General features: G+C 37.5%; 1 protein-coding gene across 1 annotated transcript; it reads left to right on the forward strand.

The window, feature by feature from the left end:
- Positions 1-833: 833 nt before the first annotated feature.
- KPNB1 (karyopherin subunit beta 1) lies at positions 834-43,512 on the forward strand. Its single transcript, XM_070727828.1, has 22 exons — positions 834-1,466; positions 2,876-2,934; positions 10,230-10,412; positions 10,664-10,864; positions 11,662-11,814; positions 16,174-16,233; positions 16,956-17,045; positions 17,405-17,515; positions 19,649-19,750; positions 21,050-21,274; positions 25,201-25,392; positions 26,014-26,144; positions 32,923-33,070; positions 33,415-33,486; positions 34,117-34,261; positions 36,233-36,315; positions 37,905-38,012; positions 38,577-38,720; positions 39,197-39,302; positions 40,045-40,159; positions 41,863-42,024; positions 42,364-43,512. Coding segments are annotated over exons 1-22 (2,631 nt in total). The 5' UTR covers positions 834-1,426; the 3' UTR covers positions 42,365-43,512.
- The last annotated feature ends 11,563 nt before the right edge of the window (positions 43,513-55,075 follow it).

The following is a 55,075-nucleotide window of genomic DNA, read 5'->3' on the forward strand; positions in this document are numbered from 1 at the left end:
TTACCACCGACCTGGCATTGAGCAGCAGCAACTTGAGCCCAGGGCCAGAATTACACTCGTCACCAGTATCTTGGGTTGAGCTCAAGGAGCCGGAAGAAGGGATTGCTACTAAGCAGCGATCTCTCCTTTCCCTGGAACGGCTAGCTCCAAGGCTCCCACCATATCTGCCTCTCCCCAGCAAGACCGGAATATTTTGACCCTCCGCCACCCCAGAGATAGGTGCCCCCTCCCCTCCTGCCTCTCCAGGGTCAGGTGTGCCAAGGGTATCATTTAAATCATGTTGATAACTGGCAGTGCTTTGCTTTAAAAAATATTAAAACTGGGAAGAAGAAAACAGGAACTAGAGCACTGTTGTACATTGGGACTTTGATACTCTCTGGCCTTTGTTTGCTGCTTTAATATCAGACTCCCTAACGGTTTCGTAGCTATCATATGAGGGGAGTGGAGAGGAGTAATCAAGCTCAGAGCGCGGTTTACGTTACATTTTGAAGAAATTAAACAAGTCCTTTGTTTCTGGAAGGCAATACCGTCAAACTCATACTTACAGAGTACTGTAGTACAAACACCAGGTAATGTAAAGTAATAATAGTATTACACATTTGCAAAACGGGTAAAGGTTTTTCATTCAACGTGAATCAGGAAAAAGCTGGAAATATTTCACTTTGGGTACTCAAACATAAATTCCTATCAATTAGATTGAACTCTTCCCTAGTTTAAGGGCATAGGCTTCCTGGTTTGGTTAACCCTGAAATTTACCTAAATACAAACTTTTTGAAATCGTGCGTTCTTTTCGACCTGTCAGCCTCGTGACGTGTGAGCCACAATGGCCAATCAGCATGGGAAGGAGGGAAGGCGGGCGTTGGCCGGTTAAACAGGAGCAGCGGAGGTGTTCATGCGCCTTGGCAGGAATTGGATTGCGTGAGCACGCTGCATACGCACGAACGTTACGTGCCTGAAGGCAGACTTAAAGCTTGGCAGGCCTGTCCAGTTAATCGGCTAGAAAGCGGGGCAACGAATTAGCGTCTCTAACGGGGAGGCTGCGGGGAGGCACGTTATTTCGTGTTTTAATTTCCTCCTTCCCGCTCCACCCTTGTCTGAGTCGGAATCGTTGGGCCGCTTTCATTTTTGGCCGTTTATCGCGCGCGCGGGCTTTCTCCTCCCATCTTCCTTTTTTCTCTCCTTCCGCCGCCAGAAGGAGTTGTGTGTAAGTAGGGGGAGGGGAAGTTGTAGGAGAGACTCCAATCGCTTCCGCCGGGGGTGGGGCCGCCCCGCAGCTGAGGGAGAAGTAAAGAGCGCGCGAAGGGAGACCGAGCGGCCGACTGAGCGGAGGGCGAGGCGGCGGCTATCGGCGACTCCGATCCTCTTTCCTTTTCCCTTTCCCTATCCCTTTCCTCCCTAGTTTTACCTCACTGCCGCCGCCGCCACTATGGAGCTCATAACGATTTTGGAGAAGACGGTTTCCCCAGGTAAAGGAGAAAGAACCCCTACAGCCTCCCCCCCTTTTTTTCACTCTTTCTTTCCAGAAGGGCTGCAGAGGGAGGAACGAGTAGGGCAGAAAGCATCCAAGATAGGGAGGAGATTGGGGGCAGGGAAGGGCATCTAGGTATAGCGTGTATGTGGGTCTGGGGAAGGCGTTAGCCGTTGTTCGAAAGGAGGAAATGATTTAAGGGAGAAGGTGTGGGGAAAAAGAAGGTAAAAGGGGCAGCAGCAATCCTCCCATTGACAATTCGGGACCGTTGGAAGAGTCGGGCTCAGTCTCTGGCCTTGGGGATAAAGGAACCACTGAAGGGCTTGGTTTGGGCCCCGTGATTAGAGGGAAAAGGGGGGGGGGGGTGCAAGCATAAATTTTATCATTTGTGGGATGGGGGAAATTGCGAATCCCCTAGTTAGCCTTAGGCGTAAAACGCCCTTTTTACACATAAATAAACAATATATACATAATACATATAGATATATAATACAAAAAGATATAGATGTAGGCAGGGTTAGAGGATGAGAGTAATGGTGCACGTGTATGCAAGAAGGCAGCTTTAGGCCCAAGTTAATGGATTCCTTGAACGATATGGGAAGAAATGGTATTCTTGAGGGTGGGAATGGAAGTGCTTTGCGTGGCATATGGCCTTAAGGGTGGGGTGGAGATTCCTTAGCATATAACTGGGATAAAACATCTCGTCCGAAAAATGCTTAAATGTGCTGGGCAGCATGGGGAGACGGAAGCTGACGGGAGAATAAGCGATGGCCTCGGGGTCGGGTCAACTGTATAACCAATGCCTCCGTGAGGTTAAACGTAGAGTGGCAATGAAAGCAGCGTCCCGGATAAAGTTGGGGCCCGATATTTATCTATTCAGGCCGGTATAGGCCAAAACTAGTGGGCTGAGATTCGCTATGATAATTGGGAGAGTTATGACAACGGGGCTAGAGACGGACTGATATTTTAACAAATGTCTAATACACCTCTCCCTGAAATCGATACACAACACTAATAAAACACACTATGCATACAAACAAAAATACTAGTTATGGATAAGTGCGATTACGGTTATACTAGTAACGTTCCCCAAGAGGCGTTTCTCTTTTTGAACCTACCTATTATCGTGTACATGTTTGACTAAACCCCACTGCGGTACTGGTTAATGGAAAAGGAAGTTTAAGTAGAAAGAAGCATGATGTGCTGGGGACTTCTGTCTTTGGTGGGGGCTTTGGGAGACATTGAAAACCTTCGTATTCAGCATGGAGTGAGTTTAAGAAGAGCGATTACAGGAAAAAGGCAAGAGGATTTGGTGTGCTAACTGTTGGGCTGAAATTGAGCTTTAGGGTCGCAACTGACACTCCTAGGTGCATTTTTGTCTCTTCCACCCCCACCCATCTTATGCAGACTGCACCGAGCTTGAAGCGGCTCAGAAGTTCCTGGAGCAGGCAGCCATCGAAAACCTGGTAAGGGAAAATGCAGGAGTTGAGCTGAGTTTGGGTGGGGTTTGCGAAACTGGAATATTTTCCCTGTGTAAAAAGACCAGATCAGAGCAGGCCGAGCCGCCATAGAGGGGCGCAGCCTAACCGTAGTCTTTCTCTTCTCCCTCTCTGTCTCTGTCTCTCTCCGGGGGGGGGGGGGGGAAGCATGAAGCAGCCAATTGCAAAGCTTTCGGGAGTCGCGCCATCCAATCATGAGGGCGAGCCTGACCCGCGGGAGGGAAAAGGAAGGGGAGGGCAGCCTGGACCTACCGCGCTGCATGCATGGAGGGAAAGTGGGGGTGGGGGTTAGTTTGGGCCTTCGGGGCGGCCATGTGGGTTAGCCGGCGTGTATAGTCAGCTAAAGGGAGTGGGCAGGAGGTTGAGCTCATAATCAGGCCTACTCGGTTTCGTTTTTCTGCCTTCCCTAGTCTAAACATTCTCTTGTTTTGCCTGCCGATCGTCTCCCATTTTCTATACTTTTCCTGCTCTTCCATTTTTGGCCAATTCCTTTTGTTTTTGTAGTTTTTTTCATAGATTTCAATATTTTTTAATAAGGCGTTGCCTATGTATATATTTTGCTTAAATTCTCACATAATTATTTGTTCTTTCATTTGGAAACAGACTTGATCTGGTTCAGTCTCTAAAATATAGAATATTTGTGAAATACCTCATCCCTATTTTGGAAAGGATTGATTCAGAGCAATATTAGTAGCCAAATGAAACTACTAAGCAGTTGTTGACATAAATTACATAAGAATAATATAAATCTAATGCTGAACAGTGAATTAAGTCTAATCTACAATTTATAAGGAACTATTATATTTACTGAATCACAAGTTATATTCATTGTAAGGCCTTGAAGGAGAATGGGAATAAAAATTGTATATAGTTGTTTATGATAGTGAGCCTTTGCTGTTGATGTTTTTTTAAAAGAAACAGTAATAGAAGATAACAATGTATCATATCAAAACAATTATTGGGGAGGAATTTTTTGTATGGCATTCATCCAAAAAGAATTGTTCAGTGATTGATTTTTAACTGATCACATATTGTAGTGATAAATTTTATACTGAACATTTTAGATTTTATACTGAACATTTTATTTTTCTTAATACTTAAATTGTAGGTTAGCTGTATTTTTAAAGAATATGATACACTTTTCCAACACTGCAATAAATATATAAATAAAAAAATTACCATGGTGCATTTATTGTTGAATAGTTTATGACTTGCATTGCTAATGCATAATTAACATTAGCGCTTTTAGACAGTATAATTCTTCTTTCCCTAAAAAAGACACACAAAACTTATGGAATATTTTCATAGGATATTTATTTATTTATTTGCATCCCGCCTTCATTACTTTTACAAATAACTTCAAAGCAGCAAGCATATACAATACACAAAAATTCTATGAAGTAAATTGGGCTGAGAGTGTGACTGGCTCAAGCTCACACATCAGGTTTCATGTCTAAGTTGGTGCTAAAACTCACAATCTCTCACTTTCTATCCTGGTGGCCTAACTACTCCAAACCAAGCTTTCTCAGTATTATTCAAAGTTCTTTTTACAGTTGGATCACTAAATTTAAATCACTAAATTGTATTGGTGATAATATGAAAAATGAAATTAATTTTTACTATATGGACTATATCCCTCTTCAAGATCTCAGATTTTAAATGGTAGAACAATGTGAAATTACCGAAGACCCATTTCTCAGACTCTCCCAATTGTTGAGATAGATGCAAAGCATCTATAGACTCCTAAGGGATTAGTACCAAATTTTGAAAAAGAGACCACATTTATATGCGATCCATCTTTAAAAACAAAATGCATTTCAGTATTTCATTTTATATTTATAAAATAGATTGGGAGCAATTGATGGGCCTGGGCCAGGTTGGGAGTTTGTGGCTAAATTGAGATCTGAAATTTAATTTCCATATTTCAGCTCCAGGAGCAACAGTGCTTCCCCCCCCCCCAAACTTATGCCCTCTACAAATCTTAGACAACAGTACCTATTTCTAGCCAGCAGATTCAATAAACTTTCTGTGAGGCCTAAAATAATAAACATATTTGAGTATGTTTTCAAATAACTTAATGAAGAATCAATCTTGATCAGAAAATAGAAAAACGATATTGATTGATATTATAACATGTCTTGAATTAGATATTAATATATATGATCTTAAGAAAGATTTCTGCAGAATAGTGTTTTGTAAAATAAACACTGAAATATTGATTATTTTATTTAGGATGTTCCAATATTATTCTGATCTTATTTTTTCATTATATCTTCAGATGAGTAACTATGTTTGAGGTTTGTGGAAAACAATAGGGAACAGATAAACATTTATTTCACCCCTTTCTTTGGCAGATATTAATTTCAGAATGTGCTTTGACATGTTAAAGTGTAATTCTCACTTTTGTTCCTTGGTAGCAGAACGGTTTTGAAATAAAACTGAAAAAGTGCTATAACACTTATTTACTCTCTGCATAACAGACTGCTAAATTAAGGTTTGGGATATTGACAAGTTGCTTACCCTTCATGGCTTGTCATTTATATTTGTAAAAAAGAGATAAACTTCACAGTTGCACTCCATGCCTCTTAATCCTGAGCTATAGGCATGTTAAAAAGTAATCAAATTTACAAAATACATTATGATTGGACAGAAAGAAGATGCAGAAATTAGAAAATGAAATCTGGTCCCTCTATGCTGTAACAGTTTAAAGTGCATCCTGACCTAATTATCACATAAACATTTTTCTATACAATTTCTCTTTTTTCCACGCTTTTTATTTCAATTCATTGTTCAGGTTGGGAAGAAGAAATAATAATAATAATAATTTATTTATTTATTTATTAGATTTGTATGCCGCCCCTCTGAAGACTCGGGGCGGCTCACAACAACAATAAACAATGCAGTACAAATCCAATAATTAAAAACTAAGTTAAAAACCCACTATCATTTAAAAACAGTCAATACTACCCAATCATGCCACACATAAATCTTACTAGTCAACAAGGGAATACATCAATTACCCCATGCCTGGTGACATAGGTAGATCTTCAGAATCTTGTGGAAGGCGAGGAGGGTGGGGGCAATTCGAATTTCCAGAGGGAGTGTATTCCAGAGGGCCGGGACCGCCACAGAGAAGGCTCTTCCCCTGGGTCCCGCCAGATGACATTGTTTAGTTGAAGGGACCTGGAGAAGGCCGACTGTGGGACCTAATCGGCTGCTGGGATTCGTGCGGCAGAAGGCGGTGCCATAGGTATTCTGGTCTGGTGCCATGCAGGATAGAAGAGATAATGACCCTGCAACTAGCATGATCTAAATAGTATCTTACTTATTTGTCCAAGGTTTATTTTTAAGCCACGCTCTATAGGAGGATAAAAGGACAAGATGTAAGAAGAAGAATCTGGATTTTATTAGATAGTATGAAGAAATTGATCTGATTGAAATGAAGTTGATAACAGTCATAACATGTTTTGGAAAGAATAAATGAATGAATGGTTATGTCTAATTATTTGTGAAAAAATATTAAATCAGGATACATCCAAATATTGTTTATGATACAGTAATGAAAATCCTGCTTTACAACTTCTATTTAAAGCTTGAAAAATCCTGGCAAACTTCTGTTTCTTAAATATATCAATGTTTAAGAGAATAGTGCTTCAAATTTAATGAAGCTTTTATAACTTGCTGTACTCTATTTCAGTGATTTTTAACCTTTTTTGAGCCGCAGGACATTTTTTACATTTACAAAATCCTGGGGCACACCACCAACCAAAACCATTTTCTCAATTCTCTTTTTTTCTCCCCTTTTTGCTCTCATTTCTCTCTCTGTGTCTCTCCCTTCCTCTCCTTTTCTTTCTCTCTTTTCTCTCTCTTGCTTTCCTTTTCTCTTTCTCTCTCTCTCTCTTGCTTTCTTTCTCTTTCTTTCTCTTTCTCTCGCTTTCTTTCTCCTCTCGTTTTCTTTCTCACTCTTTCTCTCTCTTACTTTCTTTCTCTCTCTCTTTTCTTTCTTTCTTTCTTTCTTTCTCTCACTCACTCTCTTGCTTGCTTTTTCTCTCCCTCTCTATTTCTCTCTGTCTCTTTTTTTCTCTCCCTCTTTCTCTCTCTCTGTGTCTCTTTCTCTCTCATACACCACGCCGGCAACAGCAGCATTGGGCAGTAGCCACAGGGTGGCGGCAGGGCGGTCAGCTGCGAACAGGAGCTCCAGGGCGGAGGCACCGACAGCGGTGCCTGGACGTGTTGCTGGATGCCATACATGCTGGCGCTGCGCTGGGCATGGGGGCAGGCTGGCTCCTCCGTCCTGGCCCAGCCAGCGGGCCGGTGCCAGCCCCATGCCCAGCGCAGCATGTACGGTGTCCAGCGCAGCATGTACGGTGTCCAGCAACATGTCCAGCCGCATGCCGTCGTGCCTCTGCCCTGGAGCTTCCGCTCACAGCTGCCGCCCCATGGCTACTGCCCAGTGCCGCTGCTGCCGGTACCCTCCCCCCGGGCCCCAAAGCTCACCTACCGCTGCCGCCAGGGAAGCTCCAGCCAGGTGGGACACTGCAGCTGCCAGAAAAACTTGGAAGGCGCGAAGAAGGAAGCTCAGCTTCCGGTTTCACAACTTTTTGCTCTTTGTTCCCTCAGCAAAAAGTTGCGAGACCGGAAGCTGAGCTTCCTTCTTCACGGCACACCTGACCATGCCTCGTGGCACACTGACTGAAAAACACTGCTCTATTTCCATCAAATGTTAATGGATATACAGTGCTCAAAAAAATAAAGGGAACACTTAAACAATACAATATAACTCCAAATAAATCAAACTTCTGTGAAATCAAACTGTCCACTTAGGAAGCAACACTGATTGACAATCAATTTCACATGCTGTTGTGCACTTTCAACTTTGTACAGAACAAAGTATTCAATGAGAATATTTCATTCATTCAGATCTAGGATGTGTTATTTGAGTGCTCTCTTTATTTTTTGAGCAGTATAGTTTAGGTATTATTTAATCTTATTCTTTTTCATGCTTTATGCTTCCTTTTAATAAGATAATAAAACTTATTCCAAATCCAATTTTAGTAATACTATGTTTTACCTCATCAAGCTTTCTACAAGTATTGATAGTAACATTTACTTGATGACCATCATATCTTAGAAAAGAGGGGTTTTAAATGTATTTTGTGCCTTTAATATTGTAGCAAATTGCTTTTGGGCAGTTTAATGTTTCCAAATGTAAAATAATGCACTTGGGGAAAAGGAATCCTCAATCTGAGTATTGCATTGGCAGTTCTGTGTTAGCAAAAACTTCAGAAGAGAAGGATTTAGGGGTAGTGATTTCTGACAGTCTCAAAATGGGTGAGCGGTGTGGTCGGGCGGTAGGAAAGGCAAGTAGGATGCTTGGCTGCATAGCTAGAGGTATAACAAGCAGGAAGAGGGAGATTGTGATCCCCTTATATAGAGCACTGGTGAGACCACATTTGGAGTACTGTGTTCAGTTCTGGAGACCTCACCTACAAAAAGATATTGACAAAATTGAACGGGTCCAAAGACGGGCTACAAGAATGGTGGAAGGTCTTAAGTATAAAACGTATCAGGAAAGACTTAATGAACTCAATCTGTATAGTCTGGAAGACAGAAGGGAAAGGGGGGACATGATCGAAACATTTAAATATGTTTAAGGGTTAAATAGGGTTCAGGAGGGAAGTGTTTTTAATAGGAAAGTGAACACAAAAACAAGGGGACACAATCTGAAGTTAGTTGGGGGAAAGATCAAAGGCAACATAAGAAAATATTATTTTACTGAAAGAGTAGTAGATCCTTGGAACAAACTTCCGGCAGACGTTGGTAAATCCATAGTAACCGAATTTAAACATGCCTGGGATAAACATCTATCCATTGTAAGATAAAATACGGGAAATAGTATAAGGGCAGACTAGATGGACCATGAGGTCTTTTTCTGCCGTCAGTCTTCTATGTTTCTATGTTTCTATATTTGGTTAGATATTTTGAAGAGCGATCCTGTAATTTATTTCAGTTCTGAAATATCATTTAATGAACTTACTGATTTTTTTTATTGAGAAGTCATTTTTGCACACACACACACACACACACACACACTTCTCTCACATAATTTGCTGTAAAAAAAAGTATTAGTAATTTCTAGCCCTGTGATTTTCAATCTTATATAGCAGAGCAAAATTTTAAGTGCCTGTATATACTCGAGTATAAATCGACCCAATTATAAGCCGAGGCACCTACTTTTGCCACAAAAACTGGGAAAATTTATTGACGAGTATAAGTCGAAGGTGGAAAATGCAGTGGCTACTGGTAACTTATAAAAATGGAAACCAATAAAATTACATCAGTTGAGGCATCAGAAGATTAAATGTTTTAGAATATTTATTTCAAAGAAAATCAGTAAACTAGCTCTGTAAGTTTAAAAGAGGGTAAACAGGTATATATCCCCCCAAGGCAGGTATAGATAAAAAAAATGCAAGTACAGTGATACCTCATCTTACAAACTTAATTTGTTCCGTAACCAGTTTGTAAGACAAAGCAATTTTCCCCATAGGAATCGATGTAAAAGCAAATAATGCGTGCAAACCCATCTCAAAAGTCACCCCTTTTGCATTGCACCGCTGGGAATCCCCGCCTCCAGACTTCCGTTTTCAGCCAAAGCCCGGGGATTCCCCTGAGGCTCCCCTTGCTGGGAAGCCACACCTCTGGACCTCCGTTGTCAGCCGAAGCTTGTTGATTCCCCTGAGGCTCCCCTTGTTGGGATTCAAAGCAGCGCCAGCAAAAATGAAGGGATTGTGGTGGGGTTTCTCAGTGAGGGGAGACTCAGGGAAATCCCAGCGCTTCGGCTGACAACGGAAGTCCAAAGGCGGGGCATCCCAGTGGCGGCGGCGACTCGGATTCATAAGGTGAAAATAGTAGCAATGGCCCCAATCTTTTGGGTGCTAGGGACGACCAATTGCATGGAGGGCATTTTTTTCTGTGAAATGGATGGTTTCATGTGCTGCCTGGATCCCACATGTGTGGATGGGGTTTTGCTCACTTGTGTGGCTCCGGGGTTGGGGACCTCTGATGTAGAAAACAGTGAGTATTGTAATAAAGACCTGTAAATTGCATATAAACATAAGAAATTTAGTGTTGCCTGGTATGGCTGAGATGTACTGCTTGGATGAGAACTGAAAAATGTTTGATCTAGATTGTCATAGTTATTTCTATATTGATAAAAAAGAAATATAACAAGTTTTGGTTATTAAATTTTTTTTTGTTATCAGCCTACATTCCTTGTGGAACTGTCCAGAGTGCTGGCAAATCCAGGAAACAGCCAAGTTGCAAGAGTTGCAGCTGGTTTACAGATCAAGAACTCTCTGACATCTAAAGATCCTGATGTAAAGACTCAACATCAACAGAGATGGCTTGCAATTGATGCTAATGCTCGCAGAGAAGTCAAAAATTATGTATGTTAAACCTTACTGGTTTTTTTTTATCAGTATGATTGTTTTTCAGTAATAAAAGTACCTATAGTATATCTTTAGTTAAATACTGTTTCTTCAATTTACTATTCTCTCATTTGTTCTTACAATTTCTAATAAAAGAACTTTATTATTGCTCACCTTTAAAAATGGTGTAGAAAAACAGCCCATTTCTTAGTGCTAACAGTAGTTCAGCTTTGTGAACTTGCATACTGATGATGATCTTATATTCACAGGTTTTGCAAACCTTGGGTACAGAAACCTATAGGCCAAGCTCAGCATCACAGTGCGTTGCTGGCATCGCCTGTGCAGAGATCCCTATGAATCAGTGGCCTGAACTTGTTCCTCAACTAGTAGCCAATGTTACAAATCAACATAGCACAGAACACATGAAAGAATCAACATTGGAAGCCATTGGCTATATTTGTCAGGATATTGTAAGTGTTGCCTTCAACATTCAAATTTTGGTATCTTTTCCCATCTTGTGCTTATTATTAATCTCCTACTCTGTGACTTAATTTTAATCAAAAGCTCATCCCATGTTTTGTAATCTCAGTAAAGGAGTAGTGCATAATCTGTCTGAATATGTTCTAAATTTTTCTTGCATGATATATGTGATTCTAAATTGTGCATTGGAAGCTTGCTCTTTCAAGTCAACTGAAAATCCTAATATTTATTCTCCCAGGGTGTAATTGTGTAATTACTACCTACTGTTTGTGGGAGCAAAGCAGATTATTAAGTCTTGCAACTTAATGGACAAGACAGTTTTGTTGTCCAATTTTTCTATAATTTGTTCGTATTCTGCCTGATACAAATTAATTTTACTAATTGTGCAGCTACCTATGGGACAAATTTAAATATTCTCTCTATAGAACTTTGGTAGGGTTCATTTAACTGCCTCTTTGCTGGAGGCTAGATCAGATGACTCAATTCAAGTTAGACCTAAAATTCATCTTTCTGTATCTAAATAAGATGCAAATCTCCAGAAAATAAAGTATTCATATGAGGTATTTATTTATTTATTTATTTATTTATTTATTTATTTATTTATTTATTTATTTATTTATTTATTTATTTATTTATTTATTTATTGGATTTGTATGCCGCCCCTCTCCGTGATAAACAGCATCCATTCTAAGTTGGAAATACCCGGGCTTCTCAGTTTAAACATTTTAGCTGGTTGTGTATTTCATAGTAACACAGGCCTAGTTTACAATATTCTTTCTTTTTTCAGGATCCAGAACAGCTTCAGGATAGCTCCAATCAAATTTTGACTGCCATTATCCAGGGCATGAGGAAAGAAGAGCCAAGTAATAATGTGAAATTAGCAGCTACAAATGCACTCTTGAACTCTTTGGAATTCACCAAAGCAAATTTTGACAAAGAGGTAAGTGATCACACTGGAGTATGATGAAAAAAGGTGAAAAGGATGCCAATGAAATCCATGGTCTATGATGAGCATCCATGCACCACACTGAGTTCTGATGCATTCCTAATTTGACTGAGACTTGGATTTGTACATGTTTAGAACTTGCTTTGAAAACTTTCTTTTACATTTATTCAAGCAACAACAATAAATCAATCTTAAGGTTTATAGAGTCAGGACTTCCTGGGCAATATTTCTTACATCAAGTATGTCTCTTCTTTTGAAACTTGGAATTTGATATTAACAATATATCAATTTCTGCCATGTAATATGCATAACCTGTTCAATTGGCTTTATAGTATTTTTCTAATTTACATCCAATTATATTGTCCTTATAAATAAAATAAATATTTGCCCAATTGTCCAGTAAAGGGTTCATTATAGTGAATCTGTATGTGGCAGATGCCATAAAATCAGTATATACATTGTGAGAATAATTTTAAGTCAATTCAACTTCATTGTTTTCTCTGAAATTCTTCTAACACACTAGCCCTTTTTCTCTAATTGAAAACCATGTTGATAGGTTAATTTCTACTTATTTACAAAAGTATGAAAGTATTCAAATGTAAAATGAATACAGCCATTTCTTTAATGATCATTTGGTAGTTGTAAACTTTTAAAATTTGGTTTTAAAGAAAGAATCAAACATTTTTCATGCAAAACTACAATTTCCCTGACAAATTTTATAAAATTAAAACAGTAATGTTGCATCACAATGGATAATTTATAAAACTTCTGTGATGTAAATACTGCAGTCAGATTCTAATTTACAAATGACAAGATACTAATAAGCTACTATAAGTCTCACATTGATTGTACTGAAGTCTGACGAAACATTGGTGATACTTATAAAGTTTGCTTTTATGGCAACAAATGTGTAACATTTTAAAGTTACCCATACTAAATGCCATTTAATGTTCCATAAAAGCTTTTAGTAAATGTATCAATCGATAATAACATTTTGCATTATTCTATGATTTTGTAAAGTAATCAAGTTTGTAAAAAACTTCCAGGTCTAAACTGTAAGGATTACTTTATTTTGGTTAAACTTTGTGCATATTTCTATTCAATGAAATGCTCCATTTCCTGCCATAAGGAACATAACCTTTTATCTGTTAAGTTTTTTTTTGCTGTTTTACTATTAAAAGTAGGATAAAAATTAAGCACACTTTTTTGTACACAAAAGTTGATGTGCTTTTATAAACAAAACTGAAATAATGGCTTTATTTTAAGTCTGCCATAAATAACATAATTACAAAAATACTTCGATTATTGGTTAGAGGACTTTTCTGAATACATATAATTGCACAGTGAATAATTTGACATTTAACAATTAAGTTAACATTGCAGTGTGAATTTAAATAGCATTGCAACATATTTTTAGTATGTTAAGTTTAAGAAACAATAACAAAGTTTTATTTTAATTAGATTGCCTATCCATGAGACCAACTCAGTAAGATAAATGCTTGCTTAATGCCCATGCATCGTGCATATTTTTGCATAAGCATTCTGAAAAAGAAAATATAACATTATAGACCAAATTATATTATAAATTATGAACTTTAACTACTCTATAAAAACTTATTTAAAGATTGAAGAAAGCTTATCTTATTAAATTAAGGCCATCCAAGATATCCTAAGTAAATCAAAATACCCAACAGCCCAAAAGAAAAAGCAGGAGTCATTAACTATAAATGATAAGGACTATAACAGCCCGTATATAGGACAAGCAGGCAAAAAACAACAAAACACCACCACCTAGCAGAGCACTTGAATATCAACCAGCAATCAGGACATGATGAAAAGTTCTTAATGTCAGAACACATGGATAGACGTGACCGCATTTTCAACAAGGAAACTGAGCATATTGGATCAAGCCAGATACAAAAGTGCTAGAGAATTTCTGGATACCTGGAACTAAGACAAACTGATCATCCAACTGCCAACAATATCACAATCAAGGAATCAGCAACTCAGATAAGCAAGCTAATAGTAAAGGACAATCCAATAAAGGAACTACTAAGACCAAGATATTAGAGCGAGGGCAAGATACTAGCATATAAATCACTGATTATTTTATCTGGTGTGGTAATGAAACATCTGCAAGAAAACAATCAAGCTCAGATTGCACTAAGGATTCCACATTTAGATACCATTTCCTTATTTGGGAGATGCAGCTTCAATATCATCAGTTCTTTACATCCTTTGACCTGCTGATGACTTAAGTAGCATTAGAAATAAAGATAACAACCCAAACATCTCCTCATTGTTTCTTTCTTCTGTTTTCCCCTGATCTTTTTATTCCATCAAAGTAATAAAGATACAGTTATTCTAAATATATTGGGCTCAGTAAAAGAAAATCATTGAATCTGTTTAATGTGGAGAGAGTTATAATTTCTGAAACTTGGAGGATTTATTCTTCAGTAAGCCTTCATCTCGAAATTAAGAATATTTGGGACAATAGTGAATCTTCCCCACAATATCCATTTAATCAGAATTGCCATGAGCAGCAAGTCACAAAAAAGTTCAAAACAAAATTTTGGGATCTTCAGATTACTTAGTTTGAATAAAAGCAGGTTTTTGTTCTACAAATATAGAACAAAAGTAGAATTTGTAGAAATCTAGTAAGATGGAAGCTAAAAAATATGAATTCCACAGATGAATATCAGACTATCCACCATTGCCAAAGCGTACAAGTTATCTTTCCTGCTGCAGCCTTCAGGAATCACGACTCACTCAACGCATATCACAGCTATCTTTGCAACTTGGGCAACTCAAGTCATCTTTGGAGGAACTCTGCTGTGCTGCCACATGGGCTTCACACTCCCTGAGTCCCTCGGGATTGGGTGGCATAGAAGTCAAATAAATAATAATAATAATGATAATGATAATAAAAAATATGGCATTACAAAATTGACAAGTATGGATTGGTGGACGCTGCCTTTGAACGCAGGGTGCTGCAGGGCATGATCGAGGAGACCTAGTCATTCGCACTGTTCCCTCCTGCTCAAAATTCATTCATTCATTCATTCATTCATTTATTTGACTTACATGTCACCCTTCTCTGAGGACTCAGTGCGGCTTACAACATATAAAAAATACAAAATACAATAACAGATTCAAAAAGTTCAATGTTAAATAATCTAAAAGCTCATTAACAATCTACAAAACCAATTTAAACCATACACTCATATTCACACTCATTTATACCACAGTCAGATTCAAATTAACGGCTGGAACAAAATGTTAAGCTCAACAGCCCCAGGCCTGCCAGCACAGATGGGTTTTTAAGGCCTCCCGGAAGGCCAGGAGAGTGGGGGCAGTACAAATCTCAGGGCAGTTCATTCCATAGGTTCGGAGCCGTCACAGAGAAGGCTCTTCCACTAGGCTCCGCCAGACAATATTGCTTGGTCAATGGGTCCTGGGGAAGGCCAACCTTTTGAGAATTGACCAGTTGCTGGGATACATGAGGCAGAAGGCAGTCCCATATGTAATCTGGTCCTAAGCCCTGTAGGGCTGTCTAGGTGATAACCAACACTTTTTATTCGCTTTCGTAACCCAATGCAGCTCGCAGAATGATGTTGAGATGTGGGCAGATCTTGGAAGACCCACAATAGCTCGCACTATTTTGCACTATTTGTAGTCTCTGAATGCTCTTCAAGGGTAAACTCATGTAGAGCATTGCAGTAGTCAAACCTCAAGGTGATAAGGGTGTGAGTGACTGTGAGAAGTGACTCCCTGTCCAAATAGGGCCGCAACTGGTACACTATGCGCGCCTGTGTGAACATTGCCCTTGCCACAGCTGAGAGATGGTCTTCTAAGCTCAGCTGTGGATCGAGGAGGATGCCCAAATTGTAGGCCTGTCTGAGGGGAGCAAAAGCTCCATTCCTTCAGAGTAATGGACGGACAGGTGGGATTGTCCTTAGGAGGCAAATCCTCAAACCACTCCATCTTGTTGGAGTTGAGTCTGAGCCTATTAACACCCATCCAAACCCTCACATGATATGCACATCTTGCTGCCTTGAGCGCCATCTGATAAGTCTCAATATATGATCTTACAAGTGTTTGGTTAGACACATTTATTTTTCCTCCAACACTTCTCTAGACATCTCTTCTGGCGTTTCATCCCAATGATTTGAATCATTACATTTTTTTATTAGGAATGAAAACAACTTGATAACACATAATCCAAATCAAATAATTGAGTTTCAGACGATTCTACCATATACTGCTGTATAATTTGTTTACTTTTATATTAATTTGTATTTTTTGCAACCGCAAACCTAATTCTGTATTTTTCTTTCTGTTCAAAAATTGCAGTCTGAAAGGCACTTTATCATGCAAGTAGTCTGTGAAGCAACACAGTGTCCTGATACAAGGGTAAGCCTGAAACTTTTCCAGAGGTTTCAATATATGAAAAGTAGAATGCTGTTTTTTTTAAAGGATGACAAAGGCTTTAAACTGATATTTAAACCAAAATTTGTATACAATTTTATCAATATATTCAGTGGTTCCTGCAGTTATATAAAAACAAAACCAATAATAGATATTACCCAAAAAGATTAAACTTAGACAAAAGTGGTTGCGAGTGGCGCAGGGAGTGACACAGTATGAAAGTATAGAAATTTGTTTTGCATCTTTAGTTTGGTTATAATCAGAGTAATAAATGAGTAATTATGTGCATTACAACATTACAAAGATGGCTAGGATTTTGAGGTTGTCTTTAGTCAAGTAAGAGGGATGGCAAGATAAGGGATGAGTAAAGCTAGTTTACTAAAAGGGGAAAAAAATACTGTAAGGTGTGTCTTATACTCCAGTGCGTCTTATACTTCAAAAATACTGTACCTTAAGAAAGAAACTTGCTTTTTATAGGTAATAGTAAAGAGGTCTTTTGTTTCTATAATATCAGAAATAGTATAGGAAGATTATTTTTCTGAGTTCAGTGCTTTGTAGTTCTTTCCCCATTTTTCATTATCTATTTAATTTAAAAATTAGGAATAAACTTTGAATATTTGGTTAAATTAATTTGAATATTAGTTTTATGTGGTAGATGTGTTATTGGTATTTTCTTTTTACTGTTATTCTTTTGTTTTTATATTTAGGTGCGGGTAGCTGCCTTACAGAACTTGGTGAAGATTATGTCCCTTTATTATCAATACATGGAAACATATATGGGTCCTGCACTTTTTGCTGTGAGTATTTACAAGTGGGATTTGAGATTAAATATTTATATTCGAGACCAAGTATCACATGATGGAGTGAACTTCTACTATTTACCACAGTTCCTGTCAACCTAGCAGATGAAAAGAATGTAAATGCAAAGAGATAAAATAGGTCTCACTTCAGTGGGAAGATAACAGTGTTCTGTGCATCTTTGGCTTATAGTCATGCCAGCCACATGACCATGGAAGCGATGTCGCTGGTTGTGAGTTGGAGATGAGCACTGCCCTCTAGAGTCAGATAGGACTGGCAGAGGAAAGCTTTACTTTTTATTCATGTGCTTTATAAATTACTGTAAATTCCTTGGTGGACTGCTTTTGTTTTTCTAAAGATCACAATTGAAGCCATGAAAAGTGATATTGATGAAGTGGCTCTGCAAGGTATAGAATTCTGGTCAAATGTCTGTGATGAAGAAATGGACCTGGCTATAGAAGCTTCAGAAGTAAGTTAAATAATTGCAAATATTAAAATTTCTGACTCTAGTAATTATGACAATTTTGTTTTACAAAACTCTTTGGTCTATGATGAAACATCATGCACCACGCTGATTAAAGTGATGCATACATCTGTAATGTTGAGACCCCAGATTGCTAACACTGAGAATTTGTTTTTCATTGCAATGTATATTTGGAAGATTATAGACAGATTTTCACATATGTAAGCATTATAATAGCACCTTATTTCTGCTGCATTTAACTTTTATTATTCATGATTGGTTCATATCTGAGAGGGGAGTGTACCAGTTGCTTCATTCATGTTTTTTTGACAAACATTTCTTACAACACAGCACAAACTACCTGGAACTTTGTATAAGCATTTGCAAATCTTAACCATTTTTAATTTCATGTTTTCAGTAAATATTCTATTAATTCAAAATCATTTTAATTTTTGGCTGCCCGATTTTTAAAAGAAATCAAAGAGTCATGATATTTCATAGATTACTTTTCAAACCTGTACTTACATAGGGTTTAGTAAAAAATAATTTAGGTTTCAAACAAGTAGAATAGCATTGGCTGCTCACAAACATAAATGCTCATATTCTTATCTCCAACCACATAATACTTTTAACATTGGTGCCAGTATTTCTTTTATGTGAATGTGTTGAATAACTTAAGAAGATAACCTACATTATTGTCTTATCATTCAGGTTGAACCATTGCTAAGCATTTCATTTGTCCTTAAGTATGCTTTATTGCATCATGTACTTAGCTGGTTGCATTTAAAAGCTGACCTTCAACTTCATTGTCATGCAAAATATTCACAATTCAAGTCTATTGACCAAATATATTCTGTTCTTTAACATACTGCTGTGACTCCTAAATAAATCTGTCATATCAATCCCAAATGTAAAATTGAGTCTGTAGGGGCTTGACCCCAATGGGTTCTAATTCAATCCAGGCAAGATGGAGTGGCTTTGGGTATTTAGTCTGCCTGGCAATGGGTTTCTTCCATCTTTATTCCCAATAGATAGGGAAGCTTTGCTCTAGAGATTCAGTGCATAATTTGGGGTTCCCTTGAACTTGAGTTTGAAGAGCAGATTGCAGCTATGTCTGGGAGGGCCTTTGCATATTGCAGAGATGTGCATCAGTTGTGTCCATTCTTGTACAGGGATTTGCTAATATTAATGTCCTCTTTACCTCTCATTTGGTTACTGTAATGCACTCTATACGGGACTACTCATTAAGAGCATTCAGAAGTTTCTTTTAAAAGTCCAGTCCATCATGCATTGATTCTGCTGTCTCCAAGTTTAGACTTCATGCACCTTTAAGCTTGAACAAGTTTAGGTTGTTAATCTAACAAATTACATTCCAATTATCTGGTTGAAAAACTGGTTTATCTGGAGTATCATTTTTTGTTATTTTATCAAACTTTAAATTAAATTTAAAAAAATTAAAGTTAAAAAAATCATTTTTCCAAAGCTTCTACTGGTAAATTTACATTAAATTGATCCATCATTTGCATTTTTATTTCAATATATTAGGAATAGTTTCCTGTCAAGGACAAAGGAAGTAGATGTGCCATAACAGAAAAAATATATAATATATCTCATAATGAAAAGTGAATAGAAAACAAATTCAATCAGAAGTTAAAAGAAATAAGAGGAACTTTTAAAAAGTAATAAAATATTAAATACTTTTAGTGAAAAGTAAATGAAAATCAAATCTGATCACTTTCTCTAGCTATGCAGTCACTGTTCCAAGCAATCTTGAACTGAAAATAAAAAGATGCAAAAAAATCACATTAAAATCCAGCAAAGAATTAGAACAAACCTGCATTCAATAATAAATTAACAGTTATAGATAAAAGGAAAAAGGAAACTTCAAAACACACTTAAAATAACAAAAGGAAAGGATGGACACTTGACCCTTAGGATACTCCTGCTGAAAATTGCAACTGTTGAGATTCTTCTTTCCAGCAGGTGAATGGTCGTTTCCATTAATATATGTTAGCAAACAACTTTGCAGTTATTCTCAAGAGTTTTTCAAAGGGAAATGTACATATCTCAGTTCAGATAGGAAGGAGCACAGATATGTGTTTAGTTGAAATTAAGACATTTGTATTATTTCTTTTGCAGGCAGCGGAACAAGGACGGCCTCCAGAGCATACTAGTAAATTCTATGCCAAGGGTGCTCTCCAGTATCTAGTCCCAATTCTGACACAAACATTGACAAAACAGGTAAGTAATATATGTTGGCAACTTTCTCCAATGTTCAGGTCCTCCTTGGGATCAATTATGTTACTTAGTGAGTATATATTACACACACACACACACACACACACACACACACACACACACATCATGTACAGATGTACAGCCTTACTTCTGCCATGGTTGTTAAGACATCATATAATTGCTTCTTCATTGACTGCCTATTGGAAGCTTCATTGACTCTGCCTGCATATCGTAACCACATGATTGTGAGATGCTGCAAGGTTGTAAACACTTGCCAGATATGAAGCACTTGAATTTCAATCACATGATTTCAGGAAAACCGCAACAGTCATAGGATATTAACTTGGTTGTAAAGTTACTTTTTCAATGTTGTTTTAACTTTGATCATTAACCATAGTACTATCTGCAGTTTCAGGGCCGATAGTTTTCATTAGCTTTGTATCCTGCAAGCTATATTGAAATTCATCTCCTAGTATATTTTATTATTTGGTCAGGTTTTATAGAAAGGTGTTAAAATATTGGCAGACATCAGGTTGGGGAAGACTGGCATAATCATTATTGTGGGAGGAAAAAGAACAAACCTAAAATGTCCTGGTCTGTAGAAAGAAACCTGTGTTTTAATTTTGGATAGTTTTTGGATTAATTGATTTAATATGCAAAGGTGATGAAATATTTGTGGTCATCCTGTAGAGATTATACTCATTCATAAATTGGTGGTGCATCATACGAATTATGCACTTCTGATTTATGAGTGAATGCTATTTCATACTGATATAGTATTCCAAAATTATTACATACTGTCTGTTGTTCAGTTGGAGATAGATGCTTAGTGAACAGAGCTAAAAGATACTTTGTATTTCCTTTTCTGCTTGACTTTTTACATTTTTAAAAAATCAGTCTCTATAATTTAAAAGCATTATTTTGACAACCTATATACCAATTTGATACTATTATTACCATCATGGCTACATTGAAGCCTCAGCTGTTGATATTAAAAATACAATTCTGTTAATATTTTGCCAAATTATATCTCTTTGCTTTTAAAGAATCATTCAGTTATCTACCTGTCATTAAATTGTCTATGAGATCACTATCTTATTATTGAGTTTTTGGCAAATGTTGGGATGGTGTTCAAAATCAGACAATTTTTTTTCCTAATTTGGGATCCCAAAATATTGAATTGTTGAGATTGTCAAATACTTTGAGAAATCCTATCTGAAATCTAATCAGATTCATTATAAAATGACTACATATTTAAAATATAATCTTGAATAATATTTCTTCCTATTTTTCTTCGCTTAGGATGAGAATGATGATGATGATGACTGGAACCCCTGTAAAGCAGCTGGGGTCTGCTTGATGCTTCTGGCAACCTGTTGCGAGGACGACATTGTACCCCATGTTTTACCTTTCATTAAAGAACACATTAAAAATATTGACTGGCGATATCGAGATGCTGCTGTCATGGCATTTGGATGCATTTTAGAAGGCCCAGAACCAAACCAGCTAAAACCTCTTGTCATTCAGGTGAGAGTAGCTTATGTTAAAAATATGAGTCCATTTCTTTTGAAATAAAGGCTTGCAAACTAGATAACTGGTTTGTAAATATTGATTATGTGTCTCTTTTTGACCAAAAAATATTTCGTAATATTCTGAGAATTCATGAGGAAAAGAGCAAGGACCAGGTATGTTCTTGACTTTCGTGATATATACTGCAGTATGAAGTACATACTACAGTATATATCACAAAACAGCCTATGAAATTACTTTTTCCCTAGCCTAGATCCTATAATTTAAAGTGAAAGAGATTGGCAAATCACACTTACTTCAGTTGATTTTATACCTAAATCAAGAGATTAGTGATTGCCTTTAAAATACTATATTGGCTTGCATTGAATGAAAGATATGAAAAGAGCCATTTCCATTTGTGATCCAGTTTGAATTTTGAGATTTGTGAAAAGGATTTCTTTTAAAATTTTCTTTAAATTAAGTGGGAAAAAATGATACAAAGACTTGGTATCTATAAGTGGACAAAGAAAATGCAAAAGTTCAGTACATTGGTGCTGAAAAATTAAAAAAGAAAACTTCCAGTTTCTACCATAAAAAAGAAAATAGTTTTTAACATAAAGCAAAAAGGGTTTTAGAGAGCTTTTTGAAGAGTGCCAGAGATTCCACTCTTGTTTTTAAAGTTTTTACTTTAAAAAAAGAACTACTAAAACAGTGATGGTGAATCTTTTTTCCCTTGGATGCCAAAAGTGCGTGCACCTGCACTATTGTGCATGCGCGAGTGCCAACACACATAATTCAGTGCCTGGGGAGGACGAAAACAACTTCCCCCGGAGGCCCTCTGGATGCTGGAGGGCCTCCAGAGGGCCACCCGTGTCATAGGTTCACCATTATTGTACTAAAACATTACAGATAGATATTTACTTTATAACTTATTGTACTCTGATATACATTTGTATTTCTGATTTTAGCCGCCCTCTTCCCCTTTAAAAAACATACTGTGAAAACTTTAAAAATACACTCTAAATCCTTAAATTTGTCTAGTTGCAATGCCTCATTTAAATCCATTCACAATAATGAAAAAGCAACTTACAACTAATGCTTGAATTTACTATAAAGCAAAGGAAACCGAAGACTTTCAGTTTCTTCATAGTGGGTGGAGCCAACATGCAAATATGAGATGGCAGTGTCCATTCAGCCAATGAGGACTAAGTTTGTCAAATTGTAGTTCTCTGCCCTTGCCTCCATTTCCCCCTCTTCGATTCAGTCTTTGGCCTGACAGAACATGTGTTCCTTTTGGTCCCAACTTGGATTTTTTATTCCATCAGTTCCAGTCAAAGAACTTCAATTGTGAGTTTCTCCCTCAGCAGCCTTCCACTGAAAACACAGCTACAACAGTGTTGTACTTGGATGTTGGCTCCATTCAAAAATGAAGAAGGGGTGTTGGTCCTCATCTGATACGCCTCTTCTCATAGGTTGCAGCCAACATCCAGTCCCATCCAAAGTCCATCTTGTCATATTTCAGGACTGCAAATTGTAATCTGTTATTTTGTACTGTGTTATTTTCTATTGAGTGGACATTGGGAGTATCTTTTGTCTTTGCCAAAAAGGGGGAAATGGAGGCAAGGATGGAGATCTACAATTTGATAGATTCAGTCCTCATTGGCTGAATGATTGGTGTCATCCCATACTTGGATGGTAGTTCTACCTTACGAGAAGAGGTGTTTCAAGTGAGGACCAACACCCCTTCTCTTAATAACTGCTTCACTTAACAACAAAGTTCCCAGTCCTAACTGCAGTTGCTAAATGAAAAATGCTATATATGTAATATATATGAAAGCCATTCTTGTTTAAGTTGTTAAATTTCTGTTTTGAATATATGTTGTTAATTTTGCAGTTACTGTACATTCTACACATTTAAGTCCAAAATTAGTAATATTATCAGATAATATATCAGAAAATAAACATTTTCTGGTACTATGTAAAGTTTGCCATTACAGCCATTAATGGCTGTATTACAACTTAGTAATTTTATATATGTATACATACACTGCACAATTATTTGACAAGTGGTGTTTTAGAGGATTAATTTATTTATTGAACAACTGCAATACTTTCAGTGAGTCCAAATCTTAATAAACCTCAAAATTGAATTTTAAATGAAAAGTAAAAAAATGAGATTTTGGCTTTTTCAGGAGAATATGTGTACACAATTATTGGGCAACTATTAATGTGCAGAAATTTTATTCAACTAAATGAAAATGAAAATTTTCCCATCTCATTCATTTCCCAACAACTCACATTCAAATAATAATAACAATCAGTGACCGATATGGCACCCTTCTTTTCTATAATAGTCCCAAGCCTTCCTTTCGTAGAATCTGTCAGTTCCTTGATCTGTTGACAATCATTTTTTTGTGCAGCAGCAATGTTCAGAGAGGTATGCTGTTTTCCTTCACAGTAAATCTCTCATTTAAGAAGGGTTCGCATGATTTCAATAGGGTCTAAGTCAGGTGAGGAAGAGGATCATGTCATTATTCTTTAACCTTTAGCACCTTTACTGGTCAGCCACCCAGTGGAGTACTTCGATCCATGTGATGGAGCATTGTAAATAAAAATCATGGTCTTGAACGATGCAGACTTTTTGCTGTATCACTGCTTGATGAAAGTGTCTTCTAAAAACTGGCAGAAAGTTTGGGAGTTGATCTTGAATCCATCTTCAAGCTGAAAAAAGGTCCAACTAGCTCATTTTTAATACCAGTCCATACCAGTACTCCACCTCCACTTCGCTGGCATCTGAGTTGAAGTAATGCTCTGTGCCTGTTATTGATCCAGCCATGGGCCCACCCATCTGGTCCATCAAGAGTCATTCTCATCAGTCCATAAACACTTTGAAAAATCTGCCTTCAGATATTTCCTGGGTCAATCTTATTATTTCAGCTTATGTGTGTTGTTTAGTGGTGGTGGTTTCAGCCTTACCTTGGCTATGTCTCTGAGTACTGAACACCTTGTACTTCTGAGCACTCCAGTGAGATTGCAGTTGTGGAATATGACAGCACTGAGGGATAATGGGTTTCTGGTAGTTCACGTTAGATTCCTCTGAAATGTTTGGCAGTTAATATATATCTTTTTTTCTCAACACGTGTTTTGTGACCCCGTTGACAGTTTGCAACAAAACGTTTGATGGTTCTGTTATCATGCCCCAATATCTTAGCAATTTCAAGAGTGCTGCAGCATCCCTCTGAAAGACTTTACAATTTTTGAATTGGTTACAATCAAATCTCTTTTTTGGCTCTTTTTTTGCCTGAGGAAAAAAGCTTCCCAATAATTATGGACACCTTGGTATAGGATGTTGATCTCTTTAGATATTACCTGAAATGTTTATATCCACTAAGCATTCAGGTTTATACAACTTGGAGGTAGAAAATATGCATTAAAAATATTGTCAAAATGCTCACTTGCTTAAAAATTGTGCACACACTGTATTTGTACCATGTTTCCCTGAAAATAAGACCTATATTTTTTTGAACCCTGAAATAAATGCTTGGCCTTATTGCCATGCACTCAAAAGCCCAATTGGAGATGTCTTGTTTTGGGGAAAACAGGTATGTATATAAACAGGAGATGTCTTGTTTTGGGGAAAACAGGTATGTATATAAATAATAGCTTTATTTCAGTATTTTAATACTAAATATTTTATGTCAAACCATTGAACCTGAAATCTCTGTGATATACTTCAACTACAATGTTACATTATTCAGAATTTTGGAGTAACTCCTATTAGAGTAGCCTATGTTTCCATATGGGTCTGATTGGTAAGAATATACCTTACAACTTGGCTGGCCTGAGATCTAATTGAAGAACTGAAGGAGACAATTGGAAAAACAAGAATTTTGAAAACTATTTTAAACAAGAAAAGTCTAACACTATTATTATTTTTCTCCTAGGCTATGCCTACTCTTATAGAGTTAATGAAGGACCCCAGCGTTGTAGTCAGAGATACAACTGCATGGACTGTGGGTCGGATCTGTGAGTTGTTACCTGAGGCAGCCATAAATGATATCTATCTGGCTCCGTTGCTGCAGTGTCTAATTGAAGGGTTGAATGCAGAGCCAAGAGTGGCCACCAATGTATGCTGGGTAAGTAAGAATTCTTATTCTGAATAAAACAAACATTTGAATTCTGGATCAATTAGAAAAGGAAGGCTTATTGTTCTAAATCTGCATTTGCTCTATACAGGTAGTAATCCTTGACTTTTCGATCACTAAGCAATGCAATTAAGCATTTATGATCATTTTTTTTTGCCATGGTTGTTAAGCAAATCATTGTAGTCACTAAGCAAATTTGCCTTTCCCATTTATATTGCTTGTCAGAAGCCCTCTGGGAAGGTTGTATATGATGCTCGTGTGAATAGGGGAACTATCTTCAGAATAGGGCAACTATCATAAATACATTCTGGTTGCCAAGCATGCAAATTTTGATCATGTGATCATGAAGCATACTACAATAGTCATGTTACTTTTTTCAGCATAGTCATAATTTCGAATGGTTGTTATTTGAATGGTCATAATTTTAAATTTTGTATAAAATTACAAATAAAATAATGGTACTAAGTGTGATTGGGCCTATTTAATTTCTTAATGTAATGTTGGAGTAAACATTAAGAAATTAATTTCTTGTGCTAAAAACAATAACTTACCAAAATAGGAAACTTCCTGAAATAGTCAGTTGCTAAATTACTGACACCTAATATCTTTCAGGCTTTCTCTAGTTTGGCAGAAGCTGCTTTTGAAGCTGCTGATGTGGCTGATGATCAAGAAGAGCCTGCAACATACTGCTTATCTTCATCCTTTGAATTAATTGTTCAAAAACTTTTAGAGACCACAGACAGGTAACTTAATATTTCTTTATCCATTTGACCATGTCTGCTGACCAATGAATTTAGGAAATACTCAAAAAGAATTTCATTTTATAAAATCTCCATAACTTCTGAAGGGTAAGAGGTAATATTACTAGATTGATTTTGTAATTATTGGGAATCCTTTACACATACTATAATATCCACAAAATTGCAGAAAAGCTACAGATGTGCAGCAAGCCATATTGTTGCAAAGTTGGAATTCAAATGTGTATGAGCAATGTCCACTAAAACAATACAGTAGAGATAAATAATTCTGGAATGTACTTACAAGTTCTTAACAAGAGAAGCTTCTCTTAACAAGAGAAGCAGCACAAATTATATATAAAAGAAAATATAAAAAATAATGCAAGTTTATTTAACACATAATTTACTTAGGTTGCAGGGTTATGATCCTGTTTCAATAGAATATAGAACTTGGACATTTTTTTTCAGGATCTAGCATATGGAATAATAAAATATAAGCACTTTGAAATATATGCATTTTATCTCTGATTTTAAACACTTGACTAAATTTATCACAAAATGGAGCATTGAGCTAAGTAGTATTAAAACAATTCAGCATGTTTTAAGCAAGCTTTGCACCTTTTATCTTTTTTATTTCAGTTTAAAATATTGTCTACATCTAAAAATGATTTATAAAATAATTTGTTCTCTTTTTGATTATTAATTCCAATGACTACCGCAGGTTAAAACTGGAAGAGCAGTTTAAAATAAAATAAGTAGCAGGGTTTTTATTTTGCCTAGATTTCATGATTTTCTTTCAAAAATCAAAATTAACAGCTAGGTCTTCATTTGTCTCCCCCCACCTCCCCGCCCATCCCACCTATCAGTAATCCTGTCAACCAAACAATGTCAATTGGCAAGGCTATGTGAGAGGGCCTTCTAGGTGGTGGCTCTGGCTCTCTGGAACCAGCTACCTCTGAAGATTCGTACTATCCCCACATTCCTGGCCCTTCAGAAAGCCGTGAAGAACTGGCTCTGCCGGCAGGGCCACTGGGGCCACTGAGTAAACACCATCCAACCCACCCCAGAAAGAATGAAAGTTTTTATCTTTAGGGTTTTAACATTTTTATATTGTTTTTATTGGTTGTATGCTGGCCAGAGTCCGCAAGGAGTTGGGTGGCTTACAAATTGAATGAATTATAAATATATAATTTTAAATTCATTATAAATTAAATGAATATGCATCGAAGCAGTTAAAGTTCCTGATTATGATCTTTGGTTTGATGGGAAAAAAAGATATACTGTATACTGTACTATATACTGTAAAATGCAGCGGAGTATAAGACGCAGCTTAGGTTTTGGGGAGGAAAATAGGGGAAATAATCTGCTTACCAGATATTTATCTGGCTAGTGTCCTTAGTCTGGTTAGCTTCAGCACATTATTTTATCCCCTGGTTAGGGCTCAAAAAATCTTTATTCGGAGAGAGTAACAATGAAAGAGCTTGCAAGCCAGTAAGAGCTGGAAACATCATTAGCACCTGGAAAGAAACATTCGGAGCAAGTAGAGCAATGGAAAAAACCCTGGGGCTTGGAAAATATTTTTTGCAGAGATTAACAATAAAAGACCTTGCAAGCCAGTAAGAGTTGGGAACATTGTTAGCACCTGGTTAGGGCTGGAAATAAATTTATTCAGAGCAAGTTAGAGCAATGAAAAAATCCTGCAAAGACTTAGGGCTTGGGAAATATTCTTCGCAGAGAGAAACAATGAAAGAGCCTGCAAGGCAAGAACTGGGAAGATCATTAGCAGCTAGTTAGGGCTCGTGGGGTGCAGAAGCTACATTCAAAGTATAAGATGCACCCAAATTATCAGCCTCTTTTAGGGAGGAAAAAGGTTCATCTTATACTCCGAAAAATACGGTATATGCTGTTGAATCTAGGGTATGACCTGTGATAGTAAATTTTAGATCTCATTTATCTGGGCAGTTTTTTAAAACTACCATATCCCATCAGAAGATTTCAGAGAAACATACTTCTTCAACAATATAGAATTATTAAATCACTGTTGAATATACTGTATATCTTATGCAAATTAATTGATCTAATTAAACTATTTCTTTGCTTGACATATTTCCTGATTTACTACGTTCATCCTCTGGTCAAGAGAATTTTGTTTTACTATTAAATGCTTACAGATTGTAAATTTATACATACAGTGGTACCTCAAGATTCGAACCTCTCGTCTTACGAACAACTCGTGATACGAACCCGGGATTCAGCAAAATTTTGCCTCTTCTTACGAACTTTTTTCGAGTTACGAACCGGCGTTCGGAGACTGCTGGGAAGCCGCGCGGCTGTTTTAAAAGGTAACAGCCGGGCGGCGGGGCTTCCCAGAAGCCTCCCGAACGCCGGTTCGTAACTGGAACAAAGTTCGTAAGAAGAGGCAAAATTTTGCTGAACCCCGGGTTCGGTTCGGGAGGTTGCTGGGAAGCCCCCCAGGCCGGTTGCGACCGTTTAAAACACCCGCGCCGCTTCGCAGCTGTCTCCCAAAGCCGAACGCGGAAGTTCGGCTTTAGCGTTCGGCTTCAGGAGACAGCTGCGAAGCGGCGTGGGTGTTTTAAACGGTCGCAACCGGCCTGGGGGGCTTGCCAGCACCCCCCCGAACCCTGAACTTTTGCCGAACTTCCGGGTTCGGGGGGGTGCTGGGAAGCCCCCCAGGCCGGCTGCGACCTTTTAAAACACCCCCGCCGCTTCGCAGCTGTCTCCCGAAGCCGAACGCGGAAGTTCGGCTTTAGCGTTCAGCTTCAGGAGACAGCTGGGAAGCGGCGCGGGTGTTTTAAAAGGTCGCAGCCGGCCTGGGGGGCTTGCCAGCACCCCCCCCCCGAACCCCGAACTTTTGCCGAACTTCCGGGTTCGGGGTTCGGGGGGGTGCTGGCAAGCCCCCCAGGCCGGCTGCGACCTTTTAAAACACCCGCGCCGCTTCGCAGCTGTCTCCCGAAGCTGAACGCAGAAGTTCGGATTTAGTGTTCGGCTTCAGGAGACAGCTGGGAAGCGGCGCGGGTGTTTTAAAAGGTCGCAGTCAGCCTGGGGGGCTTCCCAGCACCCCCCGAACCCCGAACCTTTGCCGAACTTCCGGGTTCGGGGTTCGGGGGGTGCTGGCAAGCCCCCCAGGCCGGCTGCGACCTTTTAAAAGAGCCGCGCCGCTTCCCATCTGTCTCCTGAAGCCGAACGCTAAAGCCGAACTTCCACCTTTTAAAACACCCACGCCGCTTCGCAGCTGTCTCCTGAAGCCGAATGCGGAAGTTCGGCTTTGCCGTTCGGCTTCAGGAGACAGATGGGAAGCGGCGCGGCTCTTTTAAAAGGTCGCAGCCGGCCTGGGGGGCTTCCCAGCACCCCCCCCCGAACCCCGGGTTCGGGGGGGTGCTGGGAAGCCCCCCAGGCCGGCTGTCACCTTTTAAAACAGCCGCGCGGCTTCCCAGCAGTCGCCGAAAGCTGTTTTTTTGCGGGGGGGTTTTTGGTTGCACGGATTGATTGACTTTACATTGTTTCCTATGGGAAACAATGTTTCGTCTTACGAACCTTTCGTCTTACGAACCTCCTCCTTGCACCAATTAAGTTCGTATCATGAGGTATTACTGTAACTGGTTTTTGTAATAAGAACTACCTTTGTTTCAATAATATCCCTGCCTCCAAACTGAATCAATATAATTCAGATTCTGTCATGTTTATCTTGTCCTATAACAGTCCTTGGAGAATACTCTTATTTCAACACTATTAGACATTTTGCAAGCAATTCTGCAATGTTTACGGATAAACATTTTGCATAATTTGTGATTTTATTATTCTAACTCACTGCTATCTTTCAAATTTTTAAAAATGCAGTTACTGTACAAGTAGCCTTCACCTACCAAATTTTTGTTCAGCGATCATTCAAACTTATGACAGTGATGAAAAAAATACCTTTTACAGTCTATTTATGGCTTTTATAATGTCCTTTAAATTACTTGATCACCATTAAAGTAAGCATGTGCTTCCTGTGCTTAATTCACGATCACATAAGGTGCTCACTTAGCAATCTGCAATCATCACTTAATAATGGCAACCAAGGTGGCCAGGACCGCTTTACTAAGCAACACATTGCACTTAATAATGGCAATTTCTTGTCAAAACCCAAGGACTGTTACTAGTTTTGTTATAGAAGATCAATTATATTCTAGATCTAATCTTGACACATAGTCTTATAAAATATTGAACTACTATGTTGAATATATGATTAGAGTTCCATGTAGCAGTTAGTTTGGATATATTGGGATGCTGTAGCACAATGGTTCTCAACCTGGGGATCGGGACCCGTTTCACAGGAGTTGCCTAAGACCATGGAAAAAGACAAATTTCCCATGGTGGTAGGAACTAAAGCTTCTATTCTGGTGCCTTGGAACATATTTTTACAATCGGACCGATCAGGCGTTTACAGTGGGGGTGTTCCTGCCAATCAGCTTAAAGCTCTGTTAAGAGAATTGATGCTAGACTTTTGGTTAGTGGTTACCATAACATGAGAAACTATTAAGGGGTCGCGGCATTAGAAAAGTTGAGAACCACTGTGTATAGCATAAAATACATCACTGAAACAGTAAGCATAAATTTCTTGTCTCAGCCAAACAAAAATTTGGACTTTTTGCAAATGTCTATAGAGATTCTTAGTCATCCAGATCATGGTTGTCCCAAAGATGTTTTTCAAGCGGCAACTATGGACTTTTTTGTTTTTCTTTGAAGACATTTCGCTTCTCAGCCAAGAAACTTCTTCAGCTCTGATAGAATGGAAGGATTTATATTTTTTAGGGACAGCTGGTAATTTGCATTCTTTCACAGTGTCGTTGAGTCCACTTGAGGGTTTGTCTGTGTCCTCTGGATCACTTAAATAGTGCAAATGGATATGGAGCCTTCTTGGAACTGCTGAAAGGATTGTGTAGTGGAGCTGTGCTTTCTACAGGATGTTTTCTGCCTTCACTGCCCCTTTACTGTTGAGCAAAGGAACAGGCTGTTGGGGGCTAGTCTATATTGTCTGCATCTCAAACTGAAGTACAAATGGTTCCTGTAGTTTGCAATTTTATTCCTGTACCATTTGAAGGGTTTCATCCCAAAGTGCATAACTAAATGTCTGTGGAGATTATCTCTCATAGAGGTTAATTGTTATCCCAAAGGTGCTTCAATGACTTAGAGGACACACACAAATCCCCATGTGGCCTCAGTGATTTTCTAAAAGAATGCAAATGACTAGCTGTCCACAAGTAATATAAATCCTTCCATTTACCATCTTCCATCAAAGCTGAATAAGTTTCTTGAATAAAAACAAGAAAGCACTTCTGGGACTTTTTCTAAAGTTTTCTTGAATAGTGACACCCCCTCCCCTGATCTGATTTAAAATCTGTTTAATATATTTTATTCCATAATGTCCAAATAAATACCAGGAGATGTGATAACAGGATGTCCAGCAAACCTGGAAAAGGAAATCATGGAATTATCAGGGAAATTGGCAGTTCAGGAAATATCAGGGAATTATCAGAGAATTTGTGAAAAAAACAGAATAAATCATGGAAAAAACAAATGTTTAAAAGTCAGAAATGTCTTTTTTTTTTAAAAGGCGGGTTGCGCTGCTTGGCAGAGTCAAGTAAAAATGAGCATAACTGTGGCAACAACTTGCTTCCTTAGCTACCGATATTTCTCCACGGCTTAGCTGTTTGGTATGATATCATCTACGACCGTACCTTAACTAGATTGCAAGTTACAGGGAAATGTCAGGGAAATATCAAGGAATTTCAAAATGCTTTCCCCCTGGACATCCTGGATAGTTGCAATGTTTTGATGAGACTTCCAGATTTGGAAGAATTATATTTTTCTAATAGCAGGGTAATAAAATAATAGTGAATACTGAGGAAATAAAACAAAAATCCATTTTGTTCTGAATGTAACGTTAAATAGCCCACTGATTACATTCTGGTAGAACATTTCGTGTGAGTTGTGTTCCAATGGAACCTAATCAAAATATTTTTGACTGTTTTGTCATTTACATATAATTAGCACATACACATCCCATTTTCATCATGGGACCCCAAAACTAGTGGAAAAGCAATCAGTGCTAACTGTGTTTGATCTACAGAACATTGACTTAGGGGTATCTTTTGAAACATATTAAATAGTAAAATAATAAATAGCAGTTAAGATTACTTTTTATAATTTGTTCAAATCATAATCGACTTGAACGAACAAAAGAGCAAAATGCTGAATTCTGCATATTTCACAAAATGGTCTTATGCAATAATTGTCAACATGCATGCACATGTGCAGTACACATTTTATATCCATTAATCTTTCTGAAGAAAAAAGAAAAATATTCAGGGACAATATTGTATTATGATCCATTGATTAATTTTCTCATACTAAAAAATATACAAGAAGTGTCACATGTCACAGAAAGCAGTACTTGAATTATGTATAATGAGTTATTGTGGCCTCAGAAACATAGCAATTAAGCCAAATGAGTTAATGACTGCCGTAATAGCATAGACAGCTACTAGGATTTGTGTTAGGCTACTGCTAGAAGCTGAGAGTGATGGAAACATCTAGTCCCTATTCATTCTCAAAAAATCTCTTTTTTTCTCTCTGCTCCACTCTTAATTCCTACCCCCAAAACTAAAGGAATATTTTACCCTGCCTTTCATTGATGAACCACTTCAATGGATAGCCTTTTGAATAGTTCATTTGCATTTAATTGTATTTTTGTGCTCTACCTGTTTTTATTTTGTTTTAGGCCTGATGGACATCAGAACAATTTAAGAAGTGCTGCATATGAAGCTCTGATGGAAATTGTGAAAAATAGCGCCAAAGATTGTTATCCTGCTGTTCAGAAGACAACTTTAGTTATTATGGAACGGCTGCAACAAGTGCTCCAAATGGAGGTTAGCTTGGATGTCTGAAAAATGTGATAGCATCCGCCCAAATGGGTGATCTCCAGAACAGGAAAGCTTAACTTGGAGAATTTTGTATGGTTTTTTTCATGGATGATTTGCAGCTTCCTATGATTCGTCAATTTTGAATTTAAAATATTGATTGTCAAAGAGATTTGTGGGCTAAGGTTTGGATTAGGGACACTGCTACCTGTATTGGAGTTTTCCCTACACTCAAAATTTGTTGTGGCTGTAGGTCTTATTATTCCCAATCAACTTAATTTTAAATACATGTCACATCTTCAATAGAGATAAAAGTTTTAAGAAACATTTCAAATGCTATATTTTCTCTCCAGTCTCATATCCAGAGCACAAGTGACAGAATCCAATTTAATGATCTTCAGTCTTTACTTTGTGCTACATTGCAGGTAAAATATTTAACATTTATTAGCTGATTTACAAAGGTGTTTACAGCTCTGTATTCTAAAGCATTCAGCATAAAATCTATAAGTAATATTTAGAATAGAACAAATCTTTATTGAATTTTTTATAGATTAAATGCCCTCTTGGTTCAAATTTGATTTTTTTCTTTGCAATTTGTGAAAATCAGTAGCATATAGAAAAAGAAAGTAATATATTGGTGCATTGTTTAAGACAAGAATTATTTTAGATATATACTACTCACCAACTTTTCCCAAAACTAGCATGTCAAAGAAAGAAATGGAACTTCTCACTACTTTAGCAAGAAAAGTCATGATCTATTGCGCAGGTAAAGTCAGCCTGTCCTAGAAGTTGCTCAGCTAAAGTTAGCTATCATTGTTCCATTGTATTTTGCTAGCAGCTAAATAAATTAGTACTTATATCTAGACTAAATTAGCATCCATAGGAGAATATCCAGATAAGAGATAATTATTACTAAATACTTGCTTATAGATTTTTCCAGTTGTACAATTCATACCTATTCACAAGATAAAACTAAAATATAATGAAAAGTGAAGAGGGGGGGAGAGTAGAAAAAAATTTCCAGATAAACTTTCATCTTAACTTTCATTAAACAGAATGTCCTTCGCAAAGTCCAGCACCAGGATGCTTTGCAGATTTCAGATGTAGTGATGGCTAGTCTTCTGAGGATGTTCCAAAGTACAGCAGGATCAGGAAGTGTCCAAGAGGATGCCCTCATGGCTGTTAGTACTCTGGTAGAAGGTAAATGCTTTGCTCGGCTAGTCAAAGTATTCTTTTATAACATTGAAGACTCTATGAATACATCCGTGTTTGGGTTGTCTACATTCTAGTTGAATGTTACAGTTGGGATTCACATTTAGGATTTATATATTGGTCCTGGCATAACAAATGTCAAAGAGATTTGTGGGCTAAGGATAGGATGAGGGGCATTAGATGATGTCACAAAATTATAAGAACATTTTAATGATTAGACTCCAATACAGGTAGTAAAAAATATAGTGAGATGATATAGAACAGACTGCTTTTGCTGCCGATTGCAGCTGTAAAAACAGCAGGCCAAGTGATGCGCCCCACGCGCTCCGCATCCTCCTTACCTAATGACGATCACAGCAGGCAAATCCATCCACAAAAAAAGCTGCCTTGTGGTTGCTGCTCCAGGTGCCACCTCCAGCAAACGTGGCTGCTTTTGCCGCCGATTGCGACCGCAAAAGCAGCAGGAGGCCAATCAGCATGCCCCCATGTACCTTATCTAATGGTCACAGTTGCAGCAGGCAATTCCTTTCATAGAACAGCTGCCTTGCAGTGCTGTTCCAGCTGCTGCCTCCAGCAAATGAAATATTGCTGTAGCTGTAGAGATCTCCTTGTGCGATGCTCTGCCGCAATTTCAAAGCAAACCTGTCTCCCCTGCACGGGATTGGAAGCCTGGAGGCTCCAAATCCATGGAGGGAACATTTTTGGATGTGTATATGTGCAGGGCTTCTCTTTGAAAGGATGCTGTGCAGGAAATTTCCCCACCACCACCACCACCTGCAGATCATCCTTTGAAAGAGTTTCACCATGACAAAAGGTGGCTAGAGGTGGCGTTTATGTCAGATTGGGCTTTTTTCACAAGGGGAACGATCTGGGGAGCAAGATATTTAGGAAGCTTGGCTGGCCTGGGGTGGTTTCTCCAGCGAAGCATCTGATTGGTGAGTGTCTTGTGGGCCAGTAGGAGAGAGAGACCAATGACTTTCCTTCTATCTCTCTCTGAGTGGTGGTGTGATGTCGCAGGGCTCCTTCTGATGTTCCAGGTGTGTAGCGACCTCCCATACAAGAAGGCAGGGAAATCCGTGCCTCTTCTCTCTGGTTGGACTCTCAAATATTTTCAAGCAAAACACTACCGAGAGAAGGAAATATCTCTTCCCATCTCTCTCACCAAACTTTGCTCGTAGACATGAAGTTACACATAGCCCCTTAATCCGCAGCTGCTGGCTCCCTTGCTTTGTGCTTTTTATACACACCTAAGTGGACAAGGCCATTGGAGCTGTGAGCTCCTTCACCTGTTTATTGGACCTGTGTCCCTCCTGGCTGGTTTCAGCCAATAAGGAGATGAAACGAGACTTGATTCATGTGGTTATCAATGCTTTGTTGATGGAGGGGTGTGTCCCATCCCTGTTAAAAGAGACACTGGTGTGTCCCCTCCTCAAGAAGACTACTGTCAGGTTTCCAACCTTCCGGTTTTGGGGAAGGTTGTTGAGAAGGTGGTGGTGCTCCAGTTCCAACGGTACTTGGAAGAAGCTGATTATCTAGGCTAGTGATGACAAATGTTTTTTTCCTCAAGTGCCAAAAGTGCATGCACGTGCCTATTGCGCATGCACGACTGCCCACACTCATAATTCAATGCCTGGGGAGTGCAAAAACAGCTTCCCCCACCCCCTGGGGGCCAGAAACGGACCGTTTCCCAACTTATGGTGGGCCCAGTGGGCTCATTTTTTTGCTCTCTCCAGGGTCCAAAGGCTTTACCCAGGAGGCTCTCTGGAAGCCAAAAATGTCCTCCCAGAACTCTGCAAGCCAAACATCAGTTAGCTGGCACACAACGTGCCACCTGTGGGCGTGTGCCATAAGTTTGCCATCATTGCCCTAGAATTTTGAGAGCTAAAAATTCATCTAAGCCATGGATATTAACTTCTTAATTTTCAATATCTCACTTTTTAAATCTTTCATTTTGCTCAGTGTTAGGAGGGGAGTTTCTCAAGTACATGGAGGCCTTCAAACCTTTCCTGAATATTGGTTTAAAAAATTATGCTGAATATCAGGTAAGATCCTTTTCCTTGTTTTAAAAAGCAATTTTTTAAAACGTCTGGATTTGGAGATAATTGTGATACCATTTATTTATTCTCTAGTGTTTTCAACACCTAGCAATAGATAGCCATCAATATAACAAAATTCATTTAATCTATAACCTCACAACTGAATCTTGAGATTGTTAGCAGCTGAAATATTTTTTTCTTTCTTTCTTTCTCCCCCTCTCTCTCTCCTCCCCTCTCTTTCTCTCCCTCCTCCCCTTTGTCTCCTTCCCTCTCCCTCTTTTTGTTCATTCTCTAATTAGGTATTCTCATTTATTTTAATTACTTTAGAATTATCCTGTCCATGATATGCTGTTTGGCAATTTTTGGGAGATTTAGATTATGATAACAGAATTAATTTGTATATCACTTTTAGAAAAATAATAAGCCTGGTTTGCAAGACCAGTGCTTTTGATGATGGGATAAGGAAGACAAAAGTTTATTATGGTTCCAATTATATACCCTAATTTGATAGATCCCACTAAAACTATAAAATACAGTGATATATTGGACCCCTCTGGAGAGCTAAAAACAGAGAAGAATTAGATCGACAAAATATAAAAATTGATTGATGGCCATACGTGCAAATTAAATCAAGATATAAAAAAGACATAGAAGAAACCGGCTATGAAATAACAAAAAACATCCAGCGAAATGTTTGGTGCTCTATTTGACAGGGTGCAATATATCAGACAGCTATAATAAATCATGAAAATAAATAAAACAATAGCTTGATAGGTAGAGAAACCTAAAACTTTCTTGACTGTGACTTATCAGGATTGTAAAAATGAATATTCTATTCAAGATAAACTTATTCCAAATAGTGTTAATTGTACTCTTAAAATAAAAGCTTTCAGAGTTGGCAAAAAATAATTAAAAGAGATTCATGGTGTGGAAGAAAACCAAAATATTCAAATTTTGCAAGATTCAAAAAGGAGAAGCAACTTGCATTTTATCATTTTAAATTACATTACAATATTCTGTAAACTGTCTCATGGAAAATAAAATGTGTAAAATCTCAGAATGGGAGAATATTAACATAGAAGGAGCCAAATTAGCAAATGGAATATGGTATAAAGAAACAAGAAGAAATGTCTTATAATAAAATAACATTATAAGACAACATTTAACTAATGTGTTATAATGTTACTTCATTTTTTTTAAATGTATTGATCTTCTAAAAGAAAGATACTGACTTCTACTCAGCTCAGTCAAACACCTTTTGTTTCAAGAAAAATCACAGCAAGGAGGTTTTCAAGATATAGTTAAAATATGGAAAACCCAATAAAATTTATTGCAATTTAATGGGAAATTGGTATAAAATTGCACACAATAGAAAAAGAAAAACTTTGTGAATCATACAAAATTGAAAAACCAAATAAGAGAATATAGTCGGCAAAGGCAAGCTGACTATATTGAAGCATCTTTGAAGCAGAATTGCCTTACAGGCTCTCTTTAATATTGTAATGGGGAAATAATGATTGATGCCTGAGGTGAGGTGAAAAGTGATTCATAAAAGTGTTGGCTATATACTTATATATATATATATATATTTGCAGGTCTGTTTAGCTGCAGTGGGCCTAGTGGGTGACCTATGCCGGGTTTTGCAATCCAACATTCTGCCCTTTTGTGATGAGGTTATGCAACTTCTTTTAGAAAATTTGGGGGTGAGTAAATTGATGATCTAAAAGCAAAAGCAAAATAAAATTTCACATCTATTGGTAAAAGATATTTTTTTAAAATTCCTAACAAGGTTATGGCTTGTTTCTGACGAAGAAGAAAACAAGCAATGTAAATAAAACTGAAATAGTTTTATGAAATAAAAATGAAAATTATTTAAATGTCATAATTTCGATTAAGATCTTCTAATGGATATTATTTTCTCACATAAATTATAAATATGGAAATCTGAAATGTCATTTAAAACCTATATGTGTTGCCTATTTTTAAAAAATGTATTTTCATCTGTGGCTCAGCAAGTGGATTATGTTGGCTAATTTTTAATGAGCAGCAAATCTGATGATAGGTTAATATTTGGTTGCTAAGACATGGGTGTATAGTCCTATCTGTACATGACAATTGGGACCAATTGGATTAGTAAGAAATATGCTAAGAAGTGAAATACTTTTCTGTTTTATTAATACAAAATGGGAAAAGCCCTCAGTACCATGGGGGCAATAAGTAGTGTAATTTCTAAAAGCTAAACTGTTGGCTGTGAATTTTCTTTACAGAATGAAAATGTACATCGGTCTGTCAAGCCACAAATTCTCTCAGTGTTTGGAGATATTGCTCTTGCAATTGGAGGAGAATTTAAAAAATACTTAGACGTTGTACTGAATACTTTACAACAAGCTTCTCAAGCCCATGTTGATACGGTAAACAATCTTTTGGATCAAATGTCTATGAAAATTCTAATCATCTAGGTCATGGTTGTCCTGACGGTGCTCCCCCACTTTTTATTTAAAATACAACTGTACTTTATTGAGGTTTTTTCCTTTACTTCTCATCCAAGAAACTTAATTCAGTTCTAACTGACTTAATGAGGAATGGAAGGATTTATATTCTTTGCAGTCATCTGGTCATATACCCAGAGAGTTGTTGAGGTCACGTGGGGGTTTATCTGTATACACAGAGTCATCTAAATCAGAGTATAAACTGATATGGAACCTTCTTGGGACTATTGAAAGGACTGTTGTAAACAGGAGATAGGTTTCCCTCACCCTTTTTTGAGGAAAAGAGAGAAAAAGCACCTTTGGGATAATATTTGTGTCTTATATGTTGGCGATATATAATGGACAGGCAGTGGTAGGACAGTAATCCCAAGATAACTCTATTTTATGTTTGTTCTTAGACTGATTATGACATGTTAGAGTACCTGAATGAATTGCGAGAAGCCTGTTTGGAAGCATACACCGGCATCATTCAAGGTCTGAAAGGAGATCAAGAGAATGTACATCGTGAGTATTTTTCTTCTTCATTTCCTTGAGTGTTTCAGATATGAACCTCTGCGTGTGAATTTCAATTTCTGCCAATATTTACTCCTAATGATAATGGGAAATTATAAGTGCAAGATCATTTTGCTTTGTTTTATGATGTGGAAAACATGGTTGATTATTCATTGCTCCTTGCATGAGGTTTCAGGATTCTGTGGTGACGTTTAATTTAAATAGCGTATTATTACAGCCCTGGCCAAGTTACTAAATATTATTTGTTTGCATATGCATTTTTAATTAAAAAATCTATTTTCCAAAATAAAATAGGTACATACACAGATTCTGCTTTTAGTTTAGGCTTCATTTAGAACCTATGTCTAGTTCATCCTGTAATGTTTCCTATTTAAGAATATATTTTAAGAATAATTTGTGTACCCAGCCCATTCTAAGAAATCAAGTTTTCAGAATAATAAATTAGATATAAGGTGAACAAGGATTTTCAGATTTGGAGAGGTTAACTTTGTGTTTTTTCCCTTTCCCCTTTTTGTTTCCATGAGACAGTTTTAAGATGGCAGGTAGAAGGAAGGTATAAAGGCAATGTCAGAGAAAATAATATAATCTTTGTGGGATGCCTCTAATACAAATTAGGTCTATAGTTGAACAGAGTGTTAAGGTAAACTTTCCAGAATTGTGATATTGATAGGAATAAATGAAGAAATAAGCCCATAATGTAAGTCTATAAAATTAAATTATGCTTTCTTTTCAGCGGATGTGATGCTGGTGCAGCCTAGAGTAGAATTTATCTTGTCTTTCATTGACCACGTCGCTACCGATGAAGATCATAGTGATGGAGTTGTAGCCTGTGCAGCAGGACTGATAGGGTAAATGCTGAAGATTTATGATCTACTATCTCACAGTGAATCTATCTCACAGTGAATCTATCTCACCTCTTATGAAGACAAGATGATATATTTTACTAAGCAGTTTTTTAACCTTCTAAAACTGTTTAATCTTGGTCCACTATTAAATATTTAAACTTGTTAAATAGCTTTGACATTATTCTGTTAAATTCTTTTTGTCCTTGCTTGGTAATAAATGTGGCTGGAATTTGTAACTAGATGATCCGGTTGTAAAGTGAGATGTGAGTCGCATTCCGCCATAGTGAATCATCATGGGTTATTAAGTAATAACTTAATGTGACCAGGACTTCCAACTTCCTGCCAGCTTCCCTATTGACTTTGCTTCTTTGAAGCCAACAGGGCAGGTAGTAAATCAAATTGACCTTACTGCAGGATGCTGTGATATTTAGAAATCTAAACCATTGTTGAGCAATCAGGTCATGATCATAGTATTATGGGGCACTTTGACAGCCAGAATTTTGAGGACTGGTAATACTTATCACTTGATCAGCGCTATTGTAAATTTGAATGGTAGCTGAACAAGTGGTTTTCAATCAAGGCCCAACTGTACTTATTCAGTTAATTAATATGGCTGTATATATTACACATATAAAACTGGTAGCTCAGAACATATGAAACCAATAAAAACAGTATCATTGTTATGGATTCATACACTATAGATTCTACAGTTTATGGTCAGAATAAATGCAAAACAATGGCAGTGTCAAGTCACCTTTGCTTCCCAGGAACACATCTAGCTTTTCAGTGCTTTGCAAAAAGCTGGCAAAGTTACAGCCAATCTAATCTTGGAGGATCAGCGTCGTTCATAATTCATGTGCTACAACAGAAAATATTTGAATCCAAGGTCCCATTAGATTGCATTATTTAATTGAGGGGACTCAAGTGAGTTCTTCCCATCAAGTCCACTGGGAAGAGCAGTCCCTCAAATAACCCAGCCCCATGCCATGAAATGGTAATCAGCACCTTGAATTCCACACAGAAGCCAACATAGTTGGAGGACAAACTAGGCAGGGGAAACATAGTTGCAGGACAAACTAAGTAGGGAAACAAGCAGATGAGCTATTCCTTGTAAAACTACATTGATAAAATTTGAAAGTACATTCCCTACCACTAACCTAATCTGAACAACCCCCAAACCTAGGAAGGATCCCTACTCCTGAGCCTCTGCCCTACCTACTATCCTGTTGCAGGCTGTGCCTTTTTTGTCCGACTATTCCCTTGCCTGAGTCTCTACACCCATTTTCCAAGGTCATTCGCACATATCATTACACTGGCAGAGTATGAGGGTAACTGGGCATACATTGCAACTTACAGAGGGTCTTCAAGGACAGCCCCAAATAAACTATGCTGCAGTAATTCATTTTGTGGGTGAAAATAATCTTTAATTTATAACAATTTATGATCACAATGAATTCTGGCCCTTGGTCATAATTGAGGCACCATTGACCAGATATGATCATAAGGCAAGTCTGCAGTTTTTAAGCAAACTGTGATCTGGAGATTGCTGCAACTACTTGTAAATGTGAGCTGGTTGCGGAGTATCTGAAATGTGATCATGTGACTGCAGGAGGATGGAATGTATGGCATTCAAAATTGAAAGAGCCAAGAAACTTTGAACTACCCAAAGCACATATTGGAAGTTTCTCTATATTTGCTTTTCACAGGGATTTGTGCACAGCGTTTGGGAAAGATGTCCTCAAGATGGTAGAAAATAGGCCCCTGATACATGAACTACTAACTGAAGGAAGGAGATCAAAGACGAACAAAACAAAAACCCTTTCTACATGGGCCACTAAGGAGTTGAGAAAACTGAAGAATCAAGCTTGGTGAGAAGGCTCCAACTTTCTTATTCTTTAAAGCAAAGTTATGCCTGTACAGCTTGTATTAGAAGTTCAGAGAACTAACGTAATTCCCACTGAATGGTGCAAAAAGTGCCATGGTCTTTATCTTCAATGTCTTTCAGTTCAAAACTTCTTTTCTTATTTTTGAAGACCTTTAAAAATTGCAAGAGGTATTATGCAGTATAATGTGACAAATTGAACTGGAAAGGTTTTCTAATAGGGACAAAAATCTGTAGTAATGAAGCAATCTTGTGGCTACTGAAGAAAATGCAAGTATTATTTTATATTACATTACATTGTCTTCTTATTTTTCTTCACTTATAGATCTGTTACCATTGGGATGACACCTGAGACCCCCACTGGAATTCTCCAATCTATTGAGGAAAAAAACCCAACCCGAAGTGAGGAGTGTGCACGGATGCTGAGTGTTTGGGAATGAGAGGATGAGTGAGTGAGAGGCTTAAACACACCACGGTGAAAATCCAGCCACGGCAAATGGCAGACCGCTGTTAATGGAGCTAATCACTGACTTGCGTAGCAACAAAACCTTGTCATCGCTTGCCTCCAGGAAGTAGAAAATGATTGAGCTATACTTCAGTGCTGTCTCTTCTGACGAGACAAGGACTAATTCTGTGTCTTTTGGCCAGTGAAGAGGAAGATTACTTAGTCTGAGAGAGAGAAAAGCTAGCTTCAGGTTCAATTTGAGTACTCATATAATAAGGTCTGGCTTTCGTTGCTAGAGAAGGTGGGATCCCCAGCCCATGACCTTTTAACCTTTTTTGGCAGGGAGGAAAGTTTTAGCCTCACAACGCTGTCAGTGCACGAGAAAAATAGGAAGGGTGAAGGATTTTCTTTCAAGAGTGAGTGTGTGTGAATGAGGCAGTATCTACATTCTCAATTGCAGTTAATCTTTCCCAAAAGAAACACTGAAGAGATTAGCAGTTACATTTCATAAACTAACAAATTCAGTCTACTTGAACTGGCAGAAAAGTAAGAGATTTGAAGGGGGGAGGGGGGGACAGAAGTTGCCCTGTATAGGGCTTCTTTAGGGAATTTCAGCTGGGATGTTCAAAGCTCCCATCGTGACACTTTCTTCACAATCTTGATTTATTAAAAAGCGCCTTTCCTTCCTGAATTTTGTTCAACTGTGAATGTAGAAACCTGGGATTGGGTAGGGTGGGAGGCAGGCAGAGTATCCAGAAGACACTCAATGTGAGTGGAGAGATTAGGATCAGTTTTTCCAATGTGATATAACTTTTCTTTTGATTGGTAATAATAAAAACAACCAAAAGGGACAAAACCCCTTTCGGTGGCAACAAAATAGCCCAAACCACACATAATTGTGCCAAAGAATTTTTAAAAAGCCTAAACAAACAAGAAACATTTCAGGAAATATTTTGGATTGCAAACATGAGATTGACATTCAATGTTCAAGCAAAGAAAAAAAAAGATAAAAGTACAATTTGGAAACCGCTTGGCCTATTTGTTCTCTTTATTTGGTTCTGATATGGGGTTAGTCTTACTGCACTTCAGAAAAGGAAAAAAAATTATATATATATATATATGCATATATATATACATATATATATATATTGACTTGAACTTACACAGGATGGCACTTGTAAAAGGTTATATTTTTCCACTGCAGTTGAAGATTAATAAAATGGTGTCAAACATTCCCCCAGTACTATTTTTTCTATTACTCTTTCCAATAGCAGAAAATTTTCTTTCCCCCATAAAAAAAGCAATGGGGCAGCCATATGCTATTATCTATACTATATCTGTTAAAAACCTATAGTTTCAAATATTCAAAAAATATTCTGTTGCATTATAACACTTGGACAGAGACAACTGTTCTAGATATCGAATTCCTAAAAGCAGAGGGAATGAGACACACCAGCTTCTAACTATGCAGCTACTGATGCTTAGGGGCTTTTAAAAGATGGGTGCTTTTCATGCTTGCCTTGTAAAATAGGGAATCTCATCTTTTCAACAAGCATTAAACATTTTTTTAAAAAAACAAAACACCTCACTTCCCTTTTCTGTCTCTGTACTTTCTCACATTCATCTTGGGATTCTCTTTGGTTGCCCATCCTCATTTGAAAGCAAACAAGCCAGTTTCTTATACAGGGTATCTGATGTTGTGCCTTTCAGTGCCAGGTTCAGAATTGTAGCCCCCAAGTGCCGATTTCTTGAACTAGTGTACAAAACAAAACATAAGACCAAGTGGTTCAGCAGGAAGTTCCAGCCTGAATCTGAAAGGGCTTTTATGAACTTGGGTCCACTTTTTTCTTAATGCCTTTTTTTCCTTTGGAATAGAGTTTTCTTTGAAAGGTGCCCACAAAACGAAAGCCATTCCTAAACTAGGGAAGGGGTGCGTGAAGGGGAATTTTCATCATTCCTCAGTGCTACTGAACTCTGTCCAGTGTTGGCTATCTAGCTGTAGGCTGCAGGCAAATAAAGTACACTGAGTTAGTAGTGGAAACCAAAAATGTGTGTCTTACTTTTTTTTTCCTCTTGGCATTCAGTGCTTATTTCTGAAAATGTTGAAAATCTATGCTGAAGCAAACTTTGATTTTTAATCTTTACTTAAGCTTATGGATCCTGTGTGTATTCACACTGTGTTTGGGGAAAGGGGGGAGTACCCTGTACCTGTGCTTCAAGGAGGACTCGCATTAATTAGTATTATATGAATTTTGTCTCTTAATTACCACATCAAATTTGTACACTTAGATATGAACAAATTGTTCGTACATTTGGAGGAAGGTACAGGGCATCTCTGAGAAGCTTTACAATTAATAGAATGTATTTAGGAGCATACCATTGTGGCCCTTACAGTGTGACTTACTTTAGCTTGGGTAGAAAGTTTGAAGTTCTTGGAATTGGGGAGATACTGCTATAGTCTGTCCACAATTTGCTATCAAGTTGAAATTGTTGAGAGAATGGAAGGAGAAAATGGTAAATATACAGATAAATATTGTATATAATTTCAAATGTTACATGTTTTGCCCTTGCTTTCTAAAGTGTGGCCTTTAGCCAGAATTTACTTTTTTCTAGTTAAATAGGTATGTATTCCAGGTCCTATTCGATGGGATTTTGCATGTCCTCTAAAATTCTGTTCTGAAGCCAATTAGCTGTGGATTATGGTCTGTCAGATGCTTCGAAATTACATGTTGAGCTCCTTATGAATGTATCTGACTAATTTGTAAGACTTGTATGCCATCCCCAGTCTTTGGCATACAAGTCTAATACATTATTATTAAATTATTAATTATTATAAGTCACATATTGAATCTGTCTCAACATCTGTGAGGTAGTATACCCATATGCCTCTTTCAAATTCTATATTGTCAGAAACTTTCAAAGATGAGAATTTCCAGATGTGTTACTATTTAATAAAGAGTGTTGGAAGGAAAAAAGGGAAAAAAAATTATACTTGGGAGGAATTTAAATTTAGCTGTTCTGTGTTCTGCAATTTGTGGCCACCTGGAACATAAATTGTTTTCTCAGCAAGTTTCCAAGTGGCATTTAATTTTTAAAAAAATCAAATTACCATAGATACCAAACTATATATTAAATCACTTTGTAATCAAAAACGTAACTTGCAAGAGAAGATTTGTCTGCTAACAGAGAAATTAAATGGTCTGAATATTAAATATCTTGAGGGTATTGACCCCAAACCACTGTGTGAACTCTAGTTCTCAACAGGTCCTCCAGCATGCCTAATTGTAAATTCAACTTTTTTGAAGCTACTCAGATTATAAATAGAATTATTTTATGGAATTAACTATTGTTATTAATTTGTTCCTTATTTTTATACGCTGCCCCATTATTCAAAGTGATTCTTGGCAACTTACAATAAAACTTATAGTAAAAGCACAAATACAGTGGTACCTCGGTATTCAACTGCTTTGAAATTCATCAAATTCAGTACTTTTGTATTTTGAAGCAAAAATGTCCTGGTATCTGATTCACAAGATAGAACTTGCTGGCATTGCCTGCCTCATGACTGGCTTCTCCTTCCAGCTGAAATAGAGTCGTGTGATTTGCTCAGTATTCATTTTTACTACTCATATCTCCAGGATCTGGACAAATACTGAAGTACTACTGTATAAAAAACATTAGCAAGAGTTAAATTAAGAAGCAAGTATAGCTATATTTAAGTACTGTATGCTTTCAAACTAATTTAGGAAAGCTTCGTTCATAATTGTGATACATTCTTGAAATGTAAAATAACATTGGGGTGGGAAGGAGGGAACCATCCTGTTCATTAAATTATAGAATCTGTTGTAATAACATAGCACTAAATTATATAACATTGCATTAAAATATCTGACATTTGTGTTCAATAATTTGCTTCCAAATTGGTTAAAGTGGATACTGAATAACTCGAGCATGAAAACATCATAAAAATTATTCAATTCAACTTTATTTTTTAAAAATAATTTCCTTTCACCAGATAATTTATAGCCTGTTTTAAAAAATAACTCAATAATTGTGCCTGTTAATCTCTGGCAGCCTGCAGTCATTTTGTGATGTTTTCAACTTCATGATTTTTTATTCCTATGCATTCTGCTTGTAAAATTTAAAATTCATCCCTCCATTCTCTTGGTGCATTTTAAAGATTATATGACTGCATAGAGATAATATGGGATTGTCACAATTTGCTTTGATTACAGGTTGTTGGGCTCAGATACCAAAAGTACTAAGCCATTTGGTTTGCATCACTTTTTCTGGCTTTCAGTACCACCTGAAGAAACTTCTTGAAACTGTTGTAGAAGGTCTCCAAAGTGAGCAAATCAAAACATGATCACTTCTGTTGTAGAAGTAGGATGACATATTTGAAAGTTGTTTAACCTTTTGTAAAACAAAACTTTGGAAATTTCCATAGGCCTGGCAGTAATATCACTGCAGGAATTAGTATGAAGCAAGTAGTTAATGCGAGCATTTAAAAATATTATATGGACAATATGCGTGATCAGACTGGGAAGATCTGTTTTAGCCTGGTAGAGAATAAGAAGACAATGAGGTAAGATTTTACAATACCAGTTCGTTTGAAAGGATAGTAATTGAGATTATAAAGAGTATTTATTGGGGCTTATCACATGAATATACAGTGATACCTCTACCTAAAATGCCTCTACTTGAGAACTTTTCTAGATAAGAATCAGGTGTTCAAAAATTTTTGCCTCTTAAGAACCATTTTCTACTTAAGAACCCGAGCCCAGAAAAATTTCCCAGGAAATTTGAGAGCAGCATAAAGGTCCAGCCAGCTTCCTGCCTTTCCCCCTTTAATGGGCAGCCCAGAGCGAACTGTCTGTTTTCCTTTCTCTGGATGCTTGGAGAGGGAATAAACCACTTTGTTGTGGTGACTCCCCCGTGCTGCCTCCCATAAACCTGGTTTGAGGTTGTCTCCCGGAGCATCTGGGTGTGGAAAGGCAAAAGGGGTCACTTTGCCCCAGCTGGATCAACTCCGCTTCAGCTAAACTGAGGAGTCACCACAGTGAAGGAAAGGTGCCAGCTACAAAGCGAGAGGGAAGGGGAGCCCTTCATCATGGGGAGGAAGCAGGTAGCAGCAGCAGTTGCCCTCGGGTCAAAGGAGCAGGAGGTTCCTCTTGCCCACCTGGGTTTCTCTGGCACAGTGTATGGGAGCCTTGTGTCAGGTGTATGGGAGGCGCGTACCCCTTATCACTACATCAGAGTCCCTCTTTTTTTTAAGCCTTAAAGTTTTGGATTGTTTTGATTCCCCTGACCTTTCTTCAGCAGCAACTGTCCTCCTTCTTCCTCCTCTTCCCACCCAAATTCTGGGCTTTTATTTCCTATTTGAGAGTGGCACGAAAGCCCACTCCTATTTGAGAGTGGCACGAAAGTGAGTGGAGAGGGAAGCCCTTCAGTATAATAATAATAATTTATTAGACTTGTATGCCACCCCTCTCCGAAGACTCCCAGTATGGGAAGGAAGAGGCAGCAGCCAGTGTATGGGAGGCAGCTTCACGTTGGGTGTAGCGTACTCCTCGCCGCCTCCGTCCCTCTTAAAAAAAAAGCCTTTTTGGATATTTTTACACACACACACACGGGCCAAGAGGCAAATATATATATGGGCCAAGAGGCAAAAAGAAAGCTGTGATGCTCCTTCAATATACCAGGGTGATCCGACAGAAAAAACAGCCCCTCCCTGATACAAAGCTGAAGGAATTGGATCCTGAGGCCTAGAGGTTAATTACAAGGCAGAGGCTGCAGGATCGAATCCCAGTAAGGGTATGGTTAGCTGATGAGGACAGAAAAAGGCCAAAATAGTGCTATCATAATCTCCCTTAATTTTTAAAAAATTCAATAAAAACATTACATACATATACCCGTGAAAATCTACGAAAACAAATATATATATATATACACACACACACACACACACACACACACACACACACGAAGCTTGAAACCAGCCTGATGATGGTGAATGTGATTTCACCGAAACGTCGCATAGACACTCAAATTATTACACGGGGCAAAACCCGAACTCAGAACAATCTACATACATGTACCCGTGAAAATCTATGAAAACAAATGTATGTATGTATGTGTATGTATGTATGTTTTTATATATAGGATAAGCAGCAATAAATGGGATTCTAAGCTGGTACTTTTTTAATTCCACCCCCAGGTCTGCCCCTCATATTGTAATTTCGTTGAAGTAGGCTGAATAATCCATGACATTAAACCATAAATTATTACTTAGTGTAATGTTTTCAACTTCATGGATTAAGTTGACAAACACATCCAAAGCAGCGAAGAATTATAACTAAATATGTCTGTATGTTAGGCATGTTTAGTTCAGTCCACAGGACATCCAAGTAATTTTTCAAAAGTCTAAAGTGATAAGTCAATAAAGTAATGCTCAATTTCTTTAAAAGGCTTCATGAGTCTGACTTCCATTGCTAATTTAAAACCAGATAATAAAATTGGCTTCCTAAGTGTTCATTTTGGGGTAAATATTTCACTTTTAATTAATAGCAGAACACTATCCATAAAAAATGGACAGGTCGTCCATGTTTCTTTACAGAGTGAAGCAATATTGGCTTCAAAGCCAATTAAGTTGAGATTCTGCAAGCTTCTCTGTCAGGTTTCTTAGTATTGTCCACTGATTTCAAGCTCACTTTTCTCTAACCAGGATCATCTTCAAATATGAAATGCATAATTTCATCATCAACATGACCATTGGTTATAATTTTGATAGTCCACACGTTTAGATCATGTCCGGTTAATGATTGTATGCAAGATTTTTAAATGAGCCTACAGAAGAAAATGAGGGATATGGGCAGCATTCCTCCTATCTTTTTTCTTTTGTGGTTGTTAGAGAACCAACGAGTAATAACTAACAGAATACAGAAGTAGAGTAACCAATTTTCAATGATGCTTTTTGTAATTTAAAATGAGTTTTGAAAAAGAATTAGACCTGCCATCACCACACACTTGTGTCTGACCCATTGTGACCCATGGACAATGTTCCTCCAGGCCTTCCTCTGGAATCCATTTAAACTCATGCCTACTTCTTCAGTGACTCCATCCAGCCATCTCATTCTCTGTTGTCCCCTTCTTTCCCCTCAATCTTTCCCAGCATTAAGCTCTTCTCCAGTAAATCCTTCTCATTTAGTGGCCAAAGAATTTGTATTTCTATATTTAAGCATTAACAGGATATGCTCCCTGCTTAAAGCACTTTGAACTAATCTCAGATTTGGTTAAGGCAATAGGTTATTTTCTAAGTTAACCTTAATATTAGATGAGTTTTCAAAATCGGGAAACAATGGACATGGCCTTAATGTCTGTCCAAGGTTTGGAAGAATAATGAAAATTATGTGGAGCTAAATCTGTTTATAACAAAAGATGTGGCCCAAAGGTTACCTTAGTACTTCAATAAAATTAACAGTACTGTATATATTTATAACAGGTTTAAAACTTGAATGGTATTCACGTATACTAAATATTAGATAGTAAGGTAAATAAGCATTTAGAGTATGTCTTTTGAACAGGAAAAAAGAATTGCAATGAGGAACAAAAATAATCAACATAAGCAGTTAAGGTACAAGGCGAGAAACAGGAAGACTGAATTCAGGTCCAGCCTTATCAATGAAAAGCAGCTGGTGGCTTTAAGCCAGTTACACTCTGCTTAACCTACCTCACAGGGTGGTTATTGTGGAAAAAATAGAAGGAAGGTATGTTGGATGTTTGCTGCCTTGAGTTATTTGTAAAAATAATACAGCCAAAAGATGACAAAGGCAATATTTTATATATGTTTAGTTATTGTTATTTCATAGTCTTTATTAACAATGATATAATTTTGGCATTTATCTCAGATCCACATCTTCTCTGAAATTAAAATAATTAAATGTACTTTGTTTTTTATGATTAATTACTTAATACTTATTCAGTATGCAATCTCAGTGATTCTTTTGACCAGTTACTGATATTTTTGAGTCAACCTTTTTCTTTTTTCCCCTTTCTCATTTGCTTGCTCTTTTAAAAATTATCAACAGATCAAAAAGAAGGGGGAAATTACCCATAACAGCTGAAAATCTACATGCTTGAGTAGAATGAATATTTCTGCCACATAGAAAAGAGCCAAAGCAGATAGGTACTCCTCTACTATCAGTTGAAAAAGGACACATCAATAAACATGTCAATTTCTAATTCGTTTATAAGTGGCTGTTCATCTTTCTAACTTGAGTTCCGTTTTTCTTCTGAGTCACTTGTGTATTGTCACATAATAAAATTAGGCTGGTTGGAGAAACATAGAAAGAGATTGAATATGTACATTTAATTCACCATCCAACAATCCATCCATCCTACTTTTAGCCATTCATTTTAGCACTAGAGCTGATGGAATGTCTGAGCTTCAAAATATTTTATAGTAAACAAGGAAATAAAATATCCTTGTGAAAATAATGCCTGCCTTTTTGTCTTCTTGCTCCTTCCAATCTCTTAGGTCTTCTACTCTCTAAAGAGAGTTTAGTTCTACAGTATGAATTTTTACTTCTTTCTGTTATTTAGCATGAAAAGAGGATTTTTTAAAACTAGGTCTTGTGATTTGTTTTTTAGAGAAAGGCAGTCCTGTGTCTTAAGTAAGACTCTGTCCAGATTTGGTTGAAACAGCTTCTAAAGATTCTTGGACATCAAGCTATGCAACCATCCCAGATATTACCAGAGTCCCAACATCCTTTCTCTCCTATGTTGATATTCACATTTTGAATTTGCATTTCATCTAACTGAGTACAGTACTTAACTACCATGGAGCCAACACAGAAAATTTATAGATTTAAATTACAGGCTAAATTTGCATACCCATTTACAAATCAATAAATGCAAAACAAAGGATATACAATACCTACATCAAAATGGTTACCTCTGATCTATGGGCCATTAAAGGTTGTCTGCTTCCCTTTGACCAATGATAAAACAATCCAGATTTTCTGCAAATCTAAACTTTGTGATAGGTAGTTGCCAGGTTTCATATTGCTAATGCTTTGTTTTGTTTTGTTTGAAAAAACCTTCCATCTTTATAACTTTCAACTTTTAACCTTTACTTTGTGCTTGCTCATCTAACGTGAGCTTATAAATGTGCAGCCTAGAGACCTATGATATGTTTAATGAGCATACAGTAGTGTGGTTGGTTTGATTTTGACACGCGTGTGAACTAAGACAGTTTGACTTCTAAGTCATGCTTATAGGTTAGCTTTATGGGTGAACTTGATTGTTAACGTTTATCAAAATATTATTTACATGATGTGTGTGTTATTGTTTATTCTTGGATTTCAATTGATTATTTTGCAAATGTATTTATTTGCAAATCAGGATTCTTAACTGGTTGTTCCTGTAGCACAAAGCTTTGATTGCTTGCATGAACGCCTTTTATACACCTTTTTTATATATAAATCAGCGCTTCCCAAACTTTTCTTCATTACCCAAAACCACTTATCAGTAATCCTCTCTCCAATGTAATAAAACAATTTAAACGTCCATATTGTGCTTGGATAATGGGTTTTATATTGTTACCCAAAGAAAAATCACTTTTTTGGGTAATTTACTCAGGTTTGGGAAGCACTGTTATAAGTACTCTTTACTGCATTCTTGTTACAGAGAATTGGTGCTAAGGTGCTGGTAGAACTCTTAATCTACTTAGGTGTAAAACTCAGTGTCATGTTGCCATCACTTGACATTTTGCGATGTTTTTTTCCTTCACGAAGCTGGGGTGGATGTGGCCTGCATGTGACACATCCAGCCCATTGGCGCCAGTTTGACCCCACTAATCTACACCAGCAAAAGGTGTAAAACTAGTTATAAATACAAACTACACGTTGAACTTTATTATTATTATTATTATTATTATTATTATTATTATTATTATTTAGATTTGTATGCCGCCCCTCTCCGAAGATTCGGAAAAACTGAGCTTAGTCAGCTGAGTAATGAATTCATTGGCTAGTTTTAGAAAAGTTCTCTCCTAGTTACAAATTGTTTTCTGCAGTATGAAGATACTAGAACTTTTTTTACAGGCACGTTATTAATATTTTAAAGTGTTCATAAATCACATACATCTTAATACACTGTTAACTCTATATACCTATGCAACATAATTTTTGTGGCTATGTGTTATAAACACATACTTTGCAATGATTTTAAGAACAATGAAAAATGTGTGTAAAATGTTTTGCAACATTTTTCCTACTTTCCTTGCCTCTTTACTCCTATCTTGACTAATGCACCTTCTTTGTAAAATTATTATCTGATATCATAACCTCTGCCTTAAAGGTACAGTGGTACCTCGAGATACGAGTTTAATTCGTTCCGGACCTGGGCTCTTAAGTCGAGCAGCTCTTATCTCGAACGACTTTTCCCCATAGGAATTAATGTAAATAATTTTAATTGGTTCCAGCCCTCAAAAAACTCACAAAGTTAGTCTAAATTATGCAGAAAGACATGTTTTTAATGAAGAAATGTACATGTACATATAAATGAATAATGAAGTTTCTTTCACTTAACTTGTAAACTTTCTTAAACTTTTAAATTTACATATGTTCAACTTCTCTGCCACCCAATCCTGTAGGACAGAGGTCCCCAACCCTTTTTGCACCAGGGACCGGCTTTAAGCGATCAAGAGAGGAATGGGTGAATGAATGGACGGAGGGTGGGAAGGAAGGAAGGAAAGAGGGAAGGGACAGGAACAGAGGAAGGAAGCAAGGAAACTTATGAAAGGGGAGAGTAAGAGAGGAATGAGTGAAGGGAGGGAGGGAAGAAGGTGGGAAGGAGAAAGAAAAGAAGAAATAGAGGAAGGGAAGGTAAAAGAGAGAAAGAAAAAGAGCAAGAAAGAAAGAAAGAAAGAAAGAAAGGGGGAAGGGACAGGAACAGAGGAAGGAAGCAAGGAAACTTATGAAAGGGGAGAGTAAGAGAGGAATGAGTGAAGGGAGGGAGGGAGGGAAGAAGGTGGGAAGGAGAAAGAAAAGAAGAAATAGAGGAAGGGAAGGTAAAAGAGAGAAAGAAAAAGAGCAAGAAAGAAAGCTGCAAGCACCCCCCCGAACCCCCCAGGCCGGCTGCAACCTTTTAAAACACGCGCGCCGCTTCGCAGCTGTCTCCTGAAGCCGAACGCGGAAGTTAGCGTTTGGCTTCAGGAGACAGCTCCTTGGCGCTTGTATCTCGAATTTGGGCTTGTAAGTAGAACAAAAATATCTCTCCCCTCCCAGCTCTTATCTCGAGTTGCTCTTAAGTAGAGCAGCTCTTATGTCGGGGTTCCACTGTACTTGATGTTCATAGGCCTGACATAAAAAAACTTACAGCATGGGCAGGAGAAGCCATTTAGGTAACAGAGACAGAGGCACTCACTATGGGAATTTTAACATTTTTGGGACTTGAAACCTTGGCTACACTGAAATTGTGGGAGGACAGACGGTGCTTTTTGCATGTACCTGCATGTATTCATAGATCCAGTTAGGTATGTACATGTGTGTAAGCTTTCCAGCATTGCAAGCATGAAATTATATAAAACTACCACTTTAAAATGTCTACAAAAGGGGTTAGACAATATTTTTCTTCTAAACTGATGAAATGGTTGCTAAAGAAGATAAAGATGTCAAGGATGTCATCCTGATGAATCTGGCATCTTCCTTGAACCGTTGGGATGAGCCTTATGTACTGTTACCCTGCTTCTCTGTCTTTGCTGCAATCCCGTGGGATTTCTATTGAGGCTGGATCAAATTTCAATGCTGTCTTCTGATACAAATAGCTGTACTTGCATAGCCATTGCTGATATTTTTCTCAATTTGCAGAACGTGCTAAAATAACTTCACCACTGTGGTTGACTTGTTTGTGCTTGAAATACTTGAAGGTGTAATATGCAATAAACTCAGAAAATTAGATAAATTTTATTCACTCTGGTGCAGATGAGAAAAGGGAATTCTTCATGGCATACCAATTCTGAAACTCTTTATCAAGTCCTATGAAAATTATTTGGTTTTCAGCAAAAAAAAAGGTTAACAATTGTGTATCTTTTAATGCGGTCTTGCATCTTTTATATTATACTTCTGCCAAGCTATTCCATATATACACTATAAATATATATAGTGTGTGTTCCCAAGAGTGAAATTGTGTCATACTGTATTTCCAAAAGTTTTTGGATGTAATATTCTGATAATTAACCTACTGAATATTTGAGGTGTGAATTATTTTTATATTTAACATGAAACTTTAATAATGGCATTCCATTTTCTTTTAATCTATGCTGAGGGATAGATTTTTATGTGGCCCTGCTAGGTACAAGGAACAATACGGTCTGGCCAAGATCAGAGCGATTCTGACAAACTGGAAATAAAGATGGCTGAAAAGCTCCAGTTGCTAAAATTTTTGAAGAAGCAAGATGATTATGCAAGATCTTGGTCCTTGGACAGATAATCATGGGGTGGGGGTGGGAGGCACTTATATCTGATGAGGATCCCATAAAGACTATATTGGATATTAGAGGAAGAACTGTAACTTCTTAAGAGAAGTCATC

The sequence above is a fragment of the Erythrolamprus reginae genome, chromosome Z (assembly GCF_031021105.1).
Source record: "Erythrolamprus reginae isolate rEryReg1 chromosome Z, rEryReg1.hap1, whole genome shotgun sequence".
In the NCBI taxonomy this organism is placed as follows: Eukaryota; Metazoa; Chordata; class Lepidosauria; order Squamata; family Dipsadidae; genus Erythrolamprus; species Erythrolamprus reginae.

Bases quoted from the DNA above. Each gene is read 5' to 3' on its own strand.
- KPNB1 (XM_070727828.1), top strand. From the start codon at position 1,427: ATGGAGCTCATAACGATTTTGGAGAAGACGGTTTCCCCAG. The intron at 10,413-10,663 runs GTATGTTAAACC...TTATATTCACAG, and splicing joins GCAGAGAAGTCAAAAATTAT to GTTTTGCAAACCTTGGGTAC. The intron at 11,815-16,173 runs GTAAGTGATCAC...CAAAAATTGCAG, and splicing joins AAGCAAATTTTGACAAAGAG to TCTGAAAGGCACTTTATCAT.